This window comes from Hydra vulgaris, chromosome 12 (genome assembly GCF_038396675.1).
Source record: "Hydra vulgaris chromosome 12, alternate assembly HydraT2T_AEP".
In the NCBI taxonomy this organism is placed as follows: Eukaryota; Metazoa; Cnidaria; class Hydrozoa; order Anthoathecata; family Hydridae; genus Hydra; species Hydra vulgaris.
Genome location: NC_088931.1, coordinates 33,592,212 through 33,664,300, shown reverse-complemented (window position 1 = coordinate 33,664,300; position 72,089 = coordinate 33,592,212). Strand labels below are relative to the sequence as shown.

Genomic DNA, 72,089 nt, shown 5'->3' with positions numbered 1-72,089 from the left:
ACATATATATATATATATATATATATACATATATCTTTATATATATATATATATGTATATTTATATGCATATATATTTATATATATATATATTTATATATATGTATATATATTTATATATATATGTATTTGTATATATATATATATATTTATATATATATATACTTATATATATATTTATATATATATGTATTTATAAATATATATATATATTTATATGTATATATATTTATATATATATATATATATATATATATATTTATATATACATATATATATATATATATGTATATATATATATATATATATTATATATATATATATATATATATATATATATATATATATTTATATATACAGCCAAAACGTTTCGTTAAATAATTCATTTAACTGCAGTTAATTCAAATTATGACTTCTGTATATATGGGAAAGCTTGTTCACTCCATGCCTACTCGTTTAGCGAATTAAATTAGTATTAAATTGATGAGCAAACATTTACTAATATTTAAATATACAGTTAACTGTATCAAAATATGTTAGTAATTATAACAATTGAAAAAAAGAATAAAATATTAGTACATGTATGTTTGCTCATTAATTTAATACTAATTTAGTTCGCTAAACGAGTAGGCATAGAGTGAATACGCTTTCCGATATATTAAGAAGCCATATGTTGAATTAATACCTTTTTTATTTTCTCAATTCCATTCTCACGTAATCACCTGCTTACAAGCTTGGTCCTGTGACAAGATATTCTATCATGCTGAACATGCTATACTTTGATACATATACATGATACATAGACATTATATTATACCATAAACCATTACTAAATATTACACTAATCTTCCGCTGATCATTCCTCGTATTTTTGACAGAACAAGAGAGGCAAGGTTTTATTGCTGGAACTTGGCTCTTTAAATTAAACTGTTTGCACAAACGTCTTCTAATTGTCACAACATTTGGTACAACACAAGTGGGGAATACTTTAGTTGAGAATTTAGAAACACTTGTAAACGGATACGTTTAGACGTGACGTTGAATGTAAAAATAAATAACGCAAATTTTAAAAATGTTCCAAACTTTTGATCGTGACTTTATATTTTTTGTGCTTCTAAATTTTTGAATTAATGTAGGTTATTTTAGAATTTCTATTACATTGCTTCTTCTAAATCATCTTTTGAATGAACTAGATAGCTGGTTTGCAAGCATAGTTTTTATAATGGACGATGTGCTATTGCTTCTTATTTAGTGAAGCAATGATTTAGATCTTGTCCGTAAAAAAAAAACTTTGATTTTTTTGAATTTTTAATAATATCATTTTCCTCATTTCTTATCAGTACATGCTGACTTAGAGCATGAATTGGAGAAGTTTTGGAAAGAAAATACAGAACTACCATTTAATATTTCAGACACATTAAAGTTCATTCATATGTAATACTAATTACAACTTGTGAATGTAAAAGATCAATGTCTACTCTTTGTAGAATAAAAACTTGCACTAGAAGTACTATATCAGAAAATAGATTAAATAGACTTGCCTTAATGTTTTTTCATTAGGAAATAGTTCCTGATATTAGCCAAAGAGGACTAAAGATTAGAATTTTTATTTAAATAAAAAGTTACAGAGCTGATAAATGTGTTGTAATAAAAGTAAATATTTTTTTAAAAGAGTTTACTTTTATATACACTGTGTAAATCGTTTTTCATTAGCTAGTTGTTTCTATTATTTCATTAAGTAATAATTCTTATATTTGAAAGAGTTTTACATCTAAAACACAGTGAACAGTCTAAAGGTTATTTACTTTTTTAGTTATTACTTTATTATTGTATGATATCTTGTCTTACATGTGTATATTAAAAATAAATTGAAAACTATATATGTAAAAATGTTTGTGCTGATCTGCCTATTAAGGATAAAAAAAATTAAGAAGCAGAGGGCTAACCATACAAAAAAAAAACTAATACTTAAAACTTAAAAAAAAGGAAAGAATCCAGAAAAGGAAGGCTAATCTTAGAGGGCTGTTAAAATTATACGTGATTTGTCGTTTTTCTAAGCCCCCTCCCTCCCCAATCTGAGATTTTGTGGCATTTTGAAGAGTCCTAAAACACACACCCAAAACTCCCTGTGTGACGTGACAAAGACAAAAAAAATTTTTATAAGTGTATATTTAAATTGTAATATTTTTTTTTTTTTAAATACAATTGATGAATATCTGTCTAAAACCTAAATTTGTTCCCAAATCGCACTTTGATCTTTAGGTATTGGAGTTCCATGTTTTTCAATGATTTTTAAGGCCAGTTGAGGTCAGAGGTATCAACATCATCCTGATCATACCACTCAATTGTTTCTTTGTCCGAATTTAAAAAGACACACATGAGTTCAGATAGACGTTGAGTAACTAGGCAATGAGGTCTAATTTTTTGAATCTCATTCGAATAGCCAATACTTGAGCAAACTTTTTTGTGTTGTTTCATTGATTTGATAGTGGCAAAATATAAACTGCAATTGGTACAAATTCTTTTTGGTAAGGAATTTTGAATGCTTGGACATGAATAGTCGTTTGGAAATCCATTGGGATACTTTTTGTAACTGTCATGGGCAAAATTGTTTTGCACAGTGATAAGTCTAAAAAGAGAGATGAAAAGTTGTTCTTTATATTATTGCATTCAAGACCATCTTCTCCTTGGAACAAAGAAATTTGTGATGGAAGAAAACCAGTTGGAATAAGATGAAACAGTGAGCTGCGACGATGACCACAGCAGTTTTGATCATTACATTTTACAATTTGAAGGAAGTATTGACTTTCTCTGACATGTTTAGCATCCCACTCTGCTCCAAAACGTTTTAACTGTACACATTTTTTACTGTTTGGTTATATGCACTCAACTTTAGTTTCAAATCCATCAATGACTGTGCTAGACCAAATTTATGCAAGAGCTTCACCTGCTTCGGCAAAATTTGCCTTTTCCATAACTTTGTCTGTTGTATCTCCTTTTGAATTAAGATGGCTTCCAATTTCATATCTTGGATTTTCATCTGGCCCACCATCAAAAGTTATAACGATGACTAGTTTGCTAACTCCATCTTCAGTAAATAAGCTGCTTTTAAATGCAGGAAGATTGTTTATTCTGTTCATGTCTTTTAAGTGACTAAGTGCTGTTGATGAATCATGTTTTGCGCTTCTGATTGCTATGTATGTCGGGCCAGAGTATGTGACTGTTTATATTTTCATGCAATCCTTTCTAGTTTCTATGGCTTGTTTTGTTAAAACTTTTGAGAAATTGGAGTTTTCTTTTTCACACTCTTCACTTGTTGTAATGGATGCGGTCGCGTCAGTCACGCCATCAAAAGTAATTTTAGATTCAACCGCACGCTTTTTTGGTGTATTCGGCACTTGGTTCGGTAATTTTGTCCAGTAAGATAAAATACCAACTTTATTTCGGAGTTCAATTTGTTTTAGCTCTTTCAATTTTTTTTCAACTTCAACATTTAATTCGGATAATGTTTTGCTCTTTGTTTTAGTCTCAGACCAGATTTTATTTGTTTCTTCTTGAGACTTTTGCTTTGGTTTGTTTCCAAATGCTTTTAAATATCCTTCATAAATAGATTTGTAAAGTTTTTCTTTTTCACTAGACATTTTTAATCTACAACAACAAGAACAACAACAACAACAACAACAACAACAACAACAACAACAACAACAACAACAACAACAACAACAACAACAATAACAACAGCAATAACAACAACAATTATTGAATAACAACAACAACAAGAAATTGATTTTGCTTACAACCATTACGTTAAATAAGTATATAGTAAAGATAGTGTTAATAATAGCATTGATAATAGTACTACTATTACTAAAATTTTATATCATAGTAACTAAATAACTTAATATATAATAAAAATGATAACGTAACTAAGGTAGTTCGACAAATTCATTATAATAGAGTGACACAAAACATATAAAGTAATAATAACAACAATATTAAAAATAAAAGTATAGCAAAACTAAAATATTTATAGATCAGGTGACGATCAAGAATAATATCGATTATGTATTATGTTTAAAGATCAAATTTTAAGCAACTATTAATACTAGTATGATTACTAATTATAAATAACTATTAATATTAATACTAATACTACTTGGCATTCTTTGGTATGTCTTCGCAAATGGCGGACGCGTTTTATTAACGGTAAAAGATTAAAAATCAAGAAAACTCAACTTAAAAATAAAAAAAGTAAATAAGATTTTGAAATAAGTATAATTATTTAATTAACGGTTTGATAAACTGATTTAAAGAACATACAAACAAACAAAGAATGGAGAGAAAAAAAAAGAAGAAATAAAGTAAGAAGTGTAAGAAAAGAAAATGAGAAAGAATTAAAAAAAAAAAAATACGAATTTAAAAAAAAAAAAAAACACTTAAAAAAGGAAAAAAGACAGAGTAAACAAAAAAATAAAGTAAATAAATAAGAAAGAATTGTAAAGAAAAAAGAAGTTAGCAAGTTAAGAAGAAATAAAAGAAGAAAAAGTAAAAGAACAGTTAGATCAGTTGTTTTTAGACCTTTTTTTTACGATTTAAATTGTAATCATCTGTTTCTCTGTTTATTTTAATTCATACTAATTTTATTACTATTTATTTTTCTTATTATCTTATTTATTCATAGTTAATTGTATTCACTTTATTTAAAATTTATTACTAATATATATTTTTTGTTAATATTAATAAATATTTATTATTATATATTTTTATAATTATTACTACATATTTATTATCATATATTTTTTATTATTACTACATAATTTTGTTACTGAATAGATTTGTTAGGATACTATAAATATTATTTAATATTGATTTATATTACTTTAGTTTAAATATTATTATTTATCATTCTGTCTTTATAATTAAACAATATAATTTATGTTAGTTAGTTGAATGTTGTTATATGTTAATTACCTATTTGTTATTATGCCTAGTATTTTATTATTCATTATTAATAAATTATCGCTAAATATATAATTTTATTAAATTATTATAAACATTATTTATCATAACATTAGCTTTAGTTTATTTCTTATTAAAACATTTATTTAAATTGATTAATCGAAATTACGTCAATATAATAGCAATATTTATTTATTTATATTTTATTGACTTTATCTTATTATCTTATTTGTTTAGCTACATATTTATTAATTTATTTCAAATACTTTATATTATAACTAGTTTAGCATTTGATTCTTTTATATAGTTACATTTAAATCTTATACATAACAATACATCAACTTTAACACTTTATTTTCATTTATATTCATTCAATAAACTCTATTATGGAAAGTTTTCCTTGCATTGTATGCCACAAAAATGTTGCTAAATATCACAAATCTATTCAGTGTGACAAATGTAATTGCTGGGTACACATCAAATGCAATAACATTAGTAGCAAACAGTATTCTGATTTAATTTCTGATCCACAGACCTGATTCTGTATTGTTTGTGATCCTCAGCCTAGTTCAATTAAAACACTTAATTTAAATATTCCAACTAATTTCCCTGATCTCAATTATTTGTTGAAATGTCTAAACAAAGTAAAAAATTATGTCTTAGATTGTAAGTACTACAATGTTGATGATTTTAATGCCTTAGATCTATACTTAAACACATTAAATTTCTTACATTTAAATACTTCCTCACTTTCTTTTCATATAGATGAATTAAAATCTTTAATTAGTTCCTTAAAATTTCCTCCCTGTGTTATGGCTGTGTCTGAAACAAGGCTGAAACAGTATGTATCACCTATAAGTAATGTAGAAATTGAAAATTATGTAATATATAACATACACCAACTGAGTCCAGTTGTGGCGGTGCCCTACTTTACATTAATTCTAAATCTATATATAAAAAGACAGATATATAAAAACTCGCCTGAAATATCATTTTTTATAAATAATATGTGCTCAAATGCTTTTTTTCCTAACATTTCATTGCCAACGAGAGTAAATGTAAATTCAAAAACTCTTACAGATAACATTTTCAATAATTTTCACACTAACTACATTATATCAGGTAATCTAATAATTTCCATCTCAGACCATTGAGCACAATTTGTACAAATCCCATGTTTTCACTCTAAATATACAACAGTAAAGATATACAGAAGGTGTTATCAAAGGTTCAGCAATGATGCTTTTTTAGATGATATTAGAAGTATTCCTTGGTCCTAATAAATAAAAGAAAAAGACGACCCTAATCAATCTGTTAAATTATTCATGCAAAATTTTTGAAAATATTCTTAATATACGTGCGCCATTAAAACCTCTAACAAAAAGACAAATTAAATCTAAAAGTAAGCCGTGAATAACTAACTCATTTTGAAGTTAATTAAAATAAAAGATAAACTGTACACAAAATTTCTCAATCATTTGTCAACTATAATAAAAGAAAGAACATTTAATTTATTTAAACCATGCAGAAATAAAATCAGTAATTTATTAAAAATGGGCAAAAAAAACTTTTATTCAAATTTCTTTCAAAACAATTTACACAGTATGAAACGTACATGGAAAGGAATTAGAGAAATAATTAATATTAACAACAGTTTCACACAAAAGCAGTCCATTAAACTTATGATGAATAACAAATTAGTTATCGATAATAAAACTATTGTTAATTCATTTAATGATTATTATATAAATATATCACTGAATATTTCCGAAAAAATTGAATTAATAAATTTAACGATTTTCTTAAAATCCCAAACTTTAACTCATTTTTCCTTTCACCTGTAACAAAAGAAGAAATTGAAACAATTATTTCCGCGATGAATGATAGAAAAATCATTGGCTCTAATAGTCTTCCGACTTCAATTCTTAAACTATCTTCAAAAATTATATCTGAACCAATCTCTAGAATGGTTAATAACTCATTTAAAAAAGGAATTTTTCCTGACGTTTTTAGGATTGCTAACATTATTCCAATTCACAAAAATGGGTCGAAGCTTGAACCATCTAATTACAGACCTATTTCTTTGTTATCCAACATCGGAAAAATATTTGAAAAAACTATGCACAAAAGACTGTACAACTTTTTTGATACCTTTAATTGCTTTCATAAATTACAATACGGATTTAGACGTAACCATTCTACTACACATGCACTAATTGATTTTACAGAAACTTTAAGAAATGCCCTTTATAAAAATAAGTTTGTTTGTGGTGTTTTCCTCGATCTGCAAATAGCATTCGACACAGTAAATCACGATGTTCTTCTTGCCAAATTACAATACTTTGGTGAACGTGGAATTCCACTTAAATGGTTTAAATCCTACTTAAATACCAGACTTCAATACGTTACAGTTAAGGAAAACATCTTCTATAACCGAAACTATAATTTCGGGAGTTCCTCAAGGGTCAATATTGGGGCCGCTGCTTTTCCTTGTATACATCAACGAACTAAACATCTGCATTAATTATGTTTTAACATATCGTCGATGACACTAACCTGTTAGTTGTTGAAGATTCGCTTGAAAAAATACAGTTAAAAACTAATGAGGCCATATTTTCTGTTATTAATTGGCTTAGAGCAAATAAAATTTCACTAAACGTTACAAAAACTAAAATAGTTGTCTTTAAAACCAAATTTAAAACCAAAAAACAAATTTAAAACCAAAAACCAAAACAACAAGAAACAATGCACTTTTAACATTAATGGAAAAATATTAACTTCGTCAAAAACTGTGAAGTACTTTGGAGTTTGGCTGGATGAGAGTCTTTCTTTTAAGTACCATCAAACTTACTTACAGACTAAGCTAAGTCGATTAGTTGGAATGTTTGCCAAGATCAGACATTTCGTAAATTTTGAAACGCTTATGAGTATTTATCATGCCATTTTTGGATCGCACCTTAGGTATGTGTGTCAGATTTGGGGTTAAAAAAAATGTCCCGTAAGCCAACTAGTTTCACTTCAAAACAAAGCCCTTAAAATTATTCACTTTCAAAATTTCTTATTTGGCATTGTTTCTCTACTGTATAAATTGTCAAAAGTATTTAGGCTGAACGAAAATATTACTTTTTTAAATTGTTTATTTGTATGGGATTATCTTCATGATAAACTTCCGATTTCCTTTAAGAAATCGGAAGTTTATCATGAATTAAACATCAATGCACCAATGCTTGGAACAATCTCCCTCTTCTTTTAAAACTGAAAACTCAGTTTCTCGATATATTTTTCTCAATAAATTAAAATTTTAAACTATTTTAAACTATTTGGATAGCTGCTAGAATAATAACATCAATAAAAGCAATATATCACTGTTAATAGTCTTATTAAAAATACTCTCTCTTGTATATTTTATTTATTTTATACTTTTTTTTTTTTTAAGAATCTTAACATTAATGTATAGCTTTTTTTGTGTATATATATATATATATATATATATATATATATATATATATATATATATATATATATATATATATATATATATATATATACAGTATTGGACAAAACATTTGAAACCAACATCGAACAATGCTAAAAAGTGTTCCTAATTTTACATGTCTTAAAAACGAAACGAACTATACTACCACAGCAAACAGTTCAGGTGTCTGGAGTCATAGCATGCCATGACATGAGCAATCAGCTGACAGGTGACAGCACACAGGCAGAATTTCGTTGACAAGTGCCATTTTGCAGCGGACAAAACAAGTGCAACCTTTTTGGTTTGTTTCATTTTCTTAAGTCTTGTCCGTGTCAACGTCACGGAAGTTTTTTAATAATTAAAGGAAGTATCCAGAAGTTTCCAGAAGTTTCCAGAAGCATGCAGAAGTTTCCAGAAGATGCCAGAAGAAGCATCTGGAAGCATCCATTAGCATCCAGAAATATCCAGAAACATTCAGAAGGATCCAGATGCATCCAGAAGCTTCCAGAAGCATCGAAAAGAAGCATCTAGAATCTTCCACAACAGGTTCACACAGGTTCATTTTACTATATAAGAGACATGTAAATCGACATGTAATTCAGTCTGTATATGGAAGTCAATCAGTCAGTATTATCAAGACAGTTCATCAAAGCGAGTTTTATCAAAGTGTTTTATCGAAGAACATCAATACAAGAAGTGAAATACAACAAGTGCTTCATTACATCAATACAGTCCACATCCAACCAAGACGTTGTGTTCCACGGAGCATTATTGTATCATCACAAGGTAAATGTGACACGGTAAGCCTTGAGAAGCGTGATTATTTATTTTTATTATTTTTATGACTTCAAGTGCAAAAATGACTCCCGACAGTCTTGGATTGGAACTAAGAAAGAAAATGATTGGCGATTACGTAAGTGGAATGTCACAAAAAAGTATTTGTGATTAATATCGCGTGAAAAAATGGACCGTATCAAGACTATGTTCCAAACATTGTTCTACGGGGAAGTTGGCAGCAGATAACAAAGGTGGAAGACCGCGTTCCACCACTTCTAGAGAGGATTCTATGATCGTCAGATCCGTCAAGAAGGATCCCTGGATATCATCAGTCGAGATACAAAAGCAATTACAGCTGCCTGTATTGGACCGAACAATCAGACGACGTGCTGTTGAAGACGGATTGTTTTCTCGACGCCCTGCAAAGAAACCGCTGATTTCACTAAAAAACCAGAAGAAAAGACTCCTGTTTGCTACATCTCATATTGACTGGAATGTGCAGAAATGGCGAACTGCCCTGTTCAGTGATGAATCGAAGTTCAATATGATTGGGAGCGATGGCATTTGCCGTGTATGTCGACCGGCCGGAAAACACCTCGATTTGCGTTACTGCCATAAGACCGTGAAGCATGGTGGAGGCAATGTAATGGTCTGGGGGTGTTTTTCTGCTAACGGTCTAGGTCCAATACATCGAAACGATGAAATAATGGACCGTTTCGTGTATAAAAATATCCTGAAAGATGTTATGTTACCTCATGCTGAATGGAATATGCCAATAAAATGGGTTTTTCAGCAAGACAACGATCCGAAACACACTGCAAACGTAGTCAAGCAGTGGTTTCAAGACAACCACCTATCGGTGATGGATTGGCCGCCTCAATCTCCGGATCTCAACCCTATCGAGAACCTGTGGGAGATTGTCAACCGCAGAATTAATCGTGAAGATGTTCGTAATAAGGATCAACTGTTTGGACAAATCCAAAAGGCCTGGGCAGCGATTCCACAAAGTTTCATTGATCACCTGATCAAATCTATACCTCGAAGATGCAAGGCTGTGATCGACAACAAAGGATTCGCCACGAAATATTGAAAGCGAAATACAGCTTGGTCAACATTTTGTCGAGTTGCACTTGTTTTGTCCAATTTATTTATATTTTTGAATAATTTATTAATTTTCGGGTACAAATAATGAACTTTGTGATGAATAAAACTTGAAGAACTTTGTCTCTAAACAGTTACATAGTTATTTCTCTAGTTTGAAAAAATGCAGCACTTTTATATAAAGAAACTAAATTAGCATTATTTGGTTGCACTCGTTTTGTCCGTTTTGAAGGCAGTGGAAGAAAGACTGAAAGCTAAAATTAAACCGCTTTTACTAGATTATTATTATTTTTTTATTTACTATTTTTTTGTATTTTTGTTATTTTTATCTTTTTCTCTCTGTTTTCTCAATTCTTCATTGTACAAAATGGCTCCAGAGAAAATCTTTTTTTACCATATGTATTTTTCGATTATGTTATTTTTAATAGACCATCATTGTTAACTTGGATAAGTTCATTTAAACCAGGATGGCATTTTCCTCCAACAATTGGTTTAATTAGTTTCATTGCATAATCTACTCTTCTATCTGTTTTGTGCTTTATGATTAAATTCTTCTATTTGGTAGTGCTTTAAGATTAAATACAATGCGTATGTGTATAAATCTGTGTGTATATGTGTATGTGTTAATATGAGTGTGTATGTGTATGTATATGTATGTATGTGCGTATGTATACGTGTATATGCGTATGTGTGTGTATATATATATATATATATATATATATATATATATATATATATATATATATATATATATATATATATATATATATATATATATATATATATATATATATATACTAGTATATGTTTGTATGTGTGTTTTGTAACTTTTGTTAAGTTAGACATATATTGCATGTCTAATTTATAAACTAAATAGCCAAGGCAACATTTGTATAAATTTTATTAAATTATTAGCTTTAACATTTTTATAACCAACCACAACCGTGTTATTTTAAAGGTCTTTTTTAAATAAGGTTTTGACAAACAAATAGTATAATAAATAAGACAAAGTATTTCCGTTAACTTCTATTTAGAAACATTCCTATAGTAGTATCAATCATAGTATTTTTTTCAATTGAATATTATTACAAATAACACATATCAATTAAAAATAGTTTAGAATTTGCAATGAAGACATTAAAGTAACAAGTTAATGTCAATCATGCAAATTACACTGAAACATTGGAGCAATCGATGAAAACCAAAATTAAAAAAAGACTAAAGTACTTTAATGTAGAAAATGCAAAATAAAATGCCAAGTCTTCACTAAAAATTGTTCACTTAGCTTTTTATTTCTTGAATTTTAGGAATAAATATTACATAAAACTTCCCTTTTTTACATATTATAAAAAACAAAAACCTTATCTGTTGAAAGAAAAAAAAAGCCTAATAAATAGATATAGTTCCCATCAAAAATAAATTCAACTTGAATGTTGAACAAAATTATGCTAATTTATACTACTAAACCTATCGCAAGAATATATAAGAAGAATATGTATAGAATATATATTCTACGATAGTTCTGCAGTCACGTGATTCGACTTCATTTTATATAATAAAATGAAATCAAGTCAATTCACCGCAGAGCGTCGTAGAATTCATGAAATGAAAAAAGTCAGGTTACGACAGAAACTGCATTTTTTCGCAACTCGTTTTTCAGGGATACTCAAAACAGTGTAAGAATCAAAACATTTTTGTTTTTCAATAATGTTGTCACCCATTTTATCGTTATCAACAAATATCTACAATCATAGTCATTAGTTGAAAAAAGAAAACGGCTATTTATTTTTTTGGAACATTAATGGAGAGTAATTGGTAGATAAATGATGATTAACGCGATGAGCAAAAAGAACACCCTCAATGATTAGCAGTCACATTTCAGGATTACTTTTAAAACCGGTTTCGATGTACTACCAATTTTATTTTTATTACATTTTTACGATAAAATGTTAGTGATAATCAAAATTTCATAAATTTCCGTTTATTCAAAATAAACTTCATATAAAAAACATTTACATAAAATTATTTAGATCTCAGACTTCTCAAAAAACAGTGTGTATGCAACATCTTAAATTTTGTTTCAAAGAAGATTGTTTTTTTGCTTCAGTTAATATTATTAAACTTGACAGCAGATATTGACTTTATGCGTCGTCGAAAAGAAAGACAGCCTTCTGTGCTGAGAAATATTTATCACTTGCATTTTAAAACAAGCTGTATTCAAAAAGTTATAAAAATTCGTCATCTGGTAGTTCTCCAAGATATTCAGAAACATGATCATAAGATATTTTTATAACGTGTTTATTTGATGTCATTTGAACAACTGCGTTACAGTCTTTACTGCTGCGTTCAAGAAGCTTTGCAAGCTAAAATTAAAAATATATTTTATAAATAAAAAATAATCAATGGTCGGATTTGTTTAAACAAACCTGTTTAAACATAGTTTTGCATTTCACTACATAATTATAAATAAATAATGGAGTTCTTTAACAAAAAGTATTTTAAAACACAGAAAACAAAGTTGTACAATGTAAAAACACAAATGTTTCCTAACAATTTCTATTATATATTAGACATCAAAATTCAATTTTGGTCATACTTTAAGTCCTAAAAAAAGTGACCGTGTAAAGTTTTTACCCTCCCCAAAATGAAGGGGTAATAAATTATACATGATTATAATTTTCGAACATTAATTGATAAAATTTAAAACTACGATGAATTTAACTTAAGAATAAGATAGTGTAATGAAATATTTATTAAGTGATTTTCCTCCCATTTGGGGGAGGTGGTCAAGATACATTTTTTAGGCTATTTTTGTTCCCAGGCTCTAATTACCATGGTTTTCTGATGCAAAACATTCTCGTTCTATACAAGCATAAACATACTTAATTTGGAGTTTGCACAAAGCTTGATCATATCTAAGAATTTTTAAAAAATCACGTTAGCGCCCATTTAGCAGCGTGCCAGTAAAAAAAATTAAATTTTCACATAAAAAATCAATTCGAAAATCTTGATGTAAAATGCGTTCATTAAAGGATTCCTCACAGTTTTGCTAACTTTTTTCTGCCCCTTTAAGCACAGGAGAGTTTAAATTAAAAAAACAGATACGCTTATAATTACATCAGCGACCATTAAAACATTTTAGTGCAGTATTAGCAGTTTTCGCTGATTATTTAAAAATAAGTTCGTAATCAAATATTTAGTTGAAGACTTGTTCAAACGCCTATATTAATTTTATGAAAACGTCAAAACTTTTAAAAAAGATACAAAGTAATACCCAGTATACCCGACCGGATACCGGACGATAAATTATCCGGTATGTTCAGCCGGATACCCGGCTATACACCTCTAGTAATAACTTTTTGCTCAATGTCAGAATCAAAGTCACATGATTCAGTTTCACTAATATCACTAGAAGAATATAGAATTATTTCAGCAACTTCAACACTGTGTTTAATCTTACAACACATATTTTCACCTTTTTTTTTAATATTTATAAACATTTTTTTTCCCCTCGTATTATATAATAATATTATATTATATAATAAATGTATTTGTAAAAATCAAGTAAAACTTATTTTAATAATAAAGATCAAGTAAAACATATAAGTATATAGGGTTGCCAGATGTCCCGATTTTACGAAGGAGAACTAAGTAAAAAAAATATTTGTACATATTTGGCGCAGAATTCTCCTTCGTAAAATCGGGACATCTGGCAACCCTAAAGTATAACATATATGAAAACATTACAGCGCTGTGTTTCAATTATAATTTTAGTTTTTTGTTCACTTCTCCATTAAAGAAAAATGTTAGGCTTTAAAATTAATAGCTTATAACACTTGACAGAACTTATTGATCATGATTCAATTTTTATATAAATATTTCTTATAAAGAACTTAACACTCTTAAATAAGTAATTTGTAAATGTAAATTAATTTAATTGTTGGTTGGTTTTTAATGTAACTGGCTGAGAAGAATTAAAGTGTTGTAATTAGCTGAGAATCAAGTATAAAAGTGTTGTAATTGGCTGAGAATCAAATACAAAAGTGTTGTAACTGGCTGAGAATCAAGTATGAAAGTGTTGTAATTGGCTGAGAATCAAGTATAAAAGTGTTGTAATTGACTGAGAATCAAGTATAAAAGTATTGTAATTGGCTGAGAATCAAGAATAAAAGTGTTGTAATTGGCTGAGAATCAAATATAAAAGTGTTGTTGAGTACAAATATACTCAAAACCTTAAGAAATAATAGCTTGAATGTAATTTTATAAAAAAACTATTATATAAATTAAGAATGTGCAAAGCCCATTTTCTGACTTTACAAGCAATGGCCATTCAATACTTCTCACTAAATGCTTATATAATTAAACTTAACCAAAAACAACATTTCGTAAAAATTACTTCAATAATTTTACAGTAAATAAGTTAGTGTTAATAAAAGCTTAATAAAAAACAACATTTCGTAAAAATTACTTCAATAATTTTACAGTAAATAAGTTGGTGTTAATAAAAGCTTAATAAAAAAGTAAAAACTTATTTAAAAAACCATAAAAAGTTAATATAATAAAACTTCCATTACAAAAAAATAAAGAATATTGACAAAGTTTATCAATAAAAAAATGTACAAATATCATCTAGAAGACTTTATAATAATGTAAAAATATATTTTGAAAATAAATCAAGTCAATGTAATAAATTTTGTGATTGTTAAGAAATACATATTACTCAAAAAGAGAGATACGCATTCCTTGTATTTTTTTCTTGCTTTTTTTTTTTTTTTTTTTACAAATTTCATGGAGAAGAACATTTGACAAACACCTGAAAAGGCTTTTTGATGATAAATCAAAATCATAAAATGTATTCGATGTTGACAGAACATCTTTATTGTAGACAAAATCTATTCATTGTAGACAGAATGTATTCATTGTAGACAGAATGTGTTAATTGTAGACAGAATGTTTATCTACAACATGCTTTGTGTTTTTTTTTTTAACAAAGCATAAACCAACTTTGACTAGCTGATAAGTACACTCATGTAGAACTGTTGAATATTTCCTTAAAACTTCTTTAATGAAGTACAGGTTTATCTAGGGCATAATCTAGTTCATTCTTACATTTTTTCTTTAACAATTTTCAGGGCTGCTAAAACCTTTCCACACAGGCAGCATTGAATGCATTTCATGCCCTAATTTTATACATTTAAACTGTTTTAAAAAAGCAAAACAATTTTTAACTTGCATAGATTGGCTGTGGTCTCACAGTCTAATACCCTGCCCTTTTGCAGAAACATTAACAATATTCCACTAATTAAAAATCTGCTGAATAAAAGATGTTTCATGAGCTTTTAATGAGAAAGTAGTATCTACACTTTCAGGGCAGATACTACTTTCTCATTAAATATTCTTAAAACATGTTGCAGATTCTGTAGTTGAAGTCTAGAATGATAAACAGCAGCATAGGATTTAGAATATATCAATATAAGATAACATTTTTAAATTGATTTCAAAATGTTATCTTACATTGATATAGAACTTTTACATCAGAAAATAAACCAATGGAATTATTTTCAAGAGATAACTTTTGAAACTTTTCTTTAAGCTGACAAATAAGCATTTAATTAGATAAACTGTATCAAACAAAAGCAGTAATTAGCTAAAGAAAAACTTATATTAAACAACATATATATAATAAAAGTTTGAATTGTCTTCTAACAAAATTCTCATTCCTAATTTATAATAAAGTTTTTTTTGTTTTGCTTGATAGGATCATTTAATTTGATTTCACTATCTGAAAGAACCATTGTTACCTTTTCAACATTATTATTAACATGCAGATTATGATTATGAACTAAACCAATAGTTTCAAAAAACTGTGAGTAGAATACCAAGCCATTGTTGGGATTCTATATATTATTTAATGGAACCATAATTCCATGACTAAAAGCAGAAAAAACTAGTGGATACATAATGGCTTACTAACCATAATGTCATAAAACTCTCTTTGAAATCTTTTGAAATAAAAATGCATATAAATTTACCTTCTTGTCAAGATTTAACAATATTTTTTTATTTTATTTAATTCATTGTCAGGATAGAAATCAGAAAATAAATTAATTTTATATTTTTTAATAAAATAATTTAAATGCTGATCATCAGGTATAGATTGATGAAGCACTGACTAGGTGCACATACTGTGACTAGGTGCACATATTGTAACTAGGTACACATACTGTGACTAGGTGCACATACTGTGACTAAGTGCACTTACTAGCCAAAAATAGCCACCACGCAGCTGAATTATATCTGTATTTTTAAGTCAATATTTTTCACATATGGATATTTTCAAAAAATCATGCACAGAAACTCATATATTTTGTCAATTATTTTCATAAAAATCACTGGCGATCTCCAATTTACTTTTTTTAATTCTAATCTATACAAATAGTTTGTAAACAAGGAATGGTATACATTAGTAATGCTATCAAAGAATAAATTAAGTTTGAACTGGAATCTTGCATGGAACAGAAAAATGCAATTTTTAGTTACTAGATAGGAAAATATAAGTTTCAGGATTATATATATATACTTTTTAATAATTTTTTAAATGCTAAAAAAGATTTCCAAAAAGTTACGGGACTGCACTATGTATCATAGAGTCACAGCAATCATTTAAATGCAGTTCATGAATAGTCACACACTAAAGTCACAATTTGTTGATTTCATGTAGTTATTTTTATGAAAATAAATTGCTTGTGAGTATTTTAAGTGAAATATATTTCTGCAACTCATATTTAATATACTTTCAATAATAAATAGCATTCATCAATCACTTTTAGCTAGAGTATAGCATTTTGAAAATGATCCTATTTTTTCAAACTATTACGACATTAACACACACACACACACACAAAAATAATAAAAATATATATATTTAAACATTCAGGTAGCCTAAAATATAATAAAAATATTTTAGTTAAAATTATTCTTTAAAAAAATCATAATAGTATGCATATTGCTTTAAGTCTTTGAATTTTAAAAACAAACAAAAATAAAAAATCATGCATAGAAATGAATATGCCCATATAAAACTTACATATACGGCCATTTGCTTGACATAATGAAAGTAAAAGATTTGCAAAAAATAAAAAAATTACTTTTGATAAAAAAAATATTAAAGTATAATTTAGAGAGAAGTAATGGCTTTTGCTAGTAAAGCTAGAAACTTGACTTTGCAGATCTTTTCATATAGTGGTCCTAGGAAGAACCTTATTATAGTTTTAATACAATTTTGTAAGAAAATATTGGAATCTAACATAAAAAAACAGCTACAGATAAGACAGGCATAAATCTTTAAATTATGAAATTGTTATTGAAAAGTATTATCTGTTGAGTCTATATACAATATATATATATATACATATATATATATACATATATATATATATATATATATATATATATATATATATATATATATATATATCAATATATATATATATATATATATATATATATATATATATATATATATATATATATATATATATATATATATATCAGAAAGTAAAAACCATTAATTTAATTACAAATTAATTATTTAAAAAAAAAACTACAAAAATGCAAATTTAATTGACCAAAATGTTTTTAAAAACATTCTGATTATTTTTAACAATATAAACAATGTCTTTATTTTTATTTTTTTTAATAAAATGCTTTTATTAAATATATATATATATATATATATATATATATATATATATATATATATATATATATATATATATATATATATATATATATAAATATATATATAAATATATAAATATATATATAAATATATAAATATATATATAAATATAATATATATATATATATATAAATATATAGAATATAGACTCAACAATTATACTTTTCAACTTTGTGCATGGTGTCATTAGAAACTTACCCTTCCTTTATACTTTCCCAAAACAATCATCACATATGAATCTTTTTCTCTGGGTATCACAGTTTCAAGATACTTTTGATGTACATCTAAAGATATATATATATATATATATATATATATATATATATATATATATATATATATATATATATATATATATATATATATATATATATATATATACATATATATATATATATATATACATATATATAGTGCTTTTTTTCTTTTAGAACGCACCGGAACGGCATTTTTCTCTCACATTATATAATAAATGTACAAAAAATTCTTTAAATTGAAAATGCAAATGTGGGTTGTAAAAATCAAGTAAAACATATAAGTATAACATACATAAAAACATTACAGCACTGCATTTCAGAATCTACTGGTCTTTCAAAAAAAATATTTGATCACAAAAAATGGGGACTTCAGGCTGCATTAAAGATAATAGAAGAAGCTAAAAAAGAGACTCTTTTAGAAAATATTTTTAAATCTTCAACACGAAAAAAATTGCAACAGCAAACATTTTTAGAAATGCATAAAAAATTGTAAAACAATATTTATGAGTTCCTGAAACTAAAGTCTTTTTCAAGTATTATTTTTGTCTTTATAAGCGTTAATTTTTTCAAAATTCAAGTTTAAAAATAAAATTGCTTCAGAGTTGGTTGATTCACCAGAAACATGGCATATCTGTAAAACATATATATGTGTTTTGCTTTCTGGACCAGTTTAATATCTGATTCTGTACAGTCAACTAGTTGGTATAATTATGCAGCAGCATGCTTACAACAGCCCCCTAAATCAGCTTTTCAATCGCATTTACCATAAAGTACTTCACCAGTAGAATGCCACAAGTGTGTAAAAACTTTGTACTGTTTATGTTTCACAGACACTACAATATTACACTTTGTAATAAACAAATTTATGGATGCTTTTACATTTTTACAAAATTTTCTTAAACTAAGCAATAGCCAAGAGTTTGATGCTTTTTGGCTCCTCTTTTATAATTATCTACAGATATAGTCCTTTTAACAAGATAATCCTTGATAAAATTGTGAGTTATATTTGGCTAAAATAAATGTCTCTTGATCAAGTTGAAATATTGTTGTTTATAGATTTCTCTTCATTGAAAGCAACAAGTTCATCATGTTTAAGTTCACAAAAAACAGCTTTAGATGCCAGACAACAGCTCAGAGAGCAACTAGTATCTGTTTTGTTTTCTAAATTAGCATTAAAAGAACTCATCACTGTAGTAATATCTACTTCAAAAAAAACTTTATTTGGATTGTTTAAATTTAAATGAATACAACTACCACAATGCATTGCACATTTGACTATTTGTGGGAAAGGTCTATTGCTTCATTTTTGACATATAAAAAAGGTAGAGTTCCCCACCGTTTTTTCTAGAAAAAAAGCACTGTATATATATTAGGGTTATGACTTCTTAGCTTTAAAAAAAAAAATAATTTCCTGTGTCATAAATCAATGAACTTTTGTTAGAAAATATTGAAAACATGTTCAATTCTTCTAGGTTGTAAAAAAGGGTCACCCCGCAATTAAAATTACGAATCGTCATTTATTTAATCGTGTCACTGCTACTACTAATACATGTGACTTTGCTGAAAATCATTTAAAACTTGTATAGATTAAAAGTGTTTAGAACTTTAGAACATTTTGGAAAATTCCAGAATAATTTAGACGACTTTAGAACATTCTGGAACAATTTAGAACATTCTGGAACAATTTAGAATATTCTAGAAGAATTTAGACTCTGTATATATAGCTGCTTATCTAATTTTATAGTTATTACAGAAGCAACACATGGCGACATACAAACCTAGTGATAGTAGCATTCAGAAGAACAAGAAGTCTGGACCAATAATCTGGTAAAATTTGAAGACTCTCATAAAAGAAGAATGGTCCCTTTGGAAGAATATTCATTGGAAGAAAAGTGCAGAATGCCTCTCCAAAAGCAAATTATTGGACGCTACCATTTCCTTGGACCAAAAATTAAAGGAAGAAAGAAGCGAATAGCGGAAATTTCCAAAGATGTCACCAAATTCTGGAAGAATAAACTGAATTTTCCTCATGTATCTGATCAAGTTATTTGAGCAAAGCTTGATAAAATACTGAAATGTTACGATGAATGTGTCAAGTGGGGAAGCTACGAAGCCACATCAACAAACCTCAGTTTATCAGTTGTCAACAACATGTATTAGATAGAATACTCGGTTTGGTGATGGATGAAAAACTTGAAAGTAAAACACAATTCCCAAACATCGAATATCCATTTGTATCTCAACTGTTGAAGGAGTACGAACAACTGAAAACACAGTTTGATAACAGAATAGAAGTAATTCTCAAAACATCAGACTGGAGAGATGATATGAAATTTTTATTTCATCTTACTCGAGTGTTCCGATTTTTTTATGAAAAGGGACATTTTTCATAGGTTAGGTTCAAGAAATTACTCAACATCAGCAATACAAGGTGGAATTTCAGAGCTATACTAGCGATCCTGGCCTTCATTTTAATTCCTTCAACAAGGACAGTTCTGCAGAGAGTGCATGCCGATTTAATCATATGGCTGGGCAGACCATTGGTTTACAGACCAACTGTACAACGAAAACAACTTTAATAACTTGGCTGAAGTACTAAATCCATACCAAAAGGCTTAAAGCTCTTTGAAAAATCACTGGAAGCAAGAGCCATCCATATTACAGATCTACAGAAGTAATCAAAAAAAGTCATAACCCTAATATACATATATATATATATATATATATATGTGTGCATATATATATGTGTGCATATATATGTGTGCATATATATATGTGCATATATATATATATATATATATATATATATATATATATATATATATATATATATATATATATATATATATATATATATATATATATATATATATATATATATATATATATATATATATATATATATATATATATATATATATATATATATATACAAAAAAGAAATACAGAGTTATACAATACAATTTATTAAGAAATACAGAGTTATACAATACTCTTTTTTGTATATATGTATATATATCTTTATATATATATATATATATATATATATATATATATATATATATATATATATATATATATATATATATATATATATTATTATTATTATTATACAGAGTTCAAATAAAAGTTATATAAATTTAAAGTTAAAAAAATTTTATAAACTATTAATATATAAAAAAAATAACTTTACATTTTGCTAATGATTAATTTAGTAATTTAATAAAAAATTTTTGAAAATTAATAATAATTAAGATAATTAATTTTAACACTCATAGACATTAAAGATGGCATTTTATCTGTTGTTACAAGCTACTAAATATTAATTTTTAAGATTTTAATAACTATTTAGAGAGCTAAATCTAAACTTCAACTAAAATAAAAAGCAGCTTATACTGATCCTATACTCATAGCTTATACTGACCAGCTGAAACTGATCCAAAACTATAAAAATTACTTGCTGATCTACTATCAACAAACGTTACTTAAGTAGATTCAAATAATTTTAGTTAATTTCCAAACAATGAAACATTTTTGTGTGATAGTACTATATAAGTATAACAAAAAGCAACATAACTAAGCTTTCAAGTTAGAACACCAAAAACATGTGTCAACATTATATCACATTTTATCAATATGTTAATTTCCTTAACACAGTAACAAAAAGTCCAACAGCACTAAAGGATCTTTCTGCCTCCACTGACGATGGTGGCAAAGATTTAAAGCAAAGTGCATTTTTTTTGGCATTTTTGGAAAGCCATTTGATCCTTCAAATATAGTTATTTATTTTTCGATGCAACCCAAAACATTTAAAAAAAACTTTGTTCGTTATTAAATAGGAGTTTTGGGACAGGAAATGGTAAAGTACTTCAGCCTTTATTTCTTTTTGTAAAGGTTTTTTAATTTCAACATTGGAGGTTTCACATATAATTGTAGATGCTATAGAATCTTTATGATCATAAAAAAGGTGTGAATAAATACCTCTTGCTATACTTGGAAGTTCTTTTTTTTTTAGATAGTCTTATATATATATATATATATATATATATATATATATATATATATATATATATATATATATATATATATATATATATATATATATATATATTAGCTGATGCTGTTTTAGTGTCTCTAAATATCTTAAAAGGCCTGCAATTTCAAATTTCTTTATTCTGAAATTCTTTTTATCAGACTCAAAAAGAAATATCGTAGTATCTTTTACAAAGATATTTTTATCTTTCATCTTTTTTACAAAGGACATTACCACAAACTTCAATAATTTCTAAGCAATATCTTAAATATCTAGCAGTTTAAATCTTATTAGCATTTGATAGCATTTTCAATGCATTAAAATACTCTAATATTTTCCTAACTGCTGATTCAATTAGTAGAAATCTTAAAATCAATTTAAAGATTGAATTCCAATATGTCTTTGTACCCAAAACTAAAGCCAACTTTTTTCCAAACTCATCAAGACAACAGCATTAAAGATCATTTCTTAGAGGTGACCTTTTAAAAAAAACTTGCAACCATTTGAATTTTTTGAATAGATTTTACTCTCACTCACATAGCTCAACAATATTTTTTTCAATTGACAGTAGTTTAATAACTAGTTTCACTATCATCAACTTCTTCATTGTCTTCTAAATTGTCATAACAAGAGTCTTTAAGTTCTACTAGACCCTTTGCTTTTTTATAAATAACATTAACTACTGCCAAGTGAATTCCATGAGAATGATATAGTTTATGAGTAGTTTGAGACAATCTTCTGTTCTTTTTCATTACTTTATCTGTAGCCATTCCAAAAATATGGTTATTAGGATTTAACTAAAAATATAAGCTTTTGCTTTTTCAATGGGAATAAAATCAACAGAAATTACAAAAACAAAACAAGTTCAGAAGATACTTTCTCGGAAAAAGTGGTTTTTTACTAATTTATAATTGCTCTGTTCTTTTAAGAACATTGAGCACTCTATTTTGTAGAATACATTCATAAGTGAAATTTTTTTAATTTTTATATTTTCTAATTTTTCTAAAATGATAAAGTTGCTGCTTGTATTGCCTTAAAAGTTTAAGAACAAGATTTTCATCCTTTGTTGAATTTAGTACTTTAATACTCAGATGATTTTTTATTTGAAAGTTTCACCGAGTTTTATTTTGCTATTTTACTTATTTTTAAATATTTAAATAAATATATAACAAAACTAGATAAATAAAAATAGTTTATGAAACAGAAGTACTAATTTTATTGAGAGAGCAGGCAACATAATTAGCACAATCTATAGAAGTCTGCAAATTTGGAAAAAAAAAGATGAAAAAATCATCAAATTGTAAACTAAAAAATCAATAATACTTTTCTTTCAGGGTAGCTGTATACAAATTTTTAAGTAGCTGTATACAAATTGAATATCACACTACTTTTATACAAATTTATTTAAAACAACAATTTTCTGTATATTTAGCTTGACAAAAAATTACTTGATTTTTCTTAAGTAATTTAAATTTACTTAAGTACTTGAGTGGCTTAAGCAATTACTTAATTAATAAAGTAATTACTTGAAATGACCCTATTATAAACAATGAAAATATGAAATTGAAAATAGACTACCAGACATTTAAAAGAATAAAATAGACAGATCCCACTATTGCATCACAAATTAATTTAATAAGTTTTTAATTGCTTCTCATCCCATATTCAATTATTAAAATTAAAGATACTAATAAAAGGTAAAAATGAAAGAAAAAAGAGAAACACAAAACCTTCTAAATGAGTCTTGTCATCCGTCTTACAAGTGCATACATTTTTACTAATGACATCAAGCACTTTAACCTATAATAAAAAAAAATTCTACAGTGAGCCAAAAAAATGTATTTATTCACCATAGCATGTTCCAAAGAAATTTGAAACCTTTTTATTGTAAAATTTGCCATTTTTATATTTCTGACTGATTATGCGTACACGGATATTAGGGACTAACCAACATGGCTCATCATCAGTTTCTTTGTCTCTGCTAACAATTAAAAAAATATACTAAATAAAATACAATTTATGCAAACTAACAACATTGCAAATTATGCAAATAAATCAAATTTATGCAAGTATATGCAAATAAAATAGAATGTATGCAAGTCAACAACAGATTCAAAAAACAAAACCATTCTGAACTTAACAACTGATAAAAAATCAAGGTGTTGACAGCAACAACAACAACAACAAAAACAACAACAAAAATTACCACACAGGATTAATACTATTGTCTGGTTTGCTTATTGTTTTGCTTGAGCATTTATCTAAATAAATTCCAATAGTTTACCTAAATAAATTGGAATAATTTACCTAAATAAATATAATGCCAATAGGCTGAATAAAAAAATAAATGCTCAAAACAAAATAAAAATTATAAATTTTTTATGTAGATATATAAAAATATTTTTTACTTGACGAAAGTTTATATGTTTCTAAGTCTATAAGTTCTGCATTGTATTGGCTAATTTGAATCACCTAAAATTAAAAAAAACTTAATAAAAGTATAATACAAATATATGTTAAATACTTGATTTTTCAAATTTTAAAATTATATATATATATATATATATATATATATATATATAAATATATATATATATAATATATATATATTTATATATATATATATGTATTATATATATATATATATTTATATATATATATATATATATATATATATATATATATATATATATATATATATATATATATATACATATATATATATATATATATATATATATATATATATATATATATATATATATATATATATATATATATATATATATATATATATATATATATAGAACTCTTATATGTTGTCAGAAAGTTTTTTCCATATTTTGTTGACAAAAATTAAAAATTAAAATGCAAGACCGCAATTTTTTTTTTATTAATTGATAGACTGCCTGCCCCAACCAAACCCTCAGTCGATGTAGCAGCAATCCCTTGCGAGTCAGGCTAAAAGATAGTAGATGTAGCAGCACTCCATTGCAAGTCAGGCTATTTGTCAGTCGATGTAGCAGCACTCCCTTGCGAGTCAGGCTATAAGATAGTCGATGTAGCAACACTCCGCCCATGATTTACGGTAAAAAAATAAAATAAAAAACATTGTTTATATTGTTAAAAACATTCAGAGTGTTTTAAAAACATTCAGAATGTTTTTAAAAACATTCTGGTCAATTAAATTTGCGTTTTTATGTTTTTTTTTAAAAAACAATTAATTTGTAATTAAATTAATGATTTTAACTTTCTGACAACACGCAAATGTTGGACGAAAGTCAAAAGTAATTAAGTGACGTATGTGTTGGCGTAAGAATCATTTTTTTCCTTCCGCTCTTCCCAAATGCAAGTATATATATTCAATTTTTATTTAAGATGCCCCAAGAAAACCTTGTCATAGAGCACAGTCGAAGAGCATTCAAAACTCTGGATCTCTTGCTTATAAAGCTAGCGCTCTAACCACTGTGCCACAGCCGCATAATATAAAACTATATAAAATAAGTAGATTATTATTTTAAGTTTTAACTTGGTTTATGTTGAATTAACTTTATTTTGTCAGTAATTTTTTTAAAGGTACATAAATCTAATTATCGGAATATGAAGTAAAATATAGTATTAAAATATCCATTGGGTCACAGTGGCATCACAAAACGTGCAACCATTTTGGATAAGGGAAAAAATTAAACAAAATGAGTTAGTAACTCCTTTTGTTTAGTGTTTTGATTGTTAATCATGTGTTAAAATATTGAAAATACTAAATAAAACATGTTAATGACTAGTTTTATTCAATGTTTTTCCCATCCAAGATGGTAGCACATATTGTGATGGTACTCTGACCCCAAGGATATTAGGTAATAAAATATATTAGGTAAATAGGATGAAAACTAAATAATGGAATTGGATTTAATTTAGGAAGTATTGTTATATGCAGGTGCTGTTTTAAGGATAGACCAATTCAGTGTAAAATCATCAATATTTTTATCTTTTAATTCCCATATATATTTTGACAGCATGGAGTCTTTTGAATACTTTTTATTTTTAAAGGATTGCTTATGATTGGCAAAACGTTTTTTCTATTCCCCTCTGTTAAGCCAATATATTGTTTATCGCATTTTTTTGTCGCAAATTTTTAGAGGAAACAACACATTTATATACCACATTTGATAAACAATTTCCACTAATTGGAAAAATGTTTTTTTGTTTACAATTACAACTTTCTGTCATTTTTTCATTTAGAATTTCTTTTTTGTTTAACAAAGCATTATTGTAACCTTTTATAATTCTTTCCATATTTTTTGTGCAACTGTAACTAACTTTAATTGCATTTTGATTTAAAATTTTATGCAATTATGTAACTAGAGGACAGGAAATGCTTATCGAACAATTTTCAAAACACTTTTTCTATATTAGTGGAAACATTTTTGCTACATGGGGGTTGAACCAAATTACATTTCTAGTTCTATTTTGCTTTTTTGTATTCTTTTTTTCAGGGTCAAATTTTAGTTCAAAATTTTGAAATCACTTTTTTTAAGGGCATCTTCAAAAATTCGTTTAGAGGAATTAAATACATTTTCATTAGAGGAGTTTTGGTTTAGCCTATTATTAATTGATATTGGGATTTGTTTTAGAATTTGGGGTGGATGATTTGAGTTAATACTAATATGCAATAATTTATTGTTTGGTTTTTTGAAAGGCTTATATGAATTTTCAAAGAGGTTAAATGTGACATCAAGAAAATTCACAATTTTCAAATTTATGCGTATTTCGATTTAGAAGCCAATATTTTAAAAAAATTTTATATCTTTTCTGATTTTATCGAGCTGTGGAACAGATTTTTTACGCATTACTATTAAAACATTGTCACGATAAAGGCGTAAATCATTAATACTGATACTTTTACTTAATAAATCTAAAATATATAGTCCAACAAATTTACAAATTTCTGCTCCATCATAACTGCCCATTGTTACATCAAAGCAGTCATGTATGTTTTTCTTTTTCCCAGTTTCCTTATTAAAATAAAGTAAGGTTTTTCTGCAATGTTTTACGGATTGTCTCTTCTGGAATAACTGTGTGGCTTTTTGAAAATTCAATTGTTTCATCTAAAATATTTGCAGTTATTGAGGGGTAAAAATCATTAATGTCAAATTGAATAAATGTTCAGTCTTTTTTTTTTTTGATTATAGAGAACCAATTTATAACACCAGTGGTATTTTTCCACTGTTGTAAATTTAATTTATTTCTAAGAATATTATTAATTTTGTCCAATTTAATTTTGCCTAAATATCCAATCTCACTTTTTGAGGGAACCTATAACCTAAAAGGAAGTTTGTTTAGAAAATTTGGTTTGTGGTCTTTAAGTGTTACAAAGGCTTGGGCAGTTGATTTGATTCTGTTATCAAAGTTTATTTTTTTAGCTATACTTTGGGCTTCAAAACTATTTGCATTTTCCAAACTTTTAGGGGCTTTCTCATAAGAACTAGTAATAGTGTCGCGTAAAATATATTTATTTTTATGCAACAATATGTCGTATAAAAGTAAATGTGTTATAAAAGTGTAACTGTCAAAATATTAAAAAAAATGTTTTTTCACTGGAAAAAAAAAATGTTTTTTCACTGGAAAAAATACAAACCTCCTGACTTATTCTGAGCTGTACAGATATTCGAGTTGTATCCTCATCCACTGAAATAATCTAAATAATGCATGCACATTACTTGTTATAAACTTGAAACAAAATGTCAAACAGTTCTTGATAAAAACATTTATTAATTTCAATAAAATAAGAAAATAGTTGCAAAAAATTCAGATTTGATAATTTTTTATTTCAAAAAAAGTTTCTGTTGGATAGTCTCAATAGTTCTTAAAACTGTTATGGGTAGTTTATATAGTTTTCTTAGTTCTTTTTGTTAATAGTTTTCTATTACATTGAAAGAAGTTGTTAAAACTATTAATAGTTTTCTATTACTGGGATTTACTGTAATAACTGCAGGCGGTCATCCTACAGTTAAGCAGTATAAAATAATTATATTTTATTGATTTTTAAAAATATGCTAGAGCGTTTAGAATTCATTTTCATGTGAGAGCGATTTTAATAACAAGTTAATTAAAAAATTGAAAATTTAACTTTTAAAAATCAAAATTGTAAAATTTAAACTTCAAATATTTTAAATTAAAAATCAAACTAAATGGCTGTTTTGCTTTTACAGTTGTGCAAGGATTTGTATGAGCTGGCGTGTATCTATTAAATACAAAGTATTAAAAATTAAAAACTTTAAATTAATAAACTAACACTAATAATAAATAAGTGTTTAATGACTTTACACCTATGGTAAGCATATCTTAAATAATCTAAATAGAAGAAAAATACATGAAAAAATTATGTAAATTTTTTATGAAATGTTTAATCTTAAATTAAAATGAAAGTTTTAATCTTAAATTAATCTAAAAAAATTAAATTTATTTTGAAAAGAAACCTACTTTACTTTTAGTTATACTTTAGAACTTTTAAAGTTACTAATGATAGTGCGAAAAGCAAAAAAAAATATATTTTAGGCTGCTTAACTGTAGAATTACCCTTCAGGTAAAGGTTACAATAACTACTGCAAGTAATTTACAATAATAACTGCAGTTATTATTGTGATTGAAAAATTGAATAGAATGTGAAAAGTTAAAAAATTTTTACATTAAGAAAAATCTTATTTTAAAGTAACGAGTGATGCGGAAGTTATCGGACAAAATATTATATTTTTTTTAAATAAAGCATTTATCTTTTAATAAAAATATATTATTTTTTATATGAAAAAACACCACCATCTGCAATTGATCTCAATTTTGCTCTGACGCCTTTCATATGCGACTGTAAAAAGTTTAAATCAATTTCTTGTAGTTTTAGTTTAATGCGATCAATCAAAACTTGCTCTGTTGAAGCTTACCGATCTCCCTCGTAAACCTTCTGTGCCAAATGTCCCCAAAAATTTTCAATTGGTTGTGCTTGAGGCACATTTGGGGGATTGGATTCTTTATCAACGTAATAGACATATTGGTCCATCCAATTTAGAGAATCTTTAGAATAATGAGAACTTGCTAAATCTGGCCAAAATAAATAGTTAAAGTCTCCATGATACTTGTGAATAAATGGAAGAAGTCGTTTTTCTAAACATTCATTAATATAGATTGATGAATTGATCGCTACAGGCTTGGAAGTGCGAAACAATGGCTCGGACATACCACGGTCAGATATGGCTATCCACATTAATAATTTTTTTGGAAATTTCTCTTTTCCTATAAAACGAACACTTTCTGGGCATGTCATTTTGTTGTTTGTGTAGTATCCAGAATTTCCAGGCATGTTGTCCCCTGAAAAACAAAAGTATTTTTTGTCATCGATGACTAGAAGCGATTTTGAGTTATAGAGTTGGTTAACTAGTTTCCTGCTTCTTTTCTTTGCCTTTATTTGTTGTTCTATAGTGTATTTTGGAGTCTTTTCACGTTTTCTATATTTAATATTCATTTTTTTTAACTGACGACCAATTGTCGATTGATTTACATCGAATTTAATACCTATTTTTCTCTGACTGACCCCTTTTCGATTGTTGACAAGTCTCATTAATTCGGCTTTCTTTTCTCTAGTCCAGGATGTCGGACGACCAGGGTGCTTTCTATCAGAAAACGATTGAACAGTTTCAAGTCTTTTTAGGTTATCATGTATTGTACTTTGAGCAAATCCTTCCTTTTCAAAATGATTGACAATTTTTTTTATTTTTATATTAGGTTTATTTACAAAAAACATTTTTATTCGCTTTTGAAAAGATTCTCATTCAGTTGCATTTAACCTCATTTTAAATAATTGTGTTTCAAATAATAAAGTTTATATTTTATAGAACGTTTATGCCTACGCATAAAACCACAAAAACTAATTATTATGCTCAAATAATGAAAGTAGGATTTGTCCGATAACTTCCGCATCACCCGTTATAGGGTGATGAGACACTTATAGTTGCAATTACACAGGGGCGTGGTGGCTCTAAAAAGCCCATGCGGGATTTTTATTAAAAGGGCTATATATGTGGGATTTTACCATATATGTTTGATGTAAAGGCCTATACGAAAAAATATATATATATGTATATATATACATATATATATATATATATATATATACATATATATACATATATATATATATATATATATATATATATATATATATATATATATATATATATATATATATGCATATATATATATATGTATATGTATATATATATATATATATTATATATATATATATATATATATATATATATATATATATATATATATATATATATAATAACTGACCTTATTCTAATAAATCATTAATACAAATCAACAAGTTGAGATAATACTATTTGTAATTAATAATATTGTTTGTAATACTTCAAAATAAAAAATGGTAACAACACGATGCAGCGTTTTTGTTTTGATTTCCTTAAAACACAACTTTAACGCATGCAAATACGATTAATATTTTATTGTTTGAAGAATATCGACTAACACCAAATTAAAAATCAAAGATTTTAATTTTTCTATTACTATATAATGATATATATTTTATTGTATAATAATATAAATTTTTTTAAATTTTATATAACTTTTTTTCTAAAATAAATATGGAAAATCTTGAAAAATAAGAAATTCTTTTTATTTTATGAGAAAATTCTTTTTAGTTTATACTTTTGTTTAATTCGGTGTTTTAATATTTTCGCATAAACTCACAACAGCTAAAATGCCGCTTTAAAAATGGTGCCGTTATTGACATAGTTTAAACATAAAAGTTTTTATAATGTAGTTTTATTTAGCATTTCATCATCCTTTTTTTAATCTGTCTGAGGACAAGATATAACGGAGTGATTTCTTTATTTACATACAATAATATAAACTGTATAAAAATAAAAAACTTAATTTATTATTAAAGAAGTTTATATCTGTTTCGAAACGTTACAAAAATGCAAAACATGAGTTTGATCCTTATTTATATAAAACTTAATTTAAAATTTAACACCAAAACATTTTTCTTAAATGAATTAAAACGCAATTTACTATATAGTAATTGTAACGCAAATTACTATATAGTAATTGTATTGCGTTTTAATTTATTTAAGAAAAATGTTTTGTGGTTAAATTAAGTTAATTTAAGTCCGACAATAATAATAGCTATTATTATTGTTGGGTCTGCAGACTTTCTTAAATTTATTTTGTCAAAACTATGATCGTTAAAAACCGTTTATAGGTTCATTATTTTTCTTATGAAAAAAATATCATAATACGCCTCAAAACATCTACTTTGTTTTCAGAGCAATATTATTATTATGCAAAATACTAATATAATTGCGCTCAAAGTTGAAGACTTTAAATCAAGTGATTAATAAAAATTTAATTTGTGCTAACATAAACATTTTAAATAATTGTGGAATTTCTTTAAAATGTAGAAAAAATTAAAATTTGCCAAAAGGCCCATATTTAGCTGAAAAAGTGAAAAGCCCATGCGGTCAATCTCGCTTAGCCTCTGGGGCCACCATGCCTCTGTAATTACATAACATACATTGTAGATTTACTTAACTTATAGATTATGCTTAAGTAAAATACTCTCATCTCCAGATTATAGACAAAAATTATTATTTATATCTTTAGATTATAGATGGAAAACATTATTCTTATCTGCAAAATATAGTTGGAAAATATTAATAAAAATACATCGATTTCAGTTTAATAAATAATAATTTTATGAAAATATAAATAAAAAACTCACTTTTCCAGATAAGTCTTTGTGTGGGCCATTTTGAATATATACATAACAACCAGGAAAATATCCTAAAGCATATAATTTTTAAAAATGTACTTATATATATATATATACATATATATATATATATATATATATATATATATATTATATATATATATATATATATATATATATTCGTATATTTTGATTCACTCCCAACTGGTTGCAAGCAACTACTATTAAGTTAGGAGTTACTAGAAAGCAAAGAATAGAGTTAAAGAGCAAGGAAATGGTTAACAGAAGACTTGAAAAGATGTAGTTTATAAAACACAACTTACAACTTGTCAAGTGTAATACAAATGTAATACAAAATACAAGTGTAATACAACCCACAACTTTCTAAATCATTGTCTATTTTATGGAAATCACTGCCTTTAGGTAAAATTTACATATATAAATATACTCATTTTTAAAAATAAATGATAAATATATATTTTTTTTAAATACTTTTAACTCTCTCCCAACTTTTATCTCTTAATTTAAGTTTTCTTCACATTCAAAACTTTTTCTAATTTTATAACTGAACATTTTGTAAAGTATTCACATAAAAGTAATAATGTTGGGTCAGGGTAACCACATCAGTTTTTACTATGTCTAATAACATCTATCCAGCAACATCTGTAAATGTAATGAGGTATAACTACATCTGTCCAAGAACATCTAAAATTTTATTGATCTGAGTAAAAAGTATATGATTACTACAAATGTAGTTACATCTTTTTAATCATCTAAGTATAATAACATCTGTGCAACAACATCTGGGGATTTTACAGATGTAGTTACATCTTTAAGTATAATAACATCTGTACAACTACATCTGTAAATTCTACAGATTTAGTTACATCTTTTAAATTACATAAAAAATAGCTGCAGGATTTTATGATATTTTTAAATTATAATGTGTAATTTTAACCAGATGTAGTTACATATAAGATTTTTTTCAGATGTAGTTACATCTGGAGGAAATTCTTCCAGATGTTATTGGACTTGGTGAAAAATTACCAGATGTAGTTATATCTTCCTAAAGATGTTGTTAGAGGTCATTGAACTTCCAGATAATATTGGACAGATGTAGTTGGAGTAAAAAAAAATCCAGATAATCTTGGACAAAAGTGTACAGATGATCTTGGACTACTCTACAGATGTTGTTGGACAGATGTAAATATCTTTTACCATTAGGTTTAGGTTCATCAAGTCATTCTAGTGAATACATAGCAGATGAAATAGAATCAAAAGAATTCGAAGGTATTAGAAGAAATTAATCCTGAAAAAGTCTTGGGAATAGTACCAGACAATGCAGCAAACATGAAAAGGGCATGAAAATGATTAAAAGAGCTTTTCTTTTCTTAATTACTATGGATGTATATCTCATGGTCTCAATTTGCTTTTTAATGATTTTATAAAAATGCTTACTCTTAGTGTGTTAATTTCACAAGCAACAGATATTGTAAAGGAAATCAAAAACTCTCACATATTAGGTGCAATATTTAGAGAAATTCAAAAATCAACAGTTGAATTTCATTTCATTAAAACTGCTGATAAAAACCAGGTAATTATATTTTTATATAATTAAGACATAGTTTTATATAGTAATCTGTTTTTATTTCTAATTTTATATTATTAAATTGGAGCATGTGATTAAAATCTATTTGTTAATAGAATTCCAATGTGGCATGTCTTGAGAGTATACAAAAAAATAAACATGCTTTAAAATCTTTGGCCATCTCCAAACATAGTGTATTAAATTCTCCAACAAAAAATAGCTCGTTATCAGATATTTTTTGGGATAAGGTTCAAGAATTTTTAAAGCTGCTAGCACCAATACCTGATGCAATCAAGATAACAAGCCAATGCTGTCGTCTGTAGCTAACATCTTTTATAATTTAGAAAATAATATTAATCAAAACATAGTAGGCAATCCCTTAACAAAAAAAGAGGAAGTAGAAATGAAAGAACTATTCACTAAAAGAAAAAAAAACTTAACAAAAATTCATATGGCTAGTAATCTACTTGACTCTAAGTACCAAGGAAGATATTTAAATGGAAAATAATAGGGTAAAGATTAGTAACTTTTGTTCATTTTAACTAAATTATGTAAATCCATTTATATAATGTCTTAACTTTTTTAACAGATTGATGCATGTTAAGTAATCTATTCAATTGCTGTACACTCATCTAATACCAACATAGATATTTTGATTTCTAATTTAGCAAATTACCAATGTAAAGAAGGAGTTATTTCAGAAAATTTATATGTACAGCCATTGACTTAACATTTGCTCCAAACTGGTGGAAGGGATTATGTTAATCTACTTAATTGTTAAAAATATCAGCAAAAACTCTTTAGCTTCCTACTACAAGTGCTGCTTGTGAAAGAAGTTTTAGCAGTTATGCAAATATTCACAAAATGTCAGAAGAAACAGATTGACAAATGAAAGAGCAGGAAAATTAGTGTTTGTATCACAAAACTTAAAATTAGAAGCAATGGATATGTGTGTAGCACAACAACCAATCTTGCCTAAAGAACCAGTAAATATTTTAGATAAATCTCATGAATCAATAAATGTTTCAGAAGAAGAGTCACCTGAACAAGAATTTTACCAAGAATCAGAATTTCTAGCCAGAATTTTTCTGTAGATGAATTTTAAATTTAAAAAGTTAAAATAAACTTGTTTCTTATCAAGTTTTGAATTCAAAATTTAACAAAATTTGAATTTTGAAAAAAACAAATAACTTATTAACCATTTTACAAATAAAAAAAAATAAGTATTTTATTAACTCTTTTGCTTTGAATTGAACTCTGTTCACATTTAATAAAATTAGATAGATTTTAATATATTCTAATTTAGAATCTAAACTACTCAAACAGAACTAAATAGAAACATTTTAAAAAAAGTTAAGGATAAGTAAAGAAACAAACAAAATAAGAATCTGTAAAAGCCAAAAAAACCAAAAAACTCCAAAGAAAAACACCCAAAAAACATGTTTTTTAGGGTAAAAGAAACACAATAGCAAAAAAACTCATTTTTTTGCAACTCTAGGTTATGAGTCAGGAAAACATGAAGATTGGAGAGAATTCCAAAGGGTTGAAATGCGGGGAAAAAAACTAGATGAATAAAAGCTTTTAGTTTTGAGATATAATATATAAAATAATTATCAATAACAATGCAGATTTAGCATTTGAAAATGCTACATAGCTAGCCGAATTAAATGTGATAAATCAATTTTACATGCATATTTTTTATAATATATGCATTAGATACAATTATGTTAAAAAAATGAATATGATATAAAAAATCATTGATTAAGCACATTAAACATATGACTTTTGGTATATCCAGTTTCCTGTATAAAAAATAAATAAACTTTGGTTTGAGAGTAACTAAAAAGTCATGTTTTATTTACTTTTAGAAAAAAAATATCACCTCCAATGATCCTTGATTACTTTCTTTTACATGCATACTTTTTATAATATGCCCATTAAATGCAATTATATAAAAAATCATTGATTTTGCAAACTTAAACATTTTTGCACTTGCCAGCACGCACGCAAATACCTTGGTGAGCGCTTAAAAAATTGATTGTAAAAAATATACAAGCATTTTTTTTAAATTGCAACAAATCTTTTTGTTCATTAAATACTTTGATGAAAAATTGTGATAACACTTTTATGTAAGGATTGTTTTATTTAGAATTGAAATAACTTTTTTTTTCTTTCTAGTTTTTATTTTATTATTTTATTTAGAAATTAAGAGCAACTTTCTGTAAGAATTAAAGATCAATAGTGATATCTAAAATTGATACTTTTTTAAATATGCTGTTGTAAATGAGTTAAGGCTATAGATGAAATGAAGATCAAAAAGTCAAACTTTACATACTTTTGAAGCATGATATTTTATCTTTTTTAGATCTAAATTAGCCAATAAACAATAATCATGTGAAATAATCATTAACAAGTATGTACTTTGTTCTATTTTAAGATTTCAAAATGCTTTTGACACTTTTGGTCAATATTTTTAAATTTGTCAAACTTGTAAGTCCAATGTCTAGAGAACCAATGAATATTTAAAAAAAAAACGTTTGGAATTAAGCTTATAGTATGATAACAACATTTTAAAAATTTGTTTTACCAATTATGTAATAATTATGTAATAATTATTTTATTTAGAATTCAAATAAAACTTTTTGCTATTTTTAATTTAAATTTTTTTATTTTATTGTTTTTATTTTAATTTTTTCATTTAGAATCTATTTATCTACATTATTTCACTGCTTTTTTTTTAATTTTAAATAGCAAATAAGAATGAACTTTTAAAACTGCGCATGCCACCCTAATACTGACCATTCAGTCAGCACTTTTTTGTGCGAAAGCATTAAATTTAAACTGAGAAAACAGTGGGTCCCTCATTTTTTTTCTTCAAAAGTATATCAACCTAAACCTTAAAAGAATAAGAACTTTATAAAGATTTTAAAATTTAAAATCTTTTTTATTAAAAACATTTTTAAAATGCTATTGCTACAAAAAGTCATAAAAAAATAACCATATTAAGCATTGTTTCAAAATATTGTTTTTTGTATATAAATATTAAGTAATTAATTTTTATCAAACACCATTATTATTTGTATTATATCTATAGAACTCAGATTATCTTGAGGTCCAGGTTGAAATACTTTTAAACAAGAAAAGTTTCAGTGGTATATTCAGTGCAAAATAAATCAAACTAATGACTTTTTGGTTACTTTCAAACTAAAGTTCACCTTTTTTTTTTTTACAGGAAACTGGGGCTACCATAAAGCCATAACATTAATTCATCAAGCCATGGCGGGAGTAAATGAGTGCAAGAGAAGCTCTCCTAAGACCAATATGGCGAGCCATGCGAGCTGCTCTTCTAAACTGCTTTTTATGAGAGCTTTTGGTTTTTGCACAAGCTATCTGTTTATTTATATAAAAATTGCTTATTAAATACAAAATTTAGTTTTATACTTGTTACTAGCATATGTTTGTAACGTTAATGTTACAATAATATACACATAACAAGATCATTTATTTCGCTGTGAAAAAATTCTTTAGACATAAAATTTTTTTAACTTAGCAAAAACCGCGCCTGTTAGTTATCCAATGAATTAAATTTTTTTGACTTTGTGTTTTTCATTTCAGTTACAATAATAATTAAACTTTTGAGAGAAAAAAAAATACTTTTGCAAGAGCTGTAAGTTGCTCTTGTAAACTGTTTTAGGGGAGTGTGGGCGAGAGCGAGAGCGAGAGCTAAAGCTCTCGCTTCCCGCCGAGACCTGAATCATCATAGTGTCTTCATTTCAGCACTTTTGTTGGTTGGAATATAAAAAATATCATAAACACATAAAATTTAGCAAAAATGTAAAAATAAGTCTTATAATTTCCTAATTTAACTCTAAAATTTTAAAAAATTAAAATTTAGAAAAATTCTCTCTTTTTAAAATCCAATGTTAAAATATTCTTTTCTTTATTATCTAAAAAGATAATAAAAATAAAGAATATTTTAATATTGATTTTAAAATGCTTAATTGATAAGAATTTGTGTCTTTTAAATTCTTATTCTCCTAAAAATAAGATCACTGATTTTTTTAAATTAATACCTATTGAATTATCTTTCACTTCTTCACTTAAACCTTTAATATGCCTTACTCTTCCATCTTTTTCAATGATTGGAGTGTAATCCTAAAAACATGGTATATTATAGAATTTTATCATATTAATTTCATTCATTCATATTCAGACATTTTATTTACATAGTAAATAAATGATGTCTTTGTCTTTTTTTTTCTTTGGTGTAAATTTTTATTTTTTATCTTGTTTTTACTTTAAACAAATTTACTTATTTTAAGTAAAAGCAGAACAAAAAAACTAAAAATATAAAAAATTTACTCTAAATAAACCTAAAGTAAATTATATATATATATATATATATATATATATATATATATATATATATATATATATATATATATATATATATATATATATATATATATTTAAAATTGTTATTTTTTGAATTCATATTTTTAAATTCAAATTTATAATAAATTTTCTCTTGCATATTCATCTGTTTTTTGATTTTTTTTTCTGTTATAATTTAAACATTGATAATTTTTATATTTAAAGTCATATTATTGTTGCATCAGAATATTGCTGCAATATGACTGGAAACATTTTTTTTTTGTGAATAAAAAAATTTAAAAAGGATAAATAAAAGTCTTATATAAATATGATATCATGATATTATTAGCTATATAATAATATCATGATATCATTGATACATTAGCTATGATATCATATTGCTTATTATCATGCTTCACTAATTATCATGCCTTGATTATTGTATTATGTTACTTATTATGTTGTCATCAATTATATAACTTAGAGACAAACTTAGAGATACAACACATCATTTTTACTTTACCAACGAGAGCTTAACTGTGCACATTGCCAAACACTGCTAAAAACCACCAAGAATGCATTCTCAACAGATTGTTGAGAAAAATTACACACTTGCCAAACACTGCTAAAAACCACCAAGAATGCATTCTCAACAGATTGTTGAGAAAAATTACACAATAAAATTTGATGAATTCAGCAAACAGCTTGTACATAATTTCACAACTTCATCAATTCAAGATCATGCTAGATGTGTGAGGACTGTTAAACATTGCAAGGAATTAAATTGAGGTGGGTTCCTGAAAGTTAGCTTGGGAATTATTGAATTAAATCACAAACCTAGCATTCCCCAAACAAAACTTAACTGCACAAGCAAAGTTTTTAAGGATACTGGTGTTAAATGACAACTCATTACCGCTTTTTCTGAGCAGCTTCAAGAAAATTATACTAATGTTTTGCAAGCAATTGAGCTGATTAATTTGAAAAACCAGGAATTTATCCTGTTCTGTGATCTAATTCTGTGATTTTGGATACAACCTTGATCCAAATTACCCGCAAATAATTGAAGCATTCAGTGTGTCTTATCTGGCATTGCAAAATGTATCTGTAACATGTGTCTGTCCATGCAGTATTTCTCCATGTGAGATTTCATCAACAGACATGGCCATCGTGGGCTTTACTCAGACCAGGCAACAGAAGCAATGCATCACATCTTTCAGATACATTGCCAAAGGTACAATAAGCCCAATCATCATCCAGAATACAGTAAAAAGTTGCAATGCTGCCTTGTTGACTTCAATAGTAAACATTGCATGTGAAAAGTCACTTTAAAAAGGATATAAGAATGAATTACTTTAGAGTTTGTTCTATGTAAAAGAAACAGTTTTTTTGTGAATATATTTTGTTTGTTACTTGTATAAATTCAAGAATATATCATTTTGCTTTCCTTGTTTATATTGATGTAAAAAGAAGATTTTTACTACTGTAAAAAGCAAAATAAGCTGTCATTTTGCAGTTTGTGCAATCAATAAAATATCCAGTAAACGCAAGACGTGTTTAACATGTATATAATACATTTTAGTATATTTATTAAACGTTTAAAACGCTATATCATTTTGCTTTCCTTGTTTATATTGGTGTATAATGGAGATTTTTACTACAGTAAAAAGCAAAATAAGCTGCCATTTTGCAGTTTGTGCAATCAATAAAATATCCAGTAAACACAAGACGTGTTTAACATGTATAAAATACATTTTAGTATATTTATTAAACGTTTAAAACGCTATATCATTTTGCTTTCCTTGTTTATATTGGTGTATAATGGAGATTTTTACTACAATAAAAAGCAAAATAAGCTGTCATTTTGCAGTTTGTGCAATCAATAATATATAAGGGATGCTTACTGGGATGAAAATTTAAATGTAAATAACTTGCCAGGACATTGTAATCTGATTTTGATAGGGATCACTTATATGTAAGTGATTCCCATAGTGTGGGCTATCATTCCACTAAAGGCTTTTTCCGGGTCAGAAAGTTAACAATAGAACCTGTTTTATAACACTGTGGAGAGTTCAAAATTGGTTGATAATAGTAATATTAGATGGCAGTATGAAGATGTTAGTCTGAAAAATAATAGAAATAGTATTAGGCAAATTAAAAAAAAAAGTTGCTGAAATGAAAGAAATAGGTTTAAGCAAGATAAAAGTAATTAAAATAATAATCAAAAATTAAAATAATAATGCAAATTTTAAGAAATGGTGCTAGGCAAGCTAAAGATAATTTAAATCTAAATAAAGACTAGTTAGGCAATTGAAAATAATTGTAGCTGAAATAAAAGATATCAGTGAGGAAAAATTATTCATCTATAAATATACGAAACGATACTAGATAAAGAAGAAGAATGAATAGTATCTCAAGAAATAATGCTATTGCAGAGAACAATTAATCAGGAGAAATGAATCCATTTTGTCAGAATTGTGGTGCTAAGAAATTTCTTGATAAAACACATACTTAATCCTGTCATGAAAGGTAGTTTGCTTACACTTTTACACTTTTACTTTTTCTACAAACTTTTCAAGATTTATATACAGAGAGTTATGTAGATTACAATTACAACTTTTGTTGATAATTTAACAAACACTCTGAAAACTTAAAACAATACTAATGAAACATCCCATAAAAAAGCTTTTGAGGCTTGATTATATGTAGTAATAGGTGTTTACTTCAAGTAGTTTTAAAATTCTACTTTAAAATTCATAAGATTTTTTTAAGTTACAAGATTTTCACTCATATAACATTTTTGCAACTGGTATGGTGTCAAAAATGAGGTGTAAAATTTTATGATCGAAACTACACAGAAGTATCTAATTCAGGATCCTTCTAGAAGAGTTGAGGGTATATTTACTAATAACCTGTATTAAAGATTCCTTACTGTAGGTTCATAAAATTATTTTTCAAATTTTATGACCAAACAAACAAAAATTCATTTAAAATAGCTGATTTTGAAGTAACATCATCTCAATTGTTCAACTAAACATTTTCTACCAGACCCACAATTATTGGGGGTTTTTATTGGTGATAAACCGTTTTATAATAAGCTATTATCTAATGTATTTAAACTATTGGTAATCATTATTGGTTGGGTCCAAATTAATTAGATAAAAAATTTGAAACAGAATGCTATACTGTTCTAAAAATCATGAAGTATGTACTAGTTTTGATTGCATCATCTGCATAAAGATGATGCTAACTGACAAAACTTTATCAGCAAAAATTCATCAGTTTAATTTAAAAGGATCACAACTTTCAAGAGATTATTCATTAAGACGCATCAAATATCATTTTTAAATTGGCAAATTAGATGTAACTTTTTTTCATTAGTTCTTTTATGAGTGTTTAATCTGCAAAATAAAGAAAAATGAATAGCATCCACTTTATAATTGTAAAGATTGGACAGCAAAGCATCAATAGATAGACTAATATTGTTAAAAAAAGGTGCACTATGTGCCTACCCATTCTTGGTCACGGTTTTCCTTGTCACTGCATTCCAGGAACACGCTATTAAAATGGAAGGAGAATAGCAAAGAGAGATCCTACAGGAGCTGAGCAATTTCAGTAAATTAAATGAAAGAACCAATACCATCTACACTTAGTTTCTTATGTTATACATTTCGAACTACTTTAATAAATACAATTATCTTTATATTTTTCTTTTTTTAATTAAAGAATCAGTATAGCATTTATTTTAAGAATCTTTGTCAACTCAAAGTATGGTACAGATTCAGCAAAGCATTAAACAACACAAAAATGAGAAAACTCAGATCAACTCAAAATCTATAGCTCTATAAGAATAATTTCCAAACTTTTAGCAAAAGTAAGGTAAAGTTGGAAAAAAGCTGAATGATCACTTTACTGTAACAAACTTTATGTTATCCTGTGACAATTTGATGCACCATGTTGTAAACTGTCACAGTCTAAATAGCGTTGCAAAACTGTCACAAAATCTAAAAAGTTAAAAAATTTACAAAATGTGAAGTTTAGGAAAGGATGGAGGTGATGCATTTCTGAGAGCTTCGCCTTATCTTAACTGATAAGATAGATGAGACAAAGCTTTTCGTTTTGATTCCAGAGACATCTTCCCAGACATTCAAAATATCTAATGTCAAGCAACAACTCATCACTGCACATGAACAAGACACACCAGAAACCTATTTGAAAGTAAAAGCTTGTCTTAAGTTGATAAAGGCTCTAATTCTTTGATTATTTCTTGTGACATAAATCTTTCAAACATTCTGTGTGGTATACAGTCTCATAGCAGTAAACATCCATGTCCTTGGTGTGATGTTAACTCCTCAAACCTAATAAACTGCAGCTGGCTTTTGGTGAGTTAAAAAAAGAAATTTTGGTGAGTTAAAAAAATATATAATTTTGGAGGAGACATCAAAAAGTCAAAAACTGGACAAGCTTGTGTTTAAAGTTATTTCAGCCATAGAGCTACATTTGCTATATAAGGTGGTGAATCACTTGGTCAAAAATCTTTTTGATCCTAGCTAGACCCAGGTGCTAAAAAATGGCCAGCACCAATTTACATTCAAATTCAGTTAAATCATGAAAGCATTTCAAATATAACAATTGCATGAAGCTTTAAGGAGGATTGGATTCGTTGAAGAATCTTCAATAAATCCAATCCTCCCAACTCCATAGAAAAGGATCATGAATTAGACACTCCCATGTAGTTACTAATTTAAACTTTTATCAAAAAATGTTTTGCACAATGCAAATGTAAAAAAATGTAAATGTAAATAACTAACATCTAATAAATAACTAACAGCTTTAAAATAAATCTCCATTTAAATCTCCAACCTGGCAAAAAGACTATCAGCTGGTAGAACAAAAAAAAAGTTAAAAGAATTTTTATTGGCCTTTAAAATCTCCCTGCGGGCAGTGGACGTCCTTAGACGCCCGACAAACTTCGAGCAATTGTCCAGACATCCAACTGACGCCTGTGAGACATCTTTGGACCTCCGATGCCAGCTGAGCTTCTTAAATACATTGACATTCAAAATTATGTGACAAAATAACTATATAAATTAAATAATAAATCTCGCACAGATTTCCATTCGATTAACTAATAAATCTCGCACAGATTTCCATTCAATTAACTAATAAATCTCGCACCCACAGATTTCCATTCAATTAACTAATAAATCTCGCACCCACAGATTTCCATTCAACTAACTAATAAATCTCCCACAGATTTCCATTCAATTAACTAATAAATCTCCCACAGATTTCCATTCAATTAACTAAGGAAGTTTGATACCATCCACATTTTGAATTTTTTTAAAATATCAAAACAATTTTTATAAAATTTAATTCTAAATTTAAATAAAACTCAATACTAGGTACTTAATACTAGAAGAAATTGTTTTGTGAAACGCTACTATAACGGTTAACTATGTTACATAAAGCAAAGTTTTTACTTTAAAGTTAACAACGTTAAAGAAAAATAACTGCATTTCTTATTTCTCTGCTCATAAGAATCAAAAACAATAATGTTACTAACTCTCGAGCACAGCTATTTAAACTGAATACTTAATATTAAGAAGACAATTGCTTTATGAAACACTATTCTATAAAAATGCTGATGTTAATTAGCAATTAACAATAAAGTTGTTAACTCTCGCGTACAGCTATTTAAACAGAATATTAAATACTTGTTTTAAGAAACACTACTATAAAAATTACTAATGTTATAATTAATTTATTACAATATGCGGCAATAATTTACAAGAAAATAAATAAAGATTTGAAGAAAAGAAAAACAGTGAAAAACAAAGTACAGTTGAAAATATATATTTATTATTATATTATTATTAAAATGATGTATTGAATATTTTCATTAAAATAATAATAAAAAAAGAACTTTAGGCATCAATTGATAATTTTGAATTTATTTAAAAATAATTTATTTAAATTTTTGTAATGATTTTGCAAATGGCTCTTCATGACTGAGTTTAACAGATATAAAAAAAAGAAGAGAATAATGCTTGAAAATTAAAGAATTTGTATTCCTTTTAAAACAATAACTTTCAATAAAATTAAGGGATTTTTAAATGGAAACGCAAATAACGGGGAAAGCTACGAGAAAACTAAATGTAAAGATTGAATAAATACAACAAAAAAAAAGTTGGAAGAGAAAATGTTTTTACTGTACTCTTTTTTTCACTGTACAACAATTTCAAATAATAACAAAATAAGAATTTCAATCTTTAAAGTTAACCACATTAATGAAAAATATTTGCAATCAAAAAAAATATATTTTTTATCTTATTTCTCTGCTAATAAAAATCATTTTAAAAACTGCTAATGTTAATTAGTTAACAATAACGTTGTTAACTCTGGTTAAACTGAATACTTAATATTATACTTAACATTAAGAAGACAATTGTTTTCTAAAACAATACTATAAAAACTGCTGATGTTGCGTAAAACAAAATGAGTTCGAAATATATATATATATATTTTGTAAGAATCCTATTATAGAAAAAAAAAAGCGCAAACACGCAATTAAATTAACTATAATTCATTCATTTATTGCAATTTGCAACAAAAATTCACAAGAAAATAAATAAAAAAGATTTAAAGAAAAAAACACAGAAAAGTTAAAAGTACAGTTGAAAAAAAAATGTTCTTAGTTAAACACAAAAACTATTATATATTATTACATTATTATTAAAACAATGTATTAAATATTTTTATTAAAATAATAATAAAATAAGGATTTCTATAATTTATGAAAAAGGATTTTTATCACCAGTAAAATGAAAATGAAAGTAATCTAAATAAGTGATGCAAAAATATTAATAGATATAGTTTAAAAATTGCAAATTATATGAATCAGGAAAACAGGATGAAGGAAGCGAATTCTAAAGAACTGATGTTCAAGGAAAAAAACTAGACAAATATGAATTTTTGGAGCGCTAATGAACAGTCACAATAAAACGATGAGACTTAATTGAATGACGAATAACATGAGAATGAATTTTAGTAGATGGTACAAGAGACGCTAGCTCTTTAGAGCAGTGCCCGTTATAGTATTTGTAGAAGAGAGAAAGAGAAGCAACATTACATCAATGTGATAATGATTGGAGGTTGGCTGCAAGAGCAGGTCCAGTTACGTTTACAATGTATTTTTGCACCTTGTCTAAAAGAGAAAGGGCATCATTGGAAGATCCGCCCCAGATATGGCAACAGTATTCTATATATTATATATTTATAAGTTTACACTATATGACTTAACCTGATTTTTATTTACTAATAACCTGTATTAAAGATCGCTTACTGTAGATTCATGTAATTAAGGTAAAAATTTATGACAAAACAAAAAAAAATCTGTTAAAATCTAAATAAAATACAAATATATATACTAGTCTACAATTATCATGATCAATCCAGAATCCAAAACAAAAAACAAAAAACAGTGACTATTCACGAAAAAATATAACTGTTAATCTATCTATAAATACATTTGCTTACTTTCTTTTTTAAATCATCTTCACCAAGTTTCCTTTTTCGAATTGATTTATTTGTTTCATTCATTTTTTCAGCACCTAATCCAAGCCCTTTATGTCTTGGAATGTATTCTATAGGTTCAACTAAACCTGTATTGTTCAAACCAATTGGTTTTCCTACACTCCATCCCATTCCTTTTAGCATTGCTGTTCCAAATACAGTTATTGGAATGCTATCATAATCTTCCAATGTGCTCTAAATTATGTGTGTATGTATATATATATATATATATATATATATATATATATATATATATATATATATATATATATATATATATATATATATATATATATATATGTATATATATATATATATAAATATATATATATATACATATATATATATATATATATATGTATGTATATATATATATATATGTATGTATGTATGTATGTATGTATGTATGTATGTATGTATGTATGTATGTATGTATGTATGTATGTATGTATGTATGTATATATATATATATATATAAGATTAAATTATTTTTATACTTAGACTTAAAAACAATAACAAAATTAAAAAAAAGATTTATTTAATATAAAAGCAACAACTCTATTTAGTTTAACTTAATAACTTAACCTAAAATATTTAAAAACATAACTTACAGGTTCTGGGCGAACAGATATATCGTACAGTTCATTAATTTCTTCTCCATTACGTGGATTAGGTGGTCGGTTTTGCATAAGAATAGGTCCTACTTCAACACTGCTATTATTCTCTTCTCTCAATTCTTAAAAAAAAAATATATATATATGAAAAAACCAAAACAGATCTGGGTCATTCCATATCATATCACTTAATGGTCCCCAGGGTACCACCACAAATTTGCTTTAAATTTTGACCACCCACAGTATTTATGAAAAAAATACAAATTTCAAAATTTCAGCTTGATTGGCCAAACCGTTCAAAAGTTATGATTGATTTAATATTGACAAAAATCAGAAAAATTTAAGTACCTGGAGCTTACAGTAGATTTTTTTGATTTTTGACAGATCATAACTTTGTAAATAAAAAAGGTCAAAGTTGTTAAATAACGCAATATTAGAAAAAATTTTGGAAACTTTAATGTGCTACAGTTCAATACCAACAGACAAGCTGTGCCAATTTTTTTGTTACGAATTTCTCTATCTCTGATATAAATCAGAGATAAAGAAATTAGTGTACACAAGTACACTAATTTCTTTATCTCTGATTTATACAACTTATAATACTGTCATAATCATTACTAGCAAGTTTGTAGACATGAGTACTTCTACCTTTAATGGATGGAGCACTTATTTGACATATTACTTTGTCAAATGGAACCCAACACTGACTTGATCGTGCATCATTTGTCAATTTTAAACTCAATTTGTTTCTATGTTTGAATTTTAGATTAACATCTTGATTTTCATTACAAATCTCAAGTACGTGACCTATGTACCATTTATCATTGTAAAAACATGCAACATATTTACCAGGTTGAAAGTTTTAAAGATCGTTTTTTGCCAAATTAATATTATTCAGCAAATGGGTATTATAGAAAGTATTGCTAGAGATTCTCCATAAAAATAATTTCTCTCCACCTGGTACAAAACTGTGATAGCTTCTTGTGCTTGGGACTGTGCTCATCTCTTCATATTGTTTCTTTAGGTTAAAATAAGTTTCATGGTTATTGATATCATCACTTGAAATGTAAAATATGTTAATACGTTTAATGTTTTTTTCAGCCCATGTAAACAGTTCATTTGGTGTAAGAATCTGGTTTGCATTTGCTGCTCGTAGATTTGCTTTTCCTGCTTCTCTTTTTATAGTTCCTCCTATTCCATCACATGGACTTTTGCGACGGGATGTAGCAAAGAAGTGATGCTTATAAATATATTGTGATCTTCAAGATACATTAAGTTTTCTTCTTCAAGGTACATTAAGTTTAACAGACATTTGTAATTTTTGTACTGTGACACAGCACAATCACTGAAGTATTTTACTTTATAGATTATGTGTAGTTTGATTTTAATCATTGGGAGTAAATTTGTAAGAAAATAATGAACTTTTGTTTGTTCATGGCGAAGACGGTTAGAAATTGTACAATAGCATTCACATTTGAGTTGATTTTTTTAATCTTTGTAATAAACAACAAATGGATGTAAGGAAGCTTGATCGACTTGCCAGTAAAATCTCTGTACAGCAACTTGCATAAAACTATAATTCTCTGCAAAATGTTCTTTTTGCCTCTGATAAGTAGGAGGATTGTGCTTCTTATTCTAAAGTGGTGATAAAGGTCATACAAAGTTTCACTTAGAGTTTTAATAAACTCAATAATGCTTGTTTGGACTATGACAAATGCAGTTCAGTCAGTTGACACCCATTATTTGTATTTGATTTAATTGTCAAAATCAAAATCATTATTTTCAAACACATTTTCCAAGTAAACTTTCAAATTTACTTTACCGGGGCAGTTAGAACATAGATGAAATATGCAGCTTCAACTATCTATATTACAAACACATATTTTCATCAAATCTTTGTAATATATTAAATGGTCCTTAGATAAAGCAGCGCACATCAACTTAGCATTTTGATGATAAGAATATACGCAAACTGAGTGACTTCCACTATTGTCATTTGTGATGCACAACTTCGGCCTTAGTTCACAGAACTTGTTGAATCCAACTTTGTGTGTAGGGTATAACATATTAAACTCAAGTTAAAGTTCCTTTAATCGAATTAATGTTAAACATTTTTGTTTATGAACTTTTACACTATTTATACGCACAGAAAGAAAGTATTTTTTCCCTCTACATTGTCTCATAAACTTTTTAGATTCATAAATTTCAATGACTTTTTGTTTAATAATATCTTCCAAAGGCTGTTCTGTTTTAGCCTCAAGTTAAGCAAGTATTCCTTTTTCATTTTTCAACTTTCAAGCTTTCTTAATTAGATGTTCTGAAACTGAAAATGTTTTGCAAGTTTTTTCAATTGATTAACTATCAGGAGTTAGTGTTAGTAGTTGAACTTTTTCTTCTTTCAAATTTATTTTCATTTTACTTTTTATTGCATCTAACAGTTTGTCTAAATCAATACAGTTCTTTTTCCGATTCTATATCTTTTGGGTCTATATCCAATACTGACGCTACTAGGTTTGTCATACTTGTTGCAATTTTTTTAGCTTTTTATTTTCCATATCCTAAATTGTCGCGCCTACTTACATTTTTGAATGGAGATATTTCCAATAAAGACACACTCTTATTAAGAACTGTCTTATCCAGGTCTGAACAACTAATATCTTCTTCAGCAGCTTCATCTTGACTAACTTCTGTAATTTTTTTAAGTTTGAGCTCATTCATACAGTTAGTACAAACTTTTTGATCAGGTTTGATCTTAAGTTGATTTGCTATTGATATGTTGACTTTACACAAGTCTTTGATAATTTTTTTCATGCGGACTTCAAATGGATCACAACAGTATTTTTGAAGTGCTTCATATCTAGAAATATAGGCTTTTTCACGGTGAAAATATATTTCCTCATTTGGTTCGAAAGTGTATCCTATCCTTTAAATTAAAACTTAAATATCTTTTAGTCTTATTCTTTCTATCACAATCCTCATTTAAAACTCTTCTCAAACAACATTTCTCTAAACATGTAACATTATAATCTAAAAAAAACTTTTTTATATTGTTCCAGTTATAAAATCAGTAAAAATAAAATCTAAAGTACAAATGTGATTAAAATTGTCTTAAATGCAACCAGTAAACTATTTTTATATATAACAACTTCTACATACACAAAACTTTTTAGTTTTTAGTTCTTACAATATTAAAAGCTAAAATAATAAAATTCAGAAAATACTGTGCAGATTTAGATTTTAATACAAACTCTTGAAGCAATTGAAGTATTTTACACTTAAATTATAACCATGTGAAAATTATATCATCATAATTATATCATATCCATAAAATTTGTTTATGGATATGATATAATTATTATATAAACATACTATAAAATCAAATCAAATAAATTAAGACACTGATAATGTTATTTTAGGGAAAACTGATTAGATTTATTCAGGGAAAAATTAAAAATATACACCTAGGTCATAGGGCTAAAATTAGGCCTAGGCAGGGGGTATTATAAATAGGTACAAATAGGGCTTAGGCAGGGGGTATTATAAATCAGAGTTAAATTTAGCTTAGGCAGGGGGTATTATAAATCAGAGTTATTAGACAGGGGGTATTATAAATCAGAGTTATTAGACAGGGGGTATTATAAATTATATTATTATAGTATTTAGAAATAAACAATTAGTATAATTAGGCAGGGGTATTATAAATCAGAGTTAACTCTAGCCTTTGCCTACAATCCTACAAAGCATTAGGATTAGCTATACTTACAGTACGAAGTTGATTATGATGATCTTAATCCTGACCTATATTTTACACCATAACCTTTGTGGGTAAAATAGATTCGAAAACAGTTGTATTAGTGCAATGGCTGAGACTTTGCCCCAAAAAGAAAAGTTTTAAAATTGATCTCTGGTAAAGTACAAAATTTAACATGTTTTTTTTGTTTTTAGAGTATTACAAAAACTCTGATGGTTTTAATCTTTTTTTAACTTTTAAATTTAAAATGTTGTTAAAGTAAAGGTTCTAACAAATTGTTTTACACTTTTATCAAGATTTCATAAACTTCTTCAAGATGACAAGCTGTCAGGAGATTGAAACAACATAAAACTTGTAGCAATTCCTATTTTTTACTTTCAGATTAAAAAAAAAAAACAGTTATTGTTTTGCTAATACAAAGCTGCCTGCATTGCTTTTTTCTGATTTCATTATATGTAAATCCTTTATTGATGTACATATAAAGTAAAGTAAAATTTTGCCTATTGTCATCCTCTTTCAGGAAAAATTAAAAGATAAGCTTTGCATATTTTTAAAATGCTGTCTGACTTATTTGTACACATTGGTAATGATGTTGTAATTTAAATAAGCACAAATACTTTATTACAAATTGTAGCTATTATATAAAAACATTTATTTTGTTACAAAAACACAAATATAAAAACACCAACAATAATAATAACAACAACAATAAGAACAACAATAATAATAAAAATAACAACAACAACAACAGCAATAACAACAAAAACAACAACAACAGTAACAACCGCGCTTAACTTATAAGCAAGAAATTCCTATCACGCGCCTGATAGCACCATGCTCAACTTTAGTTAAAGAAAAAAAAAATTGTTGTTTCAATGCTCTTTCAACTTTTTAACTGAAGTTAAAGAGTTGAAAGAGCATTGAAACAACAATATAAAGAACAATTTAAAAAATTAGAAGTCAACTGTAATAACCACCTGGGTCTTGGGGAAGTGAATATCAAAAAATAAATATGATGATTTGGTTGATTTAAGCTAACATTTGTTACTGATTTTGCTAGCCATTTTTGCAGAAGTTTTAAGTTCTAGCTTTAATGGTTGCAGAGGAATAAGCTGATTTTCAATTGATTGATTTTTAATTTGTTCATCTTTAAGTTATTTTTTAAAAATTTAGGTCATTCAATAAATCTTGTGAGAGCTCAAGACTGTTATTGCTATTTTTCTTTAACAAGTAGAAGTTTGTATTTGTAAGAGGGTACCATGACCAAAAAAAATGTATTGCAGCTATATTTTTTAACTAAAAAGTGACGTTGACTCTGAATAGGTGCCGTAGTGGTGATGCAGTATGGTGTAGTGGTTCAGCATTTCCTTAGTAAGTAAGAAGTACTCTTGATTGTCAAGGTTTGTGCTTTAGAAATATAGTATTGAGAGAGTGTTGAAACAATAATTAAAAAATTTTCAGAGTTAATAATAAGTGAAACTTTGTTCAATTAGATGCTAACATGTATTGAAAACTTTTCTCTTGTGCAAACTTAAGATGGGAAAAAATAATTTTCTCTTGTGCAAAAATTTAAGATGGGAAAAATCAAGTCATCATAAAACTTTTTATGTAATTTCTGTCATTTTTGATGTTTTGAGGAGAATTAGTTGTTGCTGATAAAATAAACTTTTTTTTGTTTTTACATTTTAAAGAATATAGCATGCGGATAAAGAAAATTAGGACCATATACAGGGACAGCACATGTAACAAGTGGTAATAGGTGAAAACAAGTACACATAGGTAACCTTTGGAATAAGTTAAAAAAAATTAATAGTTATTGTATTTTTATTAATTATATATTTTTTTGAAATATGTAAAAAACAACCTTTAAGTATTTCTTCTGCAGCTTCCTTCTCAAGGTCATCACCTTCAACTCTCCATTTGTTTTTTGTAATCAATGGAATGATGATCTCAGAAATGACTTTTTTCGGCTTGACACTAAAAAAGTAATATTTTGATAAAACTAAAAAAGTAATAACTTTCTAAAGTTTTACAAATCATTTTTTTAAACTTCTGAGGTATAAAAAGCTTGTTAAATCATTAAACTCTTTTTTAATTTTGTTTAAAAAAATTTAATTTTTAAAAAAAACAATTAACAACTTTTTTTTAAATAAATAAACAAAGTATACAGTTTTCATCGTTTAAAACCAAGAAATGTTTTTTTACTCTTATTTTATAATAACAAGAAAAAAGAAGAAATTGCATTTTCTTATATTTTGAAAAAGTAATTCTAACTTTAAAAAACTTTTAAAGATAAAAGACATACCGGGGAAATAAAGCCTTATTCTATTATATCCCCTTGTTATTTTCACCCCTGGGATCCCAGGAAAACTATTTGAGAAATTCTGTATGGTATATTTTTCATAATTATTTTTGGAGAGGCAAAGTTAATGAAAAAAATGTTGCTTCATGGCTCAAAACCACACTGCCTACAATTCTCTTTCGATACCCACTAGAAAATACTTTTAATGCTGATGAATTTAGTCTTTTCTATCGAAGTTTGCCTAAATAAAGTTTACAGTTAAAAAATGAAAAGTACAAAGGAGGCAAACATAATAAGGTTTGCCAGACTAGGATGACTGCAAATAAAGTTAAAGAAAAAAGACTTTTAATGTTGGTAATTGGAAAATCAAGGTCTCTCAGATGTAATTTAAAATGTGAAAAATACTCCTTTTTGCTATCAAGCACAAATAAAAAGTTGGATGTCAACAGAATTATTTAAAGAGTGCGTTAAAGATATTGACCAAAATTTTAGTTTTCAGAAAAATAATATTGCTCTAATTACAAATAACTGCTCAGCCCATCCTAAAGTGCAGAAACATGGTTGGGTGGAGCTTATCTCTTTTTCATCAAATGCAACCATTTATATATTCATATATCATCATTTACATATTCATAAATATATATATATATATATATATATATATATATATATATATATATATATATATATATATATATATATATATATACATATATACATATATATATATTTATATATTCATATATATATATATATATATATATATATATATATATATATATATATATATATATATATATATATATATATATATATATATATAGATATATTAATATATATATATACATTTTTATAAATGTATATATATATGTGTGTGTATATATATATATATATATATATATGTATATATATATATATATATATATATATATATATATATATATATATATATATATATATATATATATACATACAGTATGTGCCAAAATTGTCACCATGTTTAAACAAAAATATATTTTATATATATTTTAATAGAAAAGCTGTGAAGAAAAATGAAATTTTAGTTTTATTAATTAAATTTAAGACTTAGCTAATTAAAAATATTGCTTTTTGTTAAATTTAGAAGATATTGAATTTTTTTTCTAATTTTTATTGCAAATGAAAGCAATTAACATATTTGTCCACAGTTAATTAGGCTTACGACATAAATTAATAGCCTTATTATTAAAATGATTGAGTTATCAACTTTTCACAGATTTCTAACAATTAAATATCTTTTAAAGTTTGATTTTGTTTACAAAACATAAAAAAAGTATTGTTATTACCATCATGAGGAAAATAAATCTTGAACTAGAAAAAAATATTGTAGAAAGGCTTAAACCCAGACAATCTTATCGTGAAATCGCTGCTGAGTTCGGAAAGTCTCATAATCTCATATATAAAATCAAATTGCACAATAACTTATAAGTAAATAAGCCTAAAAGTGGTCGAAAGAAAATGTTTACACCAAGAGACCAAAGAACAATTGCTCGTTTAATTGCTTCTAGAGAGTCTAAAACTGCAAAGGATGTTACTAATTTAATGAATAACAGCTATAGGACTCATGCTTCAGTGCGGACAGTCAATAGAGAGCTCAAAAGAATTGGTTCTCGATCCAGAAGAAAGATCAAGAAGCCATTGTTAGTTTCTCGTCACCGCCAAGCTCGTTTAAATTATGCTAAACTTTATGCACACATAACTTTTGATGACTTTTATGACTGGATTTGGACAGATGAAAGTAAAACTAATATGTTTGGATCAGATGGTATAAGATATACTTGGAGAAAGCCTAATTCACCATTAAGTGCTTGAGATTTTACACCAACCATTTAATATGGCAGAGGAAAACTCTTGTTTTGGGGATGTTTCTGTGCTCATAGAGTCGGTGAATTAGTGAAAGTTAATGGAATAATGAACGCTGATGACTATATCAACATCCTTAAGGTCGGATATTTCAAGTCCCTTTAAAAATAGGGGAAGAACTGTACGTAACAAGATGTTCATGCAAGACAACGACCCCAAGCATAAGGCTGATAAGACCATTAAATTCCTTCACGAGAAGAAATTAAAAGTCGTTGACTGACCAGAACAAAGCTCTGATCTTAACCCACTCAAAAATTTATGGGCAATGGTTAAACAACGGGTCTACAACTTTCCTACTCCACCTAAGAATAAGGATAAACTTTACGCTCATGTACAAGAGGTTTGGTACTTAATTACACCCGAGGAATGCCGCAAATTGATTGCTAGTGTTCCTAAAAGAATTCAGGCTGTAATTAAATCTAAGGGAGGATACACTCGATATTAATTTACTACAATATACTATTTGCGTTCATTTGAGACAAAATTGTCACCATTAGCTATTCACATATTAAAAAAAAAAGCAATATTTTCTCACAAATTAAAAAAAAAAGCAATATTTTCAGTTAGCCAAGTTTTAAATTTAATTAATTAAACTAAAATTTCATTTTTCTTCACAGCTTTTCTATTAGAAAAAAAATAAAATATTTCTATGTTCAAACAGGGTGACAATTTTGGCACATACTGTATATATATATATATATATATATATATATATATATATATATATATATATATATATATATATATATATATATATATATATATATATATATTTATATATATTTATATTTATATTTATATATATATATATATATATATATATATATATATATATATATATATATATATATATATATATATATATATATATATATATATATATATATATATATATATATATATATATATATATTATACTTATATTTATATATATATATAAATTTTTTCCATAAAATGTAAAGATTATGTTTTTTTTTTAAAAAAAGGTAATATAAAAGACCAAAAAAGTTTTAAAACTTAAAAAAAAATTTTTTTTTCTAAATTGATCGTTGCCTGCCCAAACTAAAACCCTCAGTCAATATAGCAGTATTTCTTGCATGTTCTTCCTATTTAAGCAAGTCTATGTATTTACACTCATTTTCACTTCCTATTTAAGTAAGTCTATGTATTTACAAACTAGACAATATTTTAATGTCAAACATGTTTTTTTAAGTCTTTTTAATAATTTCTATTTAGCAAGTTTTAAACTAAACCTTGTTTATTGAATTTCTATATTAGTACTTTCAATAATTCCTAAAATAAAACAACATCTAAATATTTGTGATAATTGTTTTCCATAAAAAATAAGTATTTATATTATGCATTATTAATCTGTAAGATCTAATAAACCATAATATTATTCAGTTGTTTTGAAGATTTCTTTAACATTTGAATTTATATTTATAGTTCAAGAAAACAATAGTTAAGATTAAATTGCAATCATTAAATTATAATTTTTGCTCTAATGCTAATATTCCTATATTGATGGTTATATTATATGGCAACACTCTTACTAAGTCCTCTACTCTAACTGCTGATCTTGAGTCTCTGTCCCAATTTTAGTAATTCCAAAGCGCAATGAAAAATATTTGACATTTGACAAAAAATATTTAACTTTCATGAACTTTACTCTCTTTTTTTATAATAAAGCAAGAACCTTGAGATTTTTTGAGACTCAAACTCATTCTAACCTTGTATTGAAACTACTAAGTTTTATATGTCTTCATTTATATATTATTCATGCCTTTAGACCACTATTGATAAAAAAAACTTGCAGTGGGAGTGTTTTGGATTCCTTAGTACCAAAATACATCAAATTTGTTTGAAAATTATATAGATTATAATATAGATTAAAAAAGAAATGAGGAATCTAATGGAATGGGGAATCTTTTTACAACTTATAAATTTATAAATTTTATTTTTGACCCCCCGCCACCCTTTTTTAATTTTTTTTTATTTTTTTATTTTGACAAAAAGGACTAAAAACATTTTTGATAATCAACTATGCTCATATTTTTAACAATTTTCTTGTTTAGTTTAGTTTAATAAAACCTAAAGACATGTTATTTTTAAATAAATTTCATACATGACCCCCTCACAACCCTTTTTAAAGTGTTTTCCCTAAAATAATCCCAAATGAACTTCTTACATATATTTATTAACATATTTAACTAAGTTTATATTTTTAAATAGTTTTATAAATAGTTGTTTATAATAGAACCAAATAAAAACTTATTCAAAAGAAATTCATCAAGACACCCAATCCCCCCACTCCTCATGATACCACCACCCACCCCTACCCCACCCATCTCACTGATCATGATATTTTTCTGCCTAAAATAATAAATTTTTAGAACTATACTTTTTAATTATAACAATAAAGATCTATTATACCTATAGATAAAAAGAAAATAATTACAAACTATATAAATATAAAATTATTTATAAGAAAACAACTGCATTCATAGTAAAAATTTTCCTTATCTCAAACTTTGCATATAATTTTTATAATCTAATATTTCTTGATAATAAAGGAATAAAAAACTGATTCTTAAGTTAAATGTTTTACTTATATTTATTAATATCATCTAATAAAAAGTGTTGAGTTATAATGGCATCAAAGTAGATACAAAACATGTTTAATTAAAACATTACATTTTTATATTTAGCCTAAAATCACTGTTTAATGTTGAATAGTTTTTAAAAGTGGGCAGCAGAGGGGGTAAAACTTTAAAAACAGGGAGGGGGAGGCTCAAATTTTAAAATTTTTCAAAAACCTTTTTATATTTGCTTTTAATGGACAAAACGACACATAAAACTGCCTGAAAAAAAATTTTTTTGGAACACTTTAATATATAATATATATATATATATATATATATATATATATATATATATATATATATATATATATACATATATATATATATATATATATATATATATATATATATATATATATATATCAAATATATATATATATATATATATATATATATAGTATATATATCTTTTTATATATTCTTTTTTTTTTTTTTTTTGTGCTTCTTTATAGTTTAGTTTATTTCATTTAATTTTAGTTTTCAGTCTTTCTTCCGCTGCTTGAAGGTTAATCTTTTACTAGATTATTACTTTTTATTTACTATTTGTTTGTATTTTTGTTATTTTTTATTATTTTTTTTTTTTGTACTTTTTTTATTTTTACTTTTTCTCTCTGTTTTGTTAATTCTTCATTGCACAAAATGGCTCCAGAGAAAATCTTTTATTTACCATATGTATTTTTTGATTATGTTATTTTTAATAGGCCATCATTGTTAACTTGGATAAGTTCATTTAAACCAGGATGGCATTTTCCTCCAACAATTGATTTAATTAGCTTCATTGCATGATCTATTCTTCTATCTGTTAGTGCTTTAAGATTAAATTCTTCTATTAATGGTGCTGCATGAGTGTTTCTTGGTGCATGGCAAATGATTCTTGCGGCTTGTTTTTGTATAACGTCTAATTTCTTTATTTGGGTGTTAGGTAGTGAAATATAAAATGAATTAACGAATTCCATATGTTCAAGCACCATTCCATTATACGCTCATTTTGATAATTTCTGGGTAGATTTGCTGCTGCTCTTGTCATTATCATCTAAGGAGGAGTGGCTATTTCTCAATTTGCTTGTTGAAGGTCAGATACTGGTCTAATGTTACCCTTAATAATTTTAAATTGTTTTCAGGTATCAGCGCTACTCAATCTTGTTCCCCCCCCCCTCCTGTTTTATGATTTATTATGATAGAATATACTGATTCATAATCATACAAAAACTGGGTTTGAAAATTTGAGGAAAGTATGGTAATGTCACAATTATTGGCATGACTCAATTATTGGCACTTTTCATTTTTTTTTAAAAATTATATAGCTTTTTCTAGTTGAAAAGTAAAAAATCATCACAGTATAAACAGAGTAACCTATCGACTACTGTTTGAGCAAAAAAATTTTGCTGGTTGTCAATTTTTTTATAAAAATTTTTATTTAAATAAGAAAAAAACGCAATAATTTGCCGAAAATGTTAACCTCGATACAGTTTTCGTTTCTGAAGAAGACAAGAACATTATTTTGATTCCATAATTTATTAATTATAATCAGAAGTCCTAAATGGCACCAAAGGTAATATGAAATGTTATTTAAAAGTTAACACAGTAATTTTTATTTTACAATAAAAATTTCCTGAGTTATTCTTTTTAAAAATTTGGGTGCCAATAATTGTGACAACAACTCAAACATTGGCATGGCAATATTTTTAATTGGATGTTTATAACTTTTCAAATGAAAAAAAAGCTAGAAAAAAAGCTTTTTTTTCTAGCTTTTGTTTTCAATATTAATTATATTTAAGTTATAATTAAATAATACAAACATCAAAGTATTCTATTAACAACAGACTAGTTAAGATAAAGAAAAAAATTAAAAATTAAAAAATCGGAGATGTCTATCAAATCAGCTGCAAAAAAATATAATGTTCCTTGCAGTACTCTACAAACAAAACTATCTGGTTTAAGCAGCCTAGTGTGTAGGCCTGGGCCAGCACATACTTTGCCAATATTTATAGAAGATGCATGTGAGAAGTAGGTTATTGAAATGTCAAGAAGCAGATTTCCTCTAAAAATAAATGACTAACAATTAATAATTTCAGAAATATTACATAAAAGCTCGCACCTTGCTGTATTTAAAAATGGAATTCTTTCTAGAACTTGGTCATACAGATATCTAAAAAGGCACCCTAACTTGAAGTCTAAAACATCAGAGCATCACTCTTTAGGTCAGTCCAGTGTCACCAGGGGAAACTTTCCTTTATTATTTAAAAGTTATTTAAATGTTGGTAGAGGAAAAAATACTAAAAGTTCCATTTCCAATAAACCTATAAATAAAAGAAAGAAACGTCTAGTGTATGCTCTATCTACACAAGAGTATAGATAAACACTAACAAATAAAGTCATAGATCAATAGAAGATGAAAATTGGATTTGTAATTTTGGCAAGGCAAATTATGATGAAGAAATAAGATCAAAGTTGCCGGTGAACTGTGATTCATGTGATTGTGCTGTGCACCTAAACTGTATATTTGAGGAGCACAAAAAGCTGACAAACATAAAAAAACTTATTAAAAGAAAAAACTTTCCTTTGCGAGCCAAGAATGCACTTAAATAAATAACTTTATTTCTTTAAATTCTCTTTAATTTTGTGGTTTTTATTGATAAAACACTTTTATTATATATATGTATTATATATACGATATACTTATTAGTTCTTGTACAAACAAAAACAAAAATTTAAAACGAAAAAAAAAAATCGATGTTTAGGTTCTCTAGATCTGGATTCAAATTGATGCCGATAATTGAGTCGCGTGTGCCAATAACTGAGTCAAAGTGCCAATAACTTGGGACAACAAATCAACTTACTTATAATGTAAATATATACTAGATTTTTTGCGCAAATGAAAAATTAAATGCGTCAGGTCATTTACAAGGTATTTATCTAATATTGTGCCAAATTTGAAAAAGTTTCATTCACTGGTACGATTCTTGTACAGAAATTAGTATCAAAAATAGCGTTAAGGTGCCAATAACTGTGACACTACCATACTCTAATTTGATGTTGAAGTATAAAAAATCACACTAAAAACTCTGATATTTGCCATCTTTTTAATGCTAGGTTATGATTTAATTCCTTAATAAAAGCATGATTTCTATTGCCACTTAAAAGCAAAATTGTTTCAAAATAAAAAATGCATCATTTTCTAATTTATCTCTGACCCTAAACCTAACTCAAACCACGTACTTTTAATTGTGCTAATCTCTATTTGTCATGCATTTACATTTAATTACATCATAACCTATTTGCCAGTTGATGTATGTCAGTACCTATTTGTCAGTCAATTTATATACATTTATTTGCCTCAGTAGTTATTTGTCAGTTGATTTATGTACTTTTTTTTTTTGCACCAGTACTTATTTGTCAGTCGATTTATGTACATTTATTTGTGCCAGTACCTACTTATCAGTCGATGTATGTACATCTATTAATGTGGATTAAATTAAATTTAAATAAATTAGTTTTCAGACTTCTGTTTTTATATGATTCTGAATCAGTATAATATATTTTATCATAATCTATTATAAAGATGGGGATGGGGAGAAAATAGCGCCTCAGGTGCTATTACACACGGTGTCATTACACAGCAAATTTTCAATACTTAAGTACAAGGCATTTTGACAAAAAGTCATCAGTTTTTCCAGTACAAAAAATACAATAATTGAATCCCTTTGACTTTTAAAGTTGAAAAAACCTTCATTTTTAAGCTTTATACAATCATGTTAATCAAAAATATTTGTCAATATAAATATAGACAAAAAAAAATCCTGTGTGTAAAGTCTTTTTCCTGCAAATACCATGGCTCTACAATGATTGCTGATTTAATGAGCAGTCATATCTTGTTCCATTAACAAAGACTTTCAGTTCTATTATGCTAGAAGTTCATTTGTTTAAAAAAAAATCAACAAATTAAACCTTTGTAGCTCTTGTCCTTCCGCAGAAACAATATAGTCTTTATCGTTGTCATCCTCAAAAGTCTCAGAATCAATTTTTTCGAATTTTGAGCTTCTTTCAATAAGTTTGTTATTTTTTTTATTAGAAAGAAACTTAAATGACAAGCTTGATGGCTCGGGATCTTTATTTTGTTTCTCCACGGCCATCTTTAACGTATTGACAACAAATTAAAACGTTACAGAACTTGACCGGTAAAACTTTCGAAGTTTGCCGGTTAAATATTTATTTGAATTATCTTGAAATATCAAATCAAATGTATTCTGAAATAGATTTTACATTTCATGGAATATTTACATATAGTACAAGTACCAATTTTAAGTAAACACCATAATAAGAAACTAAAACACCAAACTAAATAAACAAAAAACAAACAAACAAAAAAACAAAAAAAAAACGTAAAACAGTACAATACTTAAACGAAAAACTTTTAGAATAATAATTAAGTAAGAAGTTTGATAATTTAGGACAAAATTCAAATTACTTTTATGCATCTATCTAGAATAAAAGACTTATGGATACCTAATTAAAATATAGCAATAAAAGAGAAATAGGTTATAATAATATACAGTAACAACATTGTAAATAATGTAGTAATATAAGTATCGGTAGTAATAAAAATAGGCAATAATAATAAAAACTCCAGTTATTGGTAATAATAATCAAAATAATAATAATACTAACAATAGAGATAACAATTCTAACAATAATAATAATAATAATAATAATAATAATAATAATAATAATAACAATAATGATAACAACAATATTAATAGTAATAATAACAACAATAGCAACAATAATAATAACAACAATAATAAAAAATATCAATATTTATAATAGTGAGAGTTGGAATTAGAATAATGATATTAATTTAAGAAAAATTTAAGAAAGAGCAACTATTAGTAGTAATAAATCAGCATTGAAATAAAGAAGGTAGTAGAAAAAATTTTTAGAAAAGATCAAGTATTAGTAAATTAGAAATAAAATTTACATGATTTACAGTAAAAGTATACCAGATATTCTTTTTTATTATTATTTAATTATTAAGGTGCTCCAAAAAGACTTTTTTTTCAATTTTTGTTATAGTGCCCTTAAAAGATCTAACGGTCTTGTCACTGAGCACCGCGGAAGAGCATTTAACTGGGAAGTTCACCCTTCCTTCTTACATTGTCTGGATCTTGTGCTTCTAAAACAAGTGCTCTAACCACTACGCCATGGTCGCTCAACTTAACAGTCTTATCCTATAGTACCACAGTTAACCAGGAACCAACGAGTTCCTGCTTCTGTCCTTACCAATTTAGCTTATATAGCCAAAGCTGTCATCAACTCTCGCACCTCTTGATTCCTTTTTAAAATCCGGTACATACGAATATTAGAATAATGTATATAAAGAAGAGGTTAAGACTTTTTTTCTTAACCATAATTCCAAGAGTTTTGAAACTTTTCAATTAAATTTATTTGACTTTTCCATTTAAAATTTTTAATTTCAAATAAACGAGAGGTTCTAAGTTTGATTCCCACCACGTCCCTGGTAGTACCGCGCTCAACTTGTTTCTCCGCGCAGTGGCCTTGTTCGTCAAGGTTCGTGTTTCGGAGTAATAGAGTTGGGAAAGGGTTATAACCACAAGTAGCCTCCTAATCTGTTGTGGCCTTCTTGGCCTTGGGAAAGTAAATTACAAAAAAAAAAAATGTTTAAACTTAAATGTTATTCCGAATAATTTTAATAAAAAAAAAACTTTTTATTTTAAAATTGTTTATTGTTAGTTTAAGAAAAGTTTTTGAACTATAAAATATATAAATTTTGTTTTATTAAAATTAAAGGAAAGTTTATATCATATTATCAACCCGTTGGGAAATAAACTGACAACCAGCTTGCAAATAGCTAGCTTTATAGCGATTTTTTTCTTTTACATTGTTTTATTTTGTTTTTTACGTTTTGAAAAAATCAATATTTAGTATTAAATCTAATATATTTACAATAATAAATGAACTATATATATAATAAATGAAAATAAATAAAATCGTAAAGTTACATGTTCATTTATTACTATAAATATATTAGATTTAATACTAAATATAGATTTTTTCAAAACGTAAAAAATAAAATAAAACAGTAATGTAAATGAAAAAAATCGCTATAAACCGATATGATCGCTATCTACAAAGTAGCTATGTAACTATCGATACAACTACGATATATCGTTGGCTACATATTGTAGCATTGCAGCTAGCTAAAACATAATGATAAACCTGTAGTTAGTTGAAGGCTAGATATTACAGCTTTTTAGCTAAAAGCTGTGATATGTAAGTGTGATATTTTTGGCTATGACCTTGTAGGCCTAGGCTGTAATATTTTGTAGGCCTAAAGGCAAAAATTTCCTTTTTTTCTTAGCTTAGTGTCAGTGGCAGATTTACCATATGCGAGGCCATAGGCAAGTTTTCTATTATATTAGTTGAGTTTTTAATTCTTGTGTTCTATTGTGTTTTGGATATTTATTAGAACGTAACGAAGCAAAAAACGCACATTGGTTTTAAATGTACATTAAGTATTTTTTTTATTTTGGATGAAGATACACTAATAAGACTACTCAAAATGCGATACCATTTATTTTTTTCGCAGATTTTAGGAGGATCGATTACATTGACTTAAAACTTAACCTTTCTGACTTTTAAAGACGCAAACTCGTCAATTAAATCAGAACAGTCCAAGGACCGACTTATTTTATTTTCAATGGAAATTAAAGCTAATGCAGATAAGCGGTCTTGACCCATAGTGGAACGTAAATAGTTTTTTATGAGTTTTAATTTGGAAAATGACCTCTCAAAGCTTGCCACTGAAATAGGGGAAGTTAGTAAAATTCAGAAGGAAGGAACAAGCGTCCTCATGAAAACATTAATGTAAAATAATAAAAATAGTATGTAAATGTGATAAATTAGTAAAAGAAAAATCAGTCTTTGTTGTAGGTTCTGTAACGTCGAGTCTAATCAAAAGCCAGCGTAAGGAGTGAATATAAAAGCCACAACAATAATAAGGGAAGTGCCAGTCGTAAATCAAAGAACCCAAGATGGCTTTAACAGCAATGCAAGGAGAGTCTCCAACTTTAGACTTCACCAACTCACCAAGGATATTCCCAGGGAGGGGCAGCCCCGCTTATGGGACTATTATCAATAACTGTTAGCAAATGTAGCCATACTTCATCGAATCCACAATGGATAAAACACCTATACATAGAATAAACACTGATCTATGGCTCAAAGAGAAACCGCTACAACAAATACCCGGAACCAGCATAACATCCCATCACTGCTCAGATTATGTCTTGTGCAACAGTAAAAATGTAAAAACAATATTATATAAAATAAATAAACAAACAAACAAAAAGTCATTCAGTTAGGAGGATGGAAAAACAGAAAAAGTCTTTGAGACGTGTAGGTGTATATGGGCAAAGATATATTTGTCACAGTCATTGTCAATGTATATGAGACTAGAAACCGCATACTCTTTCATATGGTTGCCAGGCATTATGTATAACGCAAAAAAAAATTGCTACATACATAATAATAGATGTATATGTAAAGTTGAATATTTTATAAAAATACTTTACGCATGCATTATATTGAATTTTAATAAATGAGTTTCGTTGTTTATATTTATTGTACTAAGAAACATCTGAGCGCGAGGCCACCGGCAAATGCCTGCTTTGCCTGTGCTTAAAACCGCCGCTGCTAAGTGTTTTTTATTACAGTATTATTATGCGATCAATGAACCAATATAATCTGGAGATCATTTTTTTTTGTTGTTTTTTGTTTTTAATTTTCACTTTAAATACATTTTAATTTTGTATAGTAAAATGTCTTAGGGAAAAAAAAAGAAAGCATGAATCTGGGAGTGAGAAGCAAAAGAAAAAAGAAACAAAAGATTAGTTAAAAAACCTAAAGATTTCTTTGCTAAAATACATAGTAGCATCATTTATACAGACTAATCTCAATCCATCACAAAATTTCGAAGGAGAAACCATTAACAATAATACTAATCAAATATTGACAATCGAAACTATCCTTATCTCTATACGAGCACATGATGAAAGCTAAAGAGAAGTGAATATTAACTTTAATTACAATACCAATCCTGCTAGATGGAAGATTACTCCAGATCTCATACAATATTTTGCCAAAAACTTTCCTTTTCAAAATTGGAAGTCAATTATGATTTATGCAGAAAGCGTACTTTACCTGAAAATTGGCAAGTGGAGAAATAGTAAAGAGGGATTGAAAATATATTCTCCATCAACTGACAAAATTTATTGTTATATTTGCAAACTGTTTCGTACCAATGAACTTGTGAACATGTTTCAATGAGGATTTGGTGACTGAAGAAATGCAACTTTAAGAATATTAACCCATGAAATGTCAGGGGAAAATCTTAGTGCTCATCTGGGATTCACTACCAAAAGTATAACAAAATTGAAAAAAGAGGAAAAAATGTGCACAACTTAAAATGTTTTGAATTAAATAAATCATTTAAAACTATTACATTATCTTTAGCTTTTTTAATTAAATGTTTTCCTTTTTTGTTTTATGTTTTAATGTTTTTGTTGATATTATTATTAATCAGCCGTAAATACTTATTTATATTGCATTATTTTTAACAAAACTTAACGCAAGTTTTTGTGATTGACAACTTTCACGATTATCTGACTTTTGTCTTATTTTATTTCTTAAACTATTCCGCTGGAAGATTGTTAGCAAAAATTTATTTAGTTGCTGAAGTTTTGAATGTACTTATGCTGTTATATTTATCACTTAATAGTTATGTAAATTTTTAAAAACGCATGAAAACTAGTGTTGTTTACTATTAAGTACTATTAAGTTACTATTAAGTATTTTGACTGTCGACGAAATCGACTAATATATTTTCTAAACTCGACTAAAATCGGTTAATACATTTTTGAAATCGACTAAGTCGACTAAAAGTCGATTTAGTTAAAGTATGGAAATAATTTATTTTTTTCAATAAATTGTAATAAAAATAATAAAGTAATTTATATTCGCGTTCTATTTTTAACATCATATCATTTAAATAATAATGGAGGAGAGAAGGGCCGCTCTGACAACGAGACAATCTATTCTCAAACCCCGATGATTTAGGGACCTTTATACTTAAATGTTATATACCAAATTGAAAGTCATTTCAATCATATTTACAATGTGATTGTATAGATTACTAACATTTAGATTTTGGAGTTTCACAACTTAAATTTGGCCCAGAACCTCAAACCAGCTTGGAGCGGCCCTGTATAAAAGTATTTATGAAAATTTACAAGCATCAAGTAAACAAAAGAAAAAAATCAATTAAGTACATAATCGAAAATTTAATTAGGTATAAATAATGCTAACATGGTATAAATTCGACAAAACTTTAGGAGTGTAAACAAAAAACTAGATAAGGAGTTGTCCATAAATTGTGGCTCTTTAGGTGGAGAGGGTAGTGGTTTTGTGAAGACTCATACGGAACTTGTTACTAAAGAGTTACGACGTTGTGACTAAAGGGGGAGGGCTTTTAAACAGTCGAAAATTGCGCGACGTAATTTGTGGACGAACCCTAATAGTAAATCTTAATATGTAATTGAGAATATAAAAGTTGTAGTTGAGAAAAGTATAAAAAATACAAAGTTCCTTGTATTTTGAATTTTGTAGTCCTAATATACTTTGTAATTTAAGGCATAAGTAATAATATAATATCAATAAAATATAAGAAGTCATGAAAAAGACATTTGACGTTTAGGCGGTAACTGGAAAAATCCTATTGGGTGTCAATTAAAACTTTCTTATATTTTTGTTTGTGAAAAATTTATTTAAGATTTCAGATGAATGCTAAATAAAACACAAATAATTTATTTACATAAAAATTTAAAATTTAAATTTAAACAACGTCATTAAAAATCATTACAATATTCAGTTAAGCACCAACTTGGACGTCTTCCATATTTAAAACCGTTGCGTAATGCGTGGTCGTATGTTTTACAGCGCGAGTACAATCACTTCCCATTATTGTATTTTTTGCCGCAGTAACAAATCTTTCTAAATACTGCATTCGTTGTTCCATAATCCCAAGCACCGAATACAGGTGAAATGCGAATAACATTTTTAACGTTTATTTTTTATTTTAGACCAGATAGCTTCCACTGGGTTTAACATTGGGCTGTAGGGTCTTAATCGTAACAACTGAGCCGGTGAATTTCAAACACCCTTTCCAAATGAGCGTGACATGGAGCATTGTCTGTTACAACGATCAAATCCTCTAAACGATTCCCGGATGTAACCCACTGGTTAAACAAAGCCAACATATCCACTTGTTAAAAGAATCTGCTTTAAATGATCCTCTGCAAGTTTCCATCATGACGACATTTGTTGTTGGTATAACTGAAATCAAATGTATGTTTGCACCTTTTTAAGAAGGTATTTTCATTATTGCTCTTGTACCCTGTTTGGCACGTCCTTGCGTTTTTTTACAAAAAAGATTAAAATTTGTTTCATCCAAACAAACTATCTGATAACCATTTGTGATGTGTTCGTTAATATTCCTAACATATTCAGCTCTTTTTTGTTTGTTTTCATTACTGCTACATTGTAGTAGGCTCCTTGTGCACTTTTTTAAATGGAAATAGTCTGCCTTCAAAGTTATTAACAATTGTGGTTGTGCTGACGCTAATATTAAATTGTCTTAATATCCTTGTTTTAATGGCCACCAATGTCAACTGACAGTCACTTTCAATCCATGTCAGTGTTTCTTCAATTTGATCATCGGTTAATTTTTTTTGGTTTAAAACTACCACTTCCAATAAAGTTTGAATTTTCGCAGCGGACCCAATTGCATGCTGTCTTATATTTGAAACCTGAAGTTTGCGCCAGAGTCACCCAATCGTCGTTTCGCACAGCACATTCAATTACTCTTCTTCTATCATTCGGTGAAGATAAAACACAATGGTTTCTTTCAACTTGTTCAGTTGTATGTATTTCATGTCTACAAATTGGACAAGGTGGTTCTGGTTGTTCCAAATTTGGTGAAATAAATGCTTTCATGGATTCAATTTAAAAACAGACTTTCTATTCATAGTGTATTGACAAATAACACAACGATCTTTCAATTCCATTATTGTATTAATTTATTGCTGGTGCATACAAATGCTAAATTTGATATTATTAACTTATTAAAATGCATGTCCAAGAAGATCTTTTATAATGACCTTTAAGCTTACATTGAGTTCGCGATTACAAATAATGTATTCTTATTTACATATTGCGACTTCTTATTTATATGTTGGGTTTCTCAATTACATTTTAAAATTTCTTAATTACATGTTGTGTTTCTTAATTACATATTGCGACTTCTAAATTACATGTTGTATTTCTCAATTACATCTTACTTTTCTTAATTACAACTTTCAAGTTCTCAATTACATCTTGAAAAGGTGTAGTAGTTTACATAATTTAGAAAAAACAAGATTTTAAAAGTGTTTTATCATTTTATTTCTCTTCTTTCTTTTCAAGTGAGAATAAAAATTGGCATTTTACGTCTGATGACGGTCTGTATAAATCCGGCTGAAACATCACTTAAAATAAATTTATTTAGTACGCTGCTGCTTTTATGAATAATAATAATTTTATGTACAACAAGAAATGTCGCTAAACACTTAAGTAGAAAATAAATGTTATTAAAAATGTGTTAAAAGTAAAGACTGATTTAAATACTTTGCATGAATACATAAATTTTCTTCAACATTAATAGTCTTTTTTAACTAATAGTTAACTAAAATTCCAATCACTATCAAACTGTAGCTTAGTAACCAAATTAGTGAAAAAAAGTATAAAAATGCTAAAGAAATATACTTATATAAGGGCTAAAAAAAATAAAAATGCTAAAGAAATATACTTATATAAGGGCTAAAAAAAAAAAAAAGCTAAAGAAATATACTTATATTAGGGCTAGTTACACTCCCTAAAATTTTACTATGCTATGTAAGTTATTTGTCTCGAATGTCTTGAACACAATAATGTTGGAAAACAAAAGTAGCTGTAGTACTTTAGCTATCTGCAAAAAAATTTGGCCAGTCAGGTGCCTATATTTCAAAAATTTATATGCATTTTTTTCAAAAAAGCAGTTTTGGTTGTAAAACATTAATATTGTCGCGTCAAATATTAATATTGTAACATACGATTGATCTTGAACTTTCCATAAATTCATATTTAAAGTGATCAATTCAACTTTTACATTTATATTTTATATGCTAACATGTTTTTCTATAAACGTGTTTACAATTTTTATTAATATTTGTAACGTAGCAGTAACTATTTAAGATGTTATAAAACCATATTCAAATTAAAAATAAATTTGTTTTAAAATCTGTTTAACAAAAGTTTGTTTTGTAAGCACCTTCTTTGTAACTCTTTTTATACTCATTTAAAAACACTATTTGTGACGTTGCATTTTGGGTAATTATGCTTATGTTATATCCTTTGCAGAACTTCTTTTTCGATGTAAGTTTTTTAAGCAAATTAGCTCTAATGACCGGAGATAGAAAAATATAAATAAACGCATCGGTAAAAAATCCAATAAAATAAGATAAACCAACAAATATTTTGAAGGACTCCTCAATTTTTTTTTCTGCTAAATACTTATAACAATATATGGAGTCTGGTATTACAATAAAAAATAAAAAGTTAAGAATAAATATGGTTGGCATTAAATATCTACGTACAGTTCTTCTTCTTACGGGAAAAGATTGTTTTCCTAAGAATGCATTTTGTTTTAACTGCGTTTTGATAACCTTACTTTTTTTTAGAAAGTGATAGCATTTATAACTAATGTAAAGATATGTTGAAGATATTAATAATGCCGCTAAGGTATTCAATATTGGGAAAACATACTTATAACTTATACAGTAAATCTTATCTATCTTTACTTTTAAAGCCATAAAACAAACACTTGCGCTTACAGCTAACCCCCAACTTATTATAATTGATCTTTTTACACGTTTTACGGTCCAATATAAAGTGTATCTGAGGTTAAGGTACAGCTCAGAAAACCTATTTAACGTATACAGCAACATCGTAATGTAATAAGGAAAGCAGCAACCGATATTTAAGTAAATGCTAACATAGTTCTCTGCGTCGTAAGCTTCTTCTTTCTCTGGTTTTAACAAATTAAGTAATACTTCCAAATTCTTAAAAAATATCATCTGAGCCTCAACTAAACAAATGTTAAAAAGAAATACAACTTGAATTTTATCGAGTGACGCTTTGTTTCTTGATAAGACATAGAGCCCAATGATGTGTAGAGGAAAAATAGATAGTCCAGTTATCAATAACGCCAGTTTGCTGTCGATCAATGTCATTTGAATAAAATAAAACTGCACTTTCAAATATTTTGTAAGCGAAATTAAAAAAGTTAATGTATAACTGTATACAAAAAAGCATTTGTTTTTTAATTTGCTATTTCTTTGTCGTTCTTAATCTCTAAAAAAATTTCTTTGTTTTTAAAAATTCCTTTCGAACAGCATCTTTCACATTTACTTGATTTGTTAACATAATAAAACAGAAGCACAGAGTTGTTTAACTTCAATTGTAACTTACAGTTTTATTTCCATTCGTACGTATACACGCAAAAAAGAATCTAGCTGCAAAAATACCGTTTTGAAATCGTTTGAAGAAGTTATGATTTTATATCAATTAATTCAGTGAAGTAATTTTTATAGAAATATCTGTTTAAAGTAGTGTTTCAAACTAGATTTATATCATTATTTTGTTGGATGGATCTTTATTTTATATGTAAAACAAATTTTCTTAACTGGTTTCTAAAATTTTAAAATTAAAAAAATGCAAGTTGAATCTTATTTATGAATATTAATGGATTTGTTTAAAACAACTTTTAAAAAAAAAATAATAACAAAGAAAAAACATTTTGATAAAAACTTTTTTTCTATTTTTGCAATAAAGTTTTAAAATTTTTATTTAATTAAAAATATTTACAATCTTTATCAAAAACCGCTTCTTTTTTTTTAACACCAAGTTGATGACTTTTTAAAAACTTGTCTATTATGGTAGAATTTAATTTCATAAAAAAATTGTAAAAATTTTAACTTTTTTTGACGAAGTCTAAGATAACTAAATGCTGGAATACCTCCATTTCCCCACCTAGACATCTTACCTCCATTTGCCCATATGAGTACACGATTTTATCATAAATAAGTTAAAGTGCAAACAAAATGCAATAAAATAACATAGAAATAAAATAACTATATTTATAGTTAAAATAGAAAAATAAACAATACTAGCAACCACTTAACAATAAGTATGACACAGTTGTTACGTTTATATAACAAAATTGTTAATTTAAGTTACAGGAGTTTATGCTAGGACAAAAAGAATATTATAAAAGATGGGACAAGTAAAAAAAAAAGGAGATGACAAATATAAAACAGATTTAATATGTTATATAGACTAAACATAACATATATAAAAATAACATGAAAGACTTAATTAAAAACTCACAATACAATATGTTTAACTCTTTATTTATTCTGTTTAACATATTTTGTAAATATAATATTACTTTTTGTTTATTTATAATTTTATCAGAACTATTGTTTATTAGATATATAAACAAAAAATCAATGAGTATTATATAGCAAATTCAATTATATTTACTGTGAAAAATAAATACGGTTGTTAATTACTAAATAAAAAGACGAAAATATTTTACGCAATTATTTGAGATATGAGTTATTCTAATGGAGAAATGTCTTGGGGAACAAAAAGTTTACATCAGAAAATTGACCTCTATAACAACTTCAACTTCATCAAAAATTGTATTATAGATTTCGCGATTAAAAATGGTTGCAGTAAATTTGAGATTTTTTTCTTCTAATCAAAAAGCTTCACGTAACTATTTATTTATTTCAAAAGGAATAAGAAAAACATAAAAAAAGAGACAATTTTAAAATAAAGTGATTAACAAGAGAGAGAAAGTTAAAATGTATTACATTCTTAAACAATTTGTAACTTTTTGATAACAAGATTTTTTTCAAAAATTTTCGAATGTCTTCTTCAACTATTGAAAAAAATTTTTGCGACTGATATATTAAAAACTGGAACAAAAAGATGTGAACCTATTTGTGGATTAAACTTACGGTACTACGGAACCTATTTGTGGATTAGACTTACAGTAACAA

The 72,089-nt window shown here is 26.6% G+C and overlaps 1 protein-coding gene across 1 annotated transcript; it reads right to left on the bottom strand.

The window, feature by feature from the left end:
- Positions 1-12,276: 12,276 nt before the first annotated feature.
- Positions 12,277-61,051, bottom strand: LOC100197791 (G-patch domain and KOW motifs-containing protein). Its single transcript, XM_065813001.1, has 13 exons — positions 60,820-61,051; positions 51,890-52,002; positions 46,272-46,396; positions 45,625-45,855; positions 37,788-37,869; positions 32,136-32,197; positions 27,978-28,037; positions 24,751-24,814; positions 24,549-24,603; positions 24,221-24,323; positions 24,073-24,142; positions 18,251-18,336; positions 12,277-12,674 (listed from the first exon to the last, which is right to left on the bottom strand). Exons 1-13 carry the CDS (start codon positions 61,002-61,004, stop codon positions 12,537-12,539), a joined length of 1,374 nt encoding a protein of 457 aa, XP_065669073.1. The 5' UTR covers positions 61,005-61,051; the 3' UTR covers positions 12,277-12,536.
- Positions 61,052-72,089: the final 11,038 nt, after the last annotated feature.

Coding starts and splice junctions, on each gene's coding strand:
- LOC100197791 (XM_065813001.1), bottom strand. CDS start 61,004: ATGGCCGTGGAGAAACAAAATAAAGATCCCGAGCCATCAAGCTTGTCA. Junction 46,397..51,889: donor TGCAGAAGAAATACTTAAAG/GTTGTTTTTTAC, acceptor TTTTTTTTTAAG/AATTGAGAGAAGAGAATAAT. Junction 32,198..37,787: donor AGTGAAAGATAATTCAATAG/GTATTAATTTAA, acceptor TATATGCTTTAG/GATATTTTCCTGGTTGTTAT.